Source organism: Lycium ferocissimum, chromosome 9, assembly GCF_029784015.1.
Source record: "Lycium ferocissimum isolate CSIRO_LF1 chromosome 9, AGI_CSIRO_Lferr_CH_V1, whole genome shotgun sequence".
NCBI classification, from domain to species: domain Eukaryota; kingdom Viridiplantae; phylum Streptophyta; class Magnoliopsida; order Solanales; family Solanaceae; genus Lycium; species Lycium ferocissimum.
This window is the reverse complement of record NC_081350.1, coordinates 17,083,681-17,155,769: the sequence shown is the minus strand read 5'-3', so window position 1 is coordinate 17,155,769 and position 72,089 is coordinate 17,083,681. Positions and strand designations below refer to the sequence as shown.

The window sequence follows — 72,089 nt, the reverse complement described above, 5'->3', positions numbered from 1 at the left end:
CCGGGTGGGGGCGACCCCCGCCCGAGTCCAAACGGGGGCCTTTTTTTGGCTATGTTTTCGCATTTTTTAAATTTAATGTATTTTGATTATGTACGCTTTTTGTTCGCTCCGAATTTTTGCTTTTATTTTGTTATTACGGGTTTCCTTTTTCATATTGTAAATTTTTCGTCGCCCCCCCCCCGCGGGGGGGCTGTTTTTCCCACGGAGTACGGACGCACGCTTCGCGGATCCGCCCGCTTAGGCCATCTATCTACGGCGCTCGCTTTGTTCGGAGCTTACATTTCGGGGTACGTTCCTTCGATACGATATGTATATCTTCGGATTTACGGGGTACGACGGGCCCCCGTCCCGTCATATGTTTATGTTTTCGGCCCGAGGTCCGTAGACATGTATAGTGGGTTCGTATATGTTTGCACGCTCGTGTACGTTGGGGATTGTATGTATACTTTGTGAGGATCACCGACGGCCTTCGTGCGTCATACTCGCTCGCGCGTTCTAAATGTCGATGATATCTTTAATTATTATGTATGTTTATGTTGCTATTACGCTTGTGTGGGAGTAAGTGGCACGTATGAGTGTCCAACTCGGGCACGAGTCGCTCACTACGAGTCGGGTCGTGACGGGACGGAGTGCTAGGGTAATGAAGGATGCATCTTCACCGCATCGCCCTTTGGTCAAGGTCTCACCGAACTTCTTCAAACTCACTGATTCGATCTCATCGTCCTCTAGGTCATTTTCTGCAATGGCACACGTATACGCAGTGATATGTTATTGAGGATCGGTGGTTCCGTCGTACTTCAGTATATCTGGTATTTTGAATCTTTTCGGGATCAGCTTCAATGCCGTACTAGGAGGGAAAGGTCTCCTCACAATGTATTTCGTTTCTTGTCCAGTGAGGACCGGAGGTGCTCCCAGAATTTGATCCACCCGAGAATTGTAATCATCCACTTTTTTCTCATTGGAGTCTATTCATTTAGTCAAGGTTTCGAGCATTCTTACTACATCAGACTGCTCGTCGATTGGCCTGTCCTGGCTCTCACCGACATTGACCTCCCTTCTAACCTGGTCAGAAATTTTATTCGGATCTGGTGTCAGTGCATCGCTGAGGTCCCTTTGGAGTCGAACGATGGCCTCCTGTTGCTGCTGCATGGTTAGATTATGTTCCTGCAACAAATTGTAAATCAAACGTAAGTTAATTTCCTCCGTTTCTCCCGGGCCCGATGCCGTCCGCATCAACACGCAGGTTTTGAACGGGTTGATTGTTGATCAGATCGATAGGTGCGTCATTGAGTGGTACCCCGTTGAGGTTGGCTTAGTGTTCGCTGGATTCGTCTTCGTTAAGATGAATAGATCGGCTTGGGTTTGACATTATATAACCTGAAATCACAAAAACGAACAAAGCAAGTAAAAGTCATCTATGCAAGCCTGTCGCTATTATCCTTAGCTCCACGGTGGGCGCCAAACTGTTTACCCCAAAAAGAGCAACAATTAAATTTGTACGCGGTTTAAAGGATACGTGACTTAAACTTAATAACGAATGCAAATAGTAAATGAATGCGGGTAAAGAATTAACGAAGCAAAAAAGTAAATAAAATAGAGCCTGAGTTCAGTATGATAAATCCGGTGGAAGAAGATCCTTTTTCGGACTATGCTCCTTAGGTCCGATCGGGAAATTCCTTCCTCGGTCTATTGTGCGGATAATTAAGACTTGGAAAGGAACAAAATGATTAAAATATTGGGACAAAGGATTTAACGAAGAAGAAGTTTTATTCGCCACTAAAATGTATTGTAGATTGTGATGCCCTCTAATGGGGCTGATACATGCGTTTAAATAGTACTGGAGTCCTACTAGGATTAGGAGGTACGAACCCTTACGTGGATATAAACAACTGCGATATAGTCGGACACGTCCGTTGGTGGCGCGAACTCCGGCGATAAATCAGGTGAAGATAGCTTTCCGTTGTTTTGGGTTTATCCCATCGAACATTCTTCGGGTTCTGTCTTACGGACTCATTAGCTCGGTCTTACCATCGGTTCGACTTCACGGACTTACAACAAAACGGACCTTCGCTGAATCAGAGAGAATCAGGCTCTCACCGTACACAGTCCTAAAATTGAGTGGCATCGGTTCCGTCTTTCTTGCCACTTTCTTTCTTTCTTATTTCCTTCTTAAACCACCTTCTCTTTTTTCTTTTCTTTTTCCCCTTCATTTTTTCCTTTTCCTGAGTAGAATTTAAAAGAAAATGAATTACAAATTCTTAAAACTTAAACGTTGAAAATGTGTACCACTCGATCCGGCAGTTTTTTTTTTTTTTTTTTTTTAAAAAAAAAATCTATTTTAAATTGGTAACTTCCCAACTTAAAATAGAATATATAGATGTATATAATTAATTGTTTTTAAATTCAAATTCAAAAATAATAAATAATAACTAATTATTAACTATTTTTTGTCTTAAACTAACACGAGTCTTTATCCACGCCGCCACTTGTTAAAATCTTAGGACAAACTATCCTCTTTTTAAATTTATATATAGATATATAGATTAGTTGTGTAAAATTATTATCTTGTTTGTTTGAGCACATTAAATCTATTTTTTTTTTAAAATAAAATTGTAACTGTGGTTTTGTTTCCTATGCAATATATCCTAAAATAAAATTAAAAAAAAAAAACTAAAATCGAATAGGAAAAGTTGACATGTTTACTATAAACTAATCAATACATTACACATGTCATTATATACATTCTTATCACTAAACATTAATTAATTACACTTTTTTTTTCTTAATTTATAGCGTAATCATAGTAAATTAGTAGTATGATTTAGTGTAAAAATGAAAGCGAATGAATTTTTACCATCAAAGACTACCTTAACATCTACACTCAACTGTGCATAATGCTGAAATTTCTTCAATCACCATAGAAAGTTACTTCACAGTTGATATATTTTTCTGATGTAAACTTTATTTTTAATACTTTGAAAAAGGAGGACTTATTTTGATTTTCATTAGCTTTTCACTTGATTTATATTATTGCTCATTATTTCCTGTTTAATATAGATAAGTATATTTTTTCTTACTTTTGAAATTTTATTTATTTGTAAACCTTTATTCCTCTCGAAATTCTATTAATATTTTCTCTAATTCTCCTACGCATACATTGTTTTTTTTTTTTTTTGCTACTATAGTATTTTAATTAGATTTTACCTATGATGCGAAAAATGGTATATGTATTATTGTGATTCCAATTTTTTAAAAGTATGAATAGAAAATGTTTTATTAATTTATCATAAATCTATTAATATTTTTAATAATTATTAGTTTAGTATTGTATGCAATAAGAAATTATTTAAATTTCCTATTTGAGATATCAATTATATTTTATAATTTTATTTTGTTGCTGGCATTTGTTAATTTTTAAATCTTACATTTATTTTCAACTTTATCTATTAAAATTTTAGTTACAGGATCTTATTCATAGTACAACTTTTCTCGGGCCAATTCAAAATACTCTTAAAAAAAAGTTCAAATAAGCAGTGCCGGCTGAATAACAAGGCAAGTGAGGCAATGGCCTAGGGCCCCACTTTTTTGGGGGCCCCACTTTTTTTATATATATATATATATATATATATATACACACTAAAAAAAAAGAAAAAAGTGTAGTGTACTACGTTTGACTTTATATATTGGGGTAAAAGTAAAAAGTAACATCTTCCTTTGTTAGGGGAGTGGGGCCCACATTTTGGGAATATTTTTGGGAAAAAAGTATAACTTCTTTCCTTTTTTTTTTTTTTGGGGGGGGGGGGGGGATTAATTGTAACATTGCACTAAAATTGAGAGAATGTAAACATTTTTTTAGGTAATTGTAGATTTGATATTATTCTTATTTATTTGGGTAACTATTCTATTGTTCATATCTATGTATTTCTTCTTCCTTTCATCATTCTTCTACTCTTTTATTATTAAAAATTCTCAACTCTCCTACACTCCTAAAAATTCTACTGCAAAACATGGTGTTTACAAAAGATCAAAGATTTAATTTTTGACGTCTTCTTCAAATTATCAAGCAACACAACACTATTCCGATATCATTATATCAACTTATGAAATTCTTGAATCAGGTTTTATTGTTCTAACTTTAACTTATATTTCATTGAAAATTTGTCATTGTTGATATTCTTATTTCATAAGTATATGTTTTTTCTTTAGTTATTATTAGAATTTATTCGGCTTTAAATATGTCAACTAGAAAATATGAATCAAGTTGTGCAAAAAGAGAGAAAAAGAGAAAAAGGCGAAGAATTTATTAAATCCCAAAAAGAAGCACTTGATAGATATTTAACTAATAATAAAAATATTGATTCGGAAAATATAGGATGATGTTCTTCAAATGAACAAGTCACTAATAGAGTTGAGTTAGATGATAATAACATTCAAGAAGAAAATATAGAAGAAGTTAATGAGAGATCTGATATAGTTCCAGAAACTCAAAAACTCCTGAATAATTTAAATAATTGCATCCCTAAAAATTTATACGATCCAAGTCAATGGGATACTATAGACACAAAGTTGAGAGATCTATTAGTAGAAAAGGGACCAATTAGAATAACTGACATAAATTTTCGTAAGGATAAATACTCAAGACATTTTTCTACAACACATTATATTCAAAAATTGGCAAATGGGGAAAGACATGAAAGAAAATGGTTAGTTTACTCAAAAGATTTAGATAAAGTCTTTTGTTTTTGTTGTAAATTATTTAGTACAACTTCTAGTACTTGTAACAAAGAAACTAGCTAGTGAAGGTAGTAATGATTGGAAAAATCTTAGTGCTAAGCTCAAAGATCATGAAGTAACAAACGAGCATATTATTAATATGGTTGCGTGGGTTGATTTAGAAATGAGATTGCACAAAAATAAAACAATTGACAAAAATGTGCAAGAACAAATTAATAGAGATAGAGCGCACTGGAAAAATGTACTATCAAGAATTATTGCCGTAATCAAAACTCTCGGGAAAAATAATTTGGCGTTTAGGGGAAACAATGAAAAGATTTATCAAGAAAATAATGGAATTTTTTAAAGCCTAATTGAAATGATTGCAAAATTTGATCCAGTTATGCAAGAACATATTCGGCGAATTAAGTTTGAAAAAATCCATAATCATTACCTTGGACATAATATACAAAATGAATTAATATACTTGTTGGCAAGTGAAATCCATAATAAAATTATTAAAAAAGTTAAAGAAACAAAGTACTTTTCAATCATACTTGATTGCACTCCAGATGCAAGTCATCAAGAACAAATGTCTTTTATATTCATGGAGTGTGGATATTTACCTACTCCAATAAAAATTAATGAACATTTTTTTGAGTTTTTAAAAGTGGACAATATGAGTGGAAAAGGTATTTTTGAAGTTATTATAGATGAGATAAAAAATATTGGACTTGATATTGATAATTTAAGAGGACAGGATATGATAACGGATCCAATATGAAGGGAAAACATCAAGGAGTTCAAAAAAGACTTCTCGATGTAAATCCTAGAGCATTTTATACACCTTGTGGTTGTCATAATTTAAATTTAGTACTTTGTGACATGGCTAATTCTTGTACGAAAGCTATATCATTTTTTGGAGTGATACAACGTATATATACACTATTTGCTTCTTCTACTAAGCGTTGAAATATTTTAAAAGATTTTATACCCAACCTAACTCTTAAATCATTGTCACAGACACGTTGGGAAAGTCGTATTGAAAGTATTAAAGCATTAAGATTTCAAGTACCACAAATAAGAGATGCTTTATTGAAACTAGTAGAAGTTAGTGAGGATCCAAAAACTAAAAGCGAAGCTACTTGTTTAGCAACATATGAGCTTGAAAATTTTGATTTTTTGTTAGGGATGACTATTTGGTATGATAAATTATTTGCAGTTAATTCAATTAGTAAAAGCTTACAATCTAAAGATATGCATATTGATGTTGCCATAGATCAGCTAAGAGGTCTAATTTTTTTTTTTTTTTAAAATATAGAGAAGGATTTGCAATTGCTATGATTTCTGCTAAGGAAATTGCATCTGAGATGAATATAGAACCTGAATTTCGTAAGAAACGCGTAATATTTAGAAAGAAACAATTTGATGAAAATGTTGATAACGAAGTCACAAAGTCTCTTGAAGAATCTTTTAGAGTTGATTACTTCTTATATATAGTAGACCAAGCCATTTTGTCACTTCAAAATAGATTTCAACAATTTGAAGCATATGAAAATATTTTTGATTTTCTATTTAGTGGTAAAAAATTGAGATCACTAGATGATGAGAGTTTGAAAGAGTATTGTCTTAACCTTGAACTTTCTTTAACACATAATAGTTATTCTGATATTGATGGTTTAGATTTATTTTTTGAATTAAAAGTGTTAAGAGAAATAATACAAGTAGAAGATAATGATCTAATCGAAATACTCAATCAAATAAAAAGACTTGATTCTTTTCCAAATACATATATTGCTTATAGAATAATGTTAACGGTTCTTGTAACAGTTGCCTCAGCCGAAAGAAGTTTTTCAAAGCTAAAATTGATAAAATCTTATCTAAGTTCAACAATGTCTCAAGAGAGATTGAATGGATTAGCTATATTATCATTTGAAAAAGAATTGTTAGAACAAATAGATTATAAAACAGTAATTAATGAGTTTGTAACTAGGAAAGCTAGAAAAGTAAACTTTAAATAAAAAATATATGATGATCTTTCTTTTTTTTTAGGAAAAAAAAATTAGGGCCTCTCTATGAAGTTTGGCCTGAGGCCCCCGATTTTGTTGAGACGGCCCTGCAAATAAGTATTATCCAAATATATGTATACTAAAAAATTATTTTATATGTTTCCTTCTTTAATTAGTTAAAGAGAGAAAGACATGTTTGAATTTTCATGTTATGGAATCTGTGATAATCGCACCACAAACACTTTTATATTTCATTACATATTGGTTTAAATTACCTCGTTCAAGAAATAAATCTTTGAGTCATAAATCTCCTTCATTTGGAAGGCGATACATAATTTAAATCATTACCTGGAGCTTGAAACTTTGGAATGTCAAATTGCTCCTTCTTCTGGGCACCCGTCGAGCATATAATGATATACTTTTACCTTTGCACCACATATGATGATAAGGCATAACATGTCAACATGATATATTCAGAAGAAAAGGGGGATTCCTTTATATGTTAAGGTGCATTTTTATTTCCTTATGGCTCAAATGTTCTGATATTGTGCTTATTATATGGCTTAATATTATTAAAACTATTCTGAACAGTTCTCTTAGAAGAAAGAAAAAGATAAAACTGGAAGTCATGTGAAATGAAAGAAAATAAATTCAAAAAGAATGAAAAAAGGATAACTCTCTATGACTTACACAAAACCATTGCCGGAGGAGCCTCTGGTGCAGACTTTTCAGCCATTGCAATACTGATCTTATAACCTCTTAAGTCGTAATCTTGTGAACATATTCATGGTTAGTAGGTAAGACATACACTGCATAATTAAGGTCAAAATAAATCATTTTACTACAGTTTTTTACTTTTAAAAAAAGCCTCCAGTCGAGTGCGCTGCAGAAGGATCGTCTTCATATGACAAAACAGCCTTCCCTTTGTTACTTATTTCCTTTTTCATCTGTTTATAACTTTATGCTCCACACAGCCACTGGTCCTTGTACCCTCGTTTTTGCTTGATCATTGCCACCTACAGATTAATAAGAAAGGAACTAAGCGTCATTCAAAGGCATGGACTAACAACTAGTCACAAAAATCAATAACTCCATTGTGATGATAAAGTGAAGGCAATATTTAGATCGGTAAAAGATAAAGAGTCAAAATACCAAGTATTTGAGCATGTTATCTTCTTGCTCCAAGTACTAATACCACAATGAAAGCAAAACTAATGTACTGCTAACGACAAAAATAAATGTTAAACGGATTCTATAATCAAAAGAACTTTCATGTAACTTGTTCGATGCTTTCAAAAAGTTGTTAGAGGTTTAAAACTGACCACACTTAACTGTAGCCAAATTATTACTATTATTAATTAATAATTAATTATTGATTAAAAGCATATATGCGTGCACTAGCAGTTTTAAAACTGCATGTGCAAACACTTCTTTTGAAGAAAACGTAATTTATTTTGAATAAAGTATGTTTTTTTTTTAATGTTATGAACTACCGCATCGTCCAGTGGGGTTTCTCCCCATTTTGTGGAAGTGGTAAATCTAGAAGCATTCACTACTCTACTCTGAAGATAAATATAACTTCCCTCGTAAGTATGAAAGAAACGCTACCTCCTTTTATGGATAAACTACCTCCTTTTTGTAGATATCCTTTTTTTACATTTTTTTTTCAGATTTAATTTCAATTAGGAGATGTGGGATTGAGGTAATGGGGAGTTAAGTGCAGTTTTTCTTTAAAAGATACAAAGAAAGATACAAATACAATTTATTTTTTTAAAATTCTAAATAAAAACTAATACCTAATTATTAACTAATTAACTATTTTTTGTCTTAAAACTATCATGTGTCATAATCCTATGCTGCCACTTGTCAAGATCCTAGGGCAAACTATCCTCTTTTTAATAATACTAGTATACGTACCCGCGCGATGCGCGGATCATTTCAAAGAAAAAGAAAAAAAGGGGGAAGAGACATGATAGAAACAGATGTATATTGCAGATTTTATATTCTCATTTTTGTTGGATCAATCTTATTACAGACTAACATTTTCCTGTGACAACTACTATTTCATTACTGACCATTTCTTCCAACAATATACAGTCTTTTGCCTAGAGCCAATATTACATTTACAACAAAATCATTTTCTTTTTGTGGCTTTGCTTTGTTATTTTCCTTTCTTAAATTACTCTTGAGGATCTTTTAAAATACTGAAAGGAAACATAAGGAAAGAACAATTAAAAACAACAAATAATGAAGTTCTAGAAAGAAAATGTGCTATGTGAAGCGAAAAGATTGGTCAAAACCCAAAGCGATCATTTGTTTTAAGTAGGCTATTTTGCAGCAAAGCATTTGTAAAGTCTTTCATCAGCAGAAATAAGCAAGCTGCAACTTTGCACCTAAATTTTGAAAGTCAAGAAGAACAGTGCAAAGTTATAGCATCAGACAAAAGTACCTAAAAAGGGAAAATAACCTCCGAAAAGCAGTAGTGTAATCAAAAGAACTTATAGTAAAAGTGCGCAAAAAACCGAGGTGTTCCACTCTCGTGTATGTTTCCTACTATTTAGATAGGTGGCTAGGGTGATATAAATTAGGTTGTAAAAGAGAATGAGGAGCAAGATCTTAGGAGTTGTGATACATAATGAGGAGCAAGATACCAAAGTTGTGATACATACTTCTGCAACTTGTATACAAATATAGAGAAGATATTTTCATTTAAGGAATATAAATGTATCAATGCCCCTTATTACCTCAAGTCTACATATTTGTAGAACCGAAAATATAGGAACAATCTCAGTAGAAAATCCAACACTCGTGACCATCAACTTTCATTTATTTTTTTGAAATGGAAATTGTCTTATAAACAGAATAGCAGAAAGATTATGCATCCAAATTATCTCCCAAAAAAAAAAAGAAACCAAAATAAGGGATCCGGATCTATCTACCTAGTGGTTCTATAAACTGCAATAGGAATTTCTCTTCATTTACAAAATCTAATTCAATTTGCACCAAAGGTAAGTGAATAGTTGCTATCAGATTAAATCTTCAGTGTTGCTGGGTTTTCCTTCAAAAACTCTTTTTTACCTTTATCTCTCATAGACACCATCATAGATGAGATAAAATTCGTAGCTTTACAGTGAGTAGACATATGTTTTAGTTGCATATGTTTGAGCGAGTACTTCCAGTACTGGTGCATTTATTGGAGCAACAACTTCACATAGCAAATGCTTGCACGTGTTCCTTGTTGAGGTTTTAGAGTAAGCATTTAATTGTCCTCAAACTTTGTAATTCTTTGCGTAATTTAGATATTTTGTTCCAAGGAGCTTACATTGCAAGGTTTCGCTTGCGAATTTGATTTCTTCTTTATGGAAAGAGGAGATACATAAGTTGTTAGAATGACACAACATTTCTTTGAACGACATCCTTTCTTAAAACATATGTAGTTGAAATTAACAAACATTCAGTACAAAGCAATTAATGACCTTGCAACTTTTTTGTCCTGCCATCTGTTATGTAAAAAGAACAGATCACAACTTAGACATAGAAAAAGTAGCAGAGTGCACCAACTAAGAGAAATAAAATAAAAAAGACATGTAGCATTCAAAATTTTCCCATGTATGAGTGTTAAAACCAAACTTCTAACCAAGAACCTGAAGTAGAATTAAGCAAACCTTAGTTGTTGACAATCCGAACCTATCATCTTCATTAATATTGTGGTCACATTACACAAATCAAATACTACTATGAAGAAGACTCAGAAAATGTTTCATTAAATATACAAGATTTCAAATGCATTCACATAATCAAGTTGATCTCTCTGTTTCGAAATACACTATTTACAATGAATTTCACTTTGTCGATTCTTTTCATTTATCATAAGACCAAATATATTCACTTGTCTTACCTTGTTCTCTCTTTTAATAGTAAGACTTGAAGAGCCAATGTCGAATTGAAAAAGGAACCCTTTTTATGAATAAAATGCATTAAAATCTCTATTCTCCTCTTCTAAATTATTAGATCAAATATTTACTACTATTTGAACTTAGAAAACATTATAAAGACAAATGAAATAGTAAAAGTAAAAATAAGAAGTAGAACAACATATTTGTAGTTCATATAAGTGTGGCAAACCAGGCATGAAGAATGATAGTGCTGCAATATTTGGCAACAAATGACAACAACTCACTCAATTCCTGCTTGCCGGAGATATATTAATTTGTTTCATATCTATTCTCTACCTAGAAGAAATGAACATGACACCATTTTAGAGTTATTATTCACACATTCTAATAGATACTTGCATACATCCGATGACTTTTTATTATAATAAAGGTGGTGTTTTGATTGAGACCGATTATCTCCAAATGATAAATAAATATAGAGGCAACTGATATAAAGAGATGCGGCAGAACATCAAAACTAAATCATTCTTTATCAGTCTACAGAGCATTGCAGCACAAATCAATAGTACCAGACTTCATTCAATTCTTTTTAGGACTTAAAAATAAGAATCTAGCAATATGCACTTCTTTCTGTGAGAGCTTACCTCCTTTGTAAGCTAGGTGATCTAGCCCCAAATCTTAAGATTAAGAAAATCGAAAAGCTCACGGGCCAATGGGAAAATATAAAATCAAAATTCCCCATGGTTCTAAACTAACCACGACACATGACCAACATAACATAATAGTTAAAAAAATACTTTATCCCCAAGAAAGATATACATCCCAAACTAACTCAAGCTACCAGCTTAAAAGTAACAATGATTCTTTTATCCAATATGTTTTATTTTCAAAATTTTCTTATTTTCAAGTCCCTTTTCGGTGTTTACTTCATGCTTTGTCCATCAGAGTCAGTAACGACCAAACTTGTGATTTCCGTAGTAAAGCACAATAAGAGCAGAAGTCTGTTAAAACCATCTGACTATAAAAAAAAATCATCATTTACCACAGAAGAAGGAAGGGCAAAGACTGCGTTAGAATCTATATTGTAGATTCTAACGCAATCATAGCACTGATAAATGCAGACGTTGGGAAATCGAATCTTCTAAATACATAAACAAAGAGCACAGTTTGATCTCTAACCACAGAAGAAAGGAGATTTTCAAGATTAGTAAGGAAAAGGGAAATTTAAAAAAAAAAAAAAAGCTTACGGGAAAATAAATAAATCTTCAGGGCATAAATAAAAATGGTGTTGAATTTAAAAAATACCTCCGCGTAGCTTAGTGCAGTGTAAAGAGGGATAAAGAGAAACATTAGCACATCGAGTCAGTATTGTAGAGCAACTGTCAGAAGAGAAAAGTAAAAACACATTATCCAAATCTTCCAGGCATATAATCAAATATCTTGTGTACATCAGAGGAATATATTTGGTTACCCAATTCACCTAATACCAAAATGTAGAAAAAACAGTAAACTATGAAAAGAAAATTGTACAGATGCCATAATTTACTTGCTATCTTCTTTGCAAAGGCTTCAAAATCAATAACATTTGCTAGAAAACAATAATCAATTGCAGATCCTTTCATGTACGAACCACTACACCAACTGTCAAGCCACATAAAAAAAGATAGCAAGAAAGAATTAAAACTGACAATGAGAAGAAAATGAAACGTGAGAGAAGAGAAAGAGAAAAGGAATTAATACATACAAAGTTGGCCAAAGATTTGTTTCCAGATAATGAAAATAAAATGAACGGAGGGAATAACTTCATCGGTACATATTTGCTTCCACTACTTTGTGTTGCAGTTTTAAAGCGGCACTCACCTTTTTGGTGGAGAACGTGAAAAGTGGGAAGTAACTTCCCAATTTAAATTTAAAATAAGTTTAAAATAAAATAGGTTTCAGAATAAGTAATTTCCATTATACACTTCCAATACACAAATGTACTGTATTTGCTCTTTGTCCAAAAATCTGATAACCTTAAAAAAGGAAAAGAGTCCTAAACGTTTGGAAGTTCCGGACCGTTATACTGATTTGGTGGAACTAAATTGTACCTGCTTTTGTTATTTTTTATTTCAGATATTAACTTTATCACTTGATAACTTCCCAATTATTTTTAATTCAAATTCAAAACAGTAACTAAAATAACTAATTATAAACTAATTAACTAACTTTTGTCCTAAAACTATCCTCTTTTTAATAATATATAGATATAGATATAGATATAGATTTTGCTATTTAACGAAACTACATTGGATTATTAGCTTTGAAGAAACCGTGTATCAAACTACATTGGATTATTAGCTTTGAAGAAACCGTGTATCAAACTACATTGGATTATTAGCTTTGAAGAAACCGTGTATCATATATCATACAACACAAGTCAGTCAACATGGACGAAAACTATAGCTGGCTATGATAGGGAAATGCTACCAACGATGACCTGTTGAACTTTAAAAAGATAAGGAAAAAAAACATTGACTTAATAGATAAGAAATAGATTTTGGGTCTAATTCAATTGACATAATATATAAACAGTCCCTCAAACTTGGTTTCAGCTGACAAGTATGCCCTCCAACTTTGGGTATGCATAAGTAGGTACCTCAACTTGTATTAAATTGAACATGTAAACACAAATGCTAGACGTGGCACTGATGTGACACATTAATTTTGGAGGTGTCTGGATGATTATTTTCTAAGTTGGAGTGATCAATCGATAAAGCGGAGACAAGTTGAGGTGCCTACTTGTGCACACCCAAAGTTGGAGGTCATACTTATCAGCTGATGTTAAGTTTGAAAGCATGTTTATGTATTATGCAATTCAATTTCAAAAGCTAATTTTAAGGTATGAGATGAGGATTATCCAAGACCATATAAAGAGAACAACTCCCTCGTTCTACTATTGATGTAGGACTCAACAAATACAACTTTCACGAAATACTAGACTAACTTTTAGCTACCTCTACACTACATCTTTTGTGCAAGTGTGAAATGCTTGTGCACACAAGCATTAACCAACAGAAGGTGCAACTTTTATTCTTAGCTTCAGTAGGATTAGAAATTGCTAACAAATTAGATGCGAATATAATAGAAGATAACATGGCACAAGATACTTCTAAGGTTTTTTGCACAATCCTTAAGAAAGAAATTCAATAACCTTAATCATAAAATTATTTATCTAGACAAACTCTTCATCTATTTTTAAACGTCTCACTTAATTAATACTTCACTAATTAGAACTATAAAGATAGATACAAAAAAGAGTGCTAAATGATTCTTGCTTCACAAAATGTCAAAAAAAAAAAAAAAAAAAAAAAGGGCTCGTCAAAACTACTAATAGTTGCGACCGGAGGGAATGTTATATTTAAGATGTACTTGGCCATTTTATGAAACGGAAAAGGGCCAAATATACCCCTGTACTATAGGAAAAGGGCCAAATATACCCCTTGTTATATTTTGGGTTCAAATATACTCTTCATCCGTTAAAGTTGTCCAAGGCAAACATCCAATCCTACGTGGCACTGCCATTTGATGAGGTAGATGCCACCTAGCATGCCACCTCAGCATCATATCCTTAAACCCATTTTACCTCCACTCTTCTATTTATTCTTCCACCACTAAATTTTCCTTTCCCTTCCACTACCATTGCCACCGTTGACGCCACCACGACCATCTCTATATCTAAATAGACCCTGATCACGCATGTGCAAACCCCCATTAGAGTGCATACATACGTCAAGAATTATAAGCCATCAAAGCAGCAAAGTCAATTGATATGCAGTGTGGAATACTTGACAATTGTTCAACCTTACCATGTGGACCACTTAACAAATCTTTCTGTTAATTTGTTTTCATTAGTAAATTAGATTATATAATAACAAAATATCTTCCATTTTATTCAACAAACTTCTTTTTATATCTTTAATCCCAAAATAAATGGAATAATAGTACCGCTCTCTGTAGAACTGATTCTTTTTTTTTTTTTTGCCCTTTCTGTATTTACATGAGATTTTTCTCTTGGAAAAGAGAAAGATCATAGCTGGTAGCCAAGAAAAACAAAATAAGGTTAGGTTTGGATTGGAAATTTATCATAAGAAGCAACCTCTGTGCTTTTACGCGTATAATTCCATTTCCCTTGATTCTTTGAACAAAAGGCTCGACTTTTCTGATTTTTAAAGACTCCTAGGAAGCACAACATAAATCAATATGTGTAAATCAACGTAAATCTCTATTTCACCAAATCTGCAAATTAGTGGTGGTGATGGTGGTGGAGAGGAAGAAAATTTTAGTAGTGAAAGAACAAATAGAGAGGAGGGTAAAATGGGTTAGGGGTGCTAAGGTGGCATGCCACGTGACATTCATCTCATCAAATGTCAGTGCCACGTAGGATTAGGTGTCTACCTTGAACAACTTTAACGGAGGAGGGGTATATTTGGATTCAAAGTATAACGAGGGTTATATTTGTCCCTTTTCCGATAATGCAAGGGTATATTTGTCCCTTTTCCGTTTATGAATTGAACTAATGATTTACAACATACGTTAATTACTAGCTGGACTTGGTCAAAAGGAGCCAGCTGGCCAATTATTCTCGCTTGATCGTCCTCTGCACAAATTTTAATTCTTGAAAGAGACGTTGACTTGAATGACTATTTGTATTGTTGAAATATGAGTTGACCGACTTCATTACCAATTGAAAAACAACACTAGGAAGCATCAATATGCTCCAAGCAAGCTCTATCTCTTTTTTGCTTAATATGCAAATCATCTTCCTCGTTTTCTTATTCCTAATTAGCATGTCTTTCCAAGAAACCTTGCAATTTTCGAGCAAAGAACGGTCCATATTACTAAGCTTGAAGCAGCACTGGAGCAATTCGGAGTTCCTCCGGTCATGGGATTTGAATTCTTCAGCATGCAATTGGTCAGGAGTTTCATGCATCAATGACAGAGTGACAGAGCTAAATCTTGGAGAAAAGAACATTACTGGAACAATTCCATCAAGAATATGTCAGCTCAAGAACCTTACCTTGATTGATCTCTCCAACAACAACATACTAGGAACTATACCAGTAAGCCTGAAAGATTGTTTAAAGCTACAACATTTGGACTTGTCCCATAATTCTTTGAGAGACAGGATTCCAGGTGAGTTGTTCAGGATGAAACAATTACTCAATTTATATCTTAATGGTAACACGTTGTCTGGTGAGATGCCAAAGCAAATACAAGCATCCCAACTGCAAAATCTTAATCTCTCTGAGAACTACCTGAATGGTTCGATACCAGATGATATTAGGAACTTGAAAAATCTTGAGAAACTGGACCTGTCACATAATTCTCTAAGTGGTACAATTACAAGCAATCTGTTCCAATTGCACCAATTGCGTCACTTGTTGCTAAGTTACAATTACTTATCCGGTGTAATACCTAATGCAATGGACTTGTTTAGTTTGTATGATATGGATCTTTCTCATAACCAATTGACTGGTTCTATACCAAAGGGACTTGGAGATTTACCTGGATTAGATGCTTTGGATTTGTCGTATAATCAGTTATCAGGAGACATTTCAGAAAGTATAGAACATCTTTGGACTAGAACTACTTTAAGGCTTTGTTCCAACAAATTTTCAGGGAGAATTTCTGCTGAATTTGTGAAGCTAACACATTTTGAGAATTGCGTTGACGAGTCCAATCTTTGCTCTACATCCATCCCTGGCCTACCAAGCTGCTCCTCTGGTGATGATGACGTTCAAAAAATTTCGAGACCATCGAGACCAAAACACTTGATTATCATTATTCCTATTGTAGGGGTTGGTGTAGCTATACAGTTAACATGGATCTTTTACAGGGTCAGAAATCATTGGTGGAGAAAAAAGAAGCAGAATGTCAAAGATGAATTGAAGTTCGTCATTCCATTTCAAAAGTTGAAGGTGAATAAAGAGGACATCTTATCTAACTTGAAAGACGAAAACATAATAGGAAATGGAGGATCAGGTAAGGTCTATCGAGTTGTGATCGACCAAACAGGTGAAACTTATGCTGTTAAAAGCATAGGGAAAGGGAAAATATCAGGCGGAAGACCCCAAAAGGAGTTCCTGGCAGAAGTTAGAACACTTGGCAGCATTCGACACAGCAACATTGTCAAGCTCATCTGTTTCATCTCGAGTGCAGAGAGAAACCTTCTAGTCTATGAATACTTTGAGAAACAAAGCCTGGACAAATGGCTTCACAGAAAGAAAAGAGCAATATCACCAGGTCAAATTAGTACCCCAGCCCTGGATTGGCAAAAGAGATTAAAAATAGCCACTGCTGCAGCTCAAGGACTCTGCTATATGCACCATGATTGTACTCGAGCCATCATTCATAGAGACATTAAGTCCAGCAATATCCTTCTGGACTCAGAATTCAATGCAAAAATAGCAGATTTCGGACTAGCAAAAATACTAGCCAGGCGAGATGACAATCCTGAGACAGCTTCTGCTATCGCTGGAACTTTTGGTTACATTGCACCAGGTGCATTACAGTTCAAGTCTCTATTTTCACCTCTTGAAATTTTTTAAATGAATTTATCCAATTCTAATATATTAATTTAATATTTGGTTAACAGAGTATGCCTCGACATTCAAAGTGAATGTAAAGACTGATATCTATAGCTTCGGAGTGGTGCTATTAGAATTGACAACAGGGAGAAAACCCATTCTCAGAGAGGACCAAATGAATCTAGCACAATGGGCTCAAAAGTGTCACAGGGAGGGGAATTTGAGGCCCTCGATGAAGAAGTCATGGAAACAAGTAATTTGGAACAAATGAGAGGTGTTTTTAAACTCGGACTGATGTGTACTGGAGCATCACCATCTGGTAGGCCGTCAATGAAGGAGGTCTGCAACATTCTTCAAAGCTTTAGAGACCCTATATTTTGAGAGTATAGAATGTATAGTCTTACATAGTTGTAATTTTTTAACAGAATGAGAAAGTCATGTTGTAACGATTTCTTCCAGCGATGTATATAGTAATAGTCAATGCTTTCTCAACATCCAACTTCACCAATACTAAGGAAACTGTCATATTTAGTTGTTAATGTAATTTTTTGTAAAGCCTTCTCATGATACGTGGGGATAACCTTGTAGGAAGTCTAGTTCTGTTAGTTAAGTTGCATGGCATCTCCCATTCTGGAAAGGGGTGGAAGGGCTAGTTGGCTGTAAGGCCCACTTTCCTTTTGTTATTGTAACTAGTGTTTTAAAAGGCAGTTTTGGGACGCGCTTCGGGACTCGCCCTAGGGCAGGGCACTGGCAAAACACATCGAAGCTCTCATGTGGGGCTAAGTTCTGTAAGGCTTATGCCTTAAGCATCCCACTGTACGCCCTAAACACGCCTAACGCTCAACGCTCAACGCTCAGGGCTCGCCTAACAGTTCTTACACAAATTATGTGTCAAATTTCTTAATTAACACAATTGACCCTCATAATTCCTTAATAAATGAATGATGCTTAATAGTTTTTTCATCTATAGAAATAAGAAGAGTGGGAGTAACTCAAACAACATGTCGTAGTGATGCATATTTACTGTTTGAGAACACCATGAGGGTGAATATCACTTAATATTTTTTTAAAAAATAAATAGTGTTGACACCTAATTTTTGACCTCCCATAATTTACTTTAATTCAATACATAGAGTTGAACATAGTAAAATAAGAAATTGAAAGATTTCGTTGAAATTGGTCGTTTGGAAATTTCCCGAAAAGCTAATCATAGGTTCTTCTCTCCATCGGAACGATAGGGCCGTTATGCTCATTACTAAACTTGTTGAAGAGATGAAATATAACCAAGGTATATCTTTTTTATCAAAGGTTGAATCGATCATCAGAAGAAGAATTAGGCCAAAAATTAGAATTACTCAGAGTCCTTGGAAAATAAATAAAATAAGCTATGCACCTTAAAGGGTTTAAATAATTTTATAAATTGTTCAGAACAATACTTTGCTCCTTTAAATTGGTGAAGGGTTTTTCATGACATTACAAAGTTGTTTAGAAATTAATTGGTATTTTTATGACATTTATAAGATACTTATTTGATTTAATCAAAGAAAAACGGACATTTTGTTTTAAAATAATAACCATATTTAATTGTTAAATTGTCAATAAAAATCAAAATTAGCAAATACTTTATTCCCTTTAATCCATGAAGTTTGAGTAATTCAAATAATTGACCATTTTACCCTTTAAGCTTTAATTTTGCATAATTGTGTGATTTGTCAAAATTTATTTATAATTATGTATAAATGTTTTAAGTAGTCAATTAAGTGGTCCTTATTGCAAATTGATGTTTAAATTATTTAATTATTTTTGTTATGGCCACAATTAATTCGACCAATTCATGATTCAAGGAAATTGGGGTCATTTTTGTAAAATTAGCCTCTTAATGGCCTTGATTAAAATAACCAAAATCATTGGTTTAAATTAATCAAGGTCATTAATGCAATTTAATTTTTAAACCTGCTAATTAGGCCAAATGCTAAATTAAAATCAATTAAGGCCAAATTTGGCCATAATTGAAGTAACTATTTGGATCAGAATCCATTAGGGCCATGTTCGCAATTTTAGGCCCTTTAACACAATTTGGACCAGGATGAGACCCGGCCCAAACCATTTAATAACGTCAAAGGGGTATACCTCTGTCACACCCTAATTTCCGATACGGCATGATGGGCACCCGACCCTTACCTAGGGCCGAGCGAACCCGCTGACTCTCGTCATACTCATAATCATACTGGGCCCGCAAAACATGACATAAGCACATAATAAAAAAAAAATTCAGAAAATAAACATGCCTTTCGTCTTTTTCAAATCAAATAAAATCGGTAGTCACAACAAATCTGTAACATAATGCATCATAGTACACCGGCTTACATAGCCGCTTACAAACTGACGTCTTATACACACGACACCGTACGCAAAGTCTCTACCATAACTCCGGCATACCATAACAAAAGCACTCGACTCGGGCAACACTCCGAGGGGAAATGGAGCTTGCCAATCCGGTGGAACCTCTTCTACTCATCCGTATATACCGCGGCATGAAACGCGACGCCCCCGAAGAAAGGGGGTCAGTACGGAATATGTACTGAGCATGTAAAGCATAGCATACAGAAAACGAGGTCATAACCGAAGTAAGGAGTACAGAAAGTGAGCATAATGACCAGAATACCAAAGTGTTTGCATCTGAAACACAAATCGGACAACAGAGGTACAGACGACAAATATAATAATCAGAATGCCAACACGCTTACTCCTGAAATACAGATCATACATATACATACCGTAGCACATCATAACGTCATAACTTATCATATGAGCTGACATTAACCGATGTGGGATTTGCCTAAACCAATGTGGGATTCGCCTAAACTAATGTGGGATTTGCCTAAACCAATGTGGAATTTTGCCTCATCATTGGGTTTGCCCCACCATTGGGTTTGCCCCACCACCGGCTTTGATTCCAACTGATCATATATCATATCAGACTTCGTATCACATCATAATTCGAAATACACATCATACATATATACACAGTACCCGGCCGAAAGGGGCTCGGCGTACCGGACACATCATAACACCATAATCCATACACGGTTCCCGGCCAAAAAGGGGCTCGGCGAACCGGACACATCATATTCCGGAAAACACATTATTTACGAACCGAGAAACCATACGCACATAAATCCTTATTACTGACTCAACAGAATGATCAAACAAGCCCTCATTTAAAAGCCAAAACAGTAGTCAAATCAGGTTTTCCTCCGAATATCACTCGGGAACATATCAAACCGAACTTCAGAAACCATAGTCACGTATCAAAATCACATACATAAAAATCCTCATTTCAGACTCAACAAATAAATAAGTAATCATACTCGGGGGTCGGAAAGACAATCATATTAAGTTCTTTCAAAAGCCATCGAACTATACAGAAGAAAGTCGCGGGACCCACGGACGAGCGTCAACCCAATCCGGGCCCGCCTATGGAAATCATAGTCATTATACGTCATAGAATCATTTACGAGCATATCAAAGCCATCCGGTTCTGTCTGTGAAAGTTACGGACGTTCGTAGTTACAGAACTCTTTTAAAAACAAAGCTTTTTATGAAACTTTTGAAATCCAACCATACAAAAGACATATAAACCATAGCTTGACCATATAAGGATGCCAACATCAAGAAGCAAATATGAATCATAAACATGCTCGGGACTTCGGAATAGAGTTGCCCCCAAGACTCATAACATATCATAGCTTACTTACGTCTAGGACATGCCAAAAAAAAAAGAAGGATAAGCCTTACATACCTCGTTTGCTTCCTAAGCTAATCCAACTCAAGTCTCGCCTTCTCAAAATCTACAACAACATCATTGGATACTAACATTAGTCACAGGCATCGAAGAATTCAATCCCAAGCCATCACTTTATTTACAGAAATTTGGGCAGCATTTCCCCTATAAGTTCAACATCCCCGAGAATTCAACTCGGCCAATATCATCAACAACAATACCAACAACCATTCCGACAACATCAATAATGAATTCAAAACGCATTCTAACATTAGTAACTCATTTCTATACGATTCGACGATATTCCATTTTCATTCAAATCAACCGCATACGATCAAACCAACATCAATGTTCATACGTTCAAGCACTAATCCAAACCATTTAAACAAGATTCAAGAATGCTTCCAACAATCTACAAAATAGCCAAATCAGCCCATTCACTACATAATGAAACCCGAAACTTCCAAATGCCATAAGAACAACAACAATACATTTCTTTCTTCCAAATTCATCCACTACTTCAATAATCCACACGTTCCCAACATTATTTCCATAATTATAGAAACTACATTAAAATTCCATAAGCTTCTAAGAGCAGCCCATGACAATTACAACCTCAACTTGGGTCATTAAACTCTCATTAGCATCATAGAATCCACAACACACAACAACCAAAATACTAAATAAAAGTAGTTCATTCCTTGTCATAACAACACAACTTTTACCCCCACTCACGGCTTGGGCCATCTTTCCAACATCAACACACACGACTTTTACCCACCTACACATCACAACATGTTCGAACCATCCACTTTGACCTAAGCTTTAACCATGATCCTAGACTCGAAAAATCTAGATAAAGAATGTGGGAATTGATATTTTTCCGTTCGGCCGTGATATGGTGGTTTACGCCCATGAACAAGTGGTCGTATTCCAATTTACGCCCATGAACATTGCCCGTAAACCGAAACCAAGAATTTCGAACATTCCGGAATTTGACATTTTGAGGTCATATGGTTAAATACGGACCGTATTTCACTTTACGGCCCGTATTTCAAAACGTGTTTGGAATTTGAGAAAACTTCCTTGATGAAAGTTGTAGAGCATTGAAATACCTTTCCAACGGTATCTTACGGGGTCAAACGGACATCCGTGCAAGAAGTTATGGCCATTTTACTGAACAGAGGCGTGCTGTCCATATTTCAAAATACGGCCAGTATTTCAAAATACGGCCCGTATTTTGAAATACGGCCGAGTATTTTGGGCCGAAAAATTTATTTTTCCAGAACAGTATATATTCGTCCATATCAGTTCTAATCATTTTTTCACTCCTCAAGCCCTAGAACGACTTCCTACCCTCTCCCTTCATCAAGAACACCAAGGTAAGCCTATTCTAATTATTCCAACTCAATTCTAACATCTATCCTTGTAATCTAAACAAGAAATTATCATTCTAAAACTAGGGTTTTCAAGAAAACCCATCTCAAGGTTCAAGAACTCAAGATTTTGGAAATCTTCTTCAAAGCTCAAGTCTTTAATTCAAGTTTTGGAGCAATTAAGGTATGTAGAGTTACTATCTACGTGTGGGAACATCATTGTTCTTCCCCACGCCTCAAAATCCATAAAATTATGATTTCAATACAAAACTAGGGTTTCAATACAAAACTAGGGTTTCAATACCATGCTCATGATAACCCTAGGTCCATGTCCATGATTATATTATGTATGAATTGTTATAATTCCATCATTGTGTTCTTAATATTTCTTTATGATTATTGAGAATCCGTCCGTAATCTATGAAAACCCATATCTTGTATTCCATGGGTTCTTGCATGCATGTTTTTGAATAAAAATGCTTATTTCATGAATATCCTATATGTCTACAAGTTTTCATGCAATTGTACTTTATAACTATGTCCATACCATGACTCAAGATACATACATGCTAAATACAAGTTATATTATGAAACCATATTTACAAGTTATTTCATGAAACCATGTTTACAAGTTATTTCGTGAAATCATGATTACAAGACAAGTACAAGTTAATTCACGAAAATCATGGGCTTCTTAGCCAACTATATTATGTTAATGTTTTGGGAGTTGCACAAATTACCGAGAAGGCTCAGATAGCCTGAAACTACGTAGCCACCGTAGGACAAGGATCGCTCCCCCGGATAAGACGATACCTTAATTTTACACCGAATGGATCCATCGTGCACGATACCACCTCATACCCCGGCAAGGTATGGGGGCTCGCCGGTCCGGCGAGGTACCGACTCCACGTACCCACGTGGTGATTTACTACCTTATACTCGGCAAGGTATGAGGGCTCGCGGTCCGGCGAGGTACCAGACTCCACGTACCCACGTGGTGATTTCACATGTCGGTTTATGAAATGCTCTCCCTACTTATCATGTTTTACTTATGTTATATATATATGTACTCATGCTCATGCTCATGTTCATGTCCGTGTTTTCGGTTTCGCCTCTTATCATGTTATTTCATGTCTCATGTTATTTCATTCGGTTGCTTTACATACCAAGTACATTCAATGTGCCGACGTCCCCTTTATTGCCGGGGGCCGCATTTCACGATGCAGTACGTATTTACGGACGCCGCATCCGCTCGCAGGATTTGCTCGTATCGGCCTATTGGTGAGCCCCATCTCATTCGGGGTTTAGTCGATTATCTTTATTTTACTAGTCATGCATTTATAGGTATGCTAGGGGCCTTGTCCCGCAAGTACGTTTTTCAGTCAAGATTCATGATTAGAGGTTTCATAGACTAGTCAGTTTAGTTATGTTAGACATGCAAGGTGTTTAGCCATCTTTGGCTCATTCATGTTATTTCCGCACTCATGTTTAAACAAGTATTTTTATTAAGTATTATGACTTACTACGTTTTATAAAGGCTCATTATGCATTCACGTTATATTCCGCTCATGTATGCCTCATGATGATTTAGCAAGCCATGTGGTTCGCTCGGTCACATGCAGTATGGCACCGAGTGCCGTGTTTCGCCCAGGCCATGGTTCGGGGCGTGACAAAACTTGGTATCAGAGCCTAGGTTCAAGTGTCTTAGGGAGTCTATGAAACCGTGTCCCGTGGGGTCACTTTTATATGTGTGTGCGCGCCACACATATAAACAGTTGACCACCAAGACATTTAAGATTGTCTCACTTCTTTCAACTCTAGATCGTGCAATAGAGCCGTGTTCTCAGAAATCACTCGAACTCATGTGTTGTTTCCCATTCTACCGAATATGCCTCGTCTCAATGGATGAGGAAGATGTAAAGCTAGTCATTATCGATGTGTTGCTTTCCGATGGAGGCATCAGGAATTATTCTAAATCGTGCCATGAAGCTTAGAGCAGTAAGTAACATTCTCTTTCCATCGAATTCTGAACGTATCGAATGCGTAAGTGGCGAGCAGGAAAAATTTGAGACCCAAGACTTACCAAATAGTGCATGCTGTGTTTATCAGGTGATAATACCCTTTTAAAAACAAGCTTCGGCATGGTAGTACACGTAGGTTATATACCTTAAGAATAAGTTTATTTGGATTATCTGACCATGGAGCTACATTATAAGGATGATAGTTCAGATTTAAGACCCTACAGAGTAACATGTTATGAAATTAGCTGCAACAATCATAAATTGTCCACGGTAGTTTTGAGCAGGAAATAGCCTAAGAGCCAACCACCTGTAATACTAGAAAGTCTTGATTTTTTTTTAAGGATATATATATATATTTTTGCCATATGATCTATGTACATGACTAGGAAGGGACTGATGCCATAAGAAAACCATGAGTAGATGATATTGAATTTTTTTTGTGGGGTTAGTTCTAAATTATTTAAGCTTATCCAGATCAGACCTAGAGAGTATGATGTTAGTAAGTTACTACAAGAAGCAAATATTACTATGAGATAAAAAGATATGACAGTTCCCTTTTAGGGTTATGTTATTAAGTATTTATCACGATGTGTATAGTATGATATAATTTTGAAAGTGTATAGGGAGTTTGGGGTTAGTTATTCCAATTCCTTGTTTGAGACAAATGAAATTTCCCTAAGTGTGACCCATGTCCATAATTTAGAAAAGATAGTATACAACCCCAGAATAGAGTCAGATAAGGAAGAAAAGTTAGAAATAACCTTATGCTTCACTTTAGTACTCAGAGAAGAATTAGAGAATATGATGCTAGCAAGTGGTTAACAGAAGCATAGTGAGTAAGTTTGAATGGACACAGTGAATTAGAAATTTCAGCAGAGTTAGTAGAAGTACGATTGAAGCTACTTAGTCAAGTTAGCACTACTAAGGTAACCGTCTAAATACACCAAAGGCGTGTTAGAACCCAAAGGGTTTAAGTTAAATTCGAGGTATAGACATGGGTGAAAGAAGAAAATCATCTAAGCGAAGAGAGAGAGCAAGTAAAAAAAAAAAAAAAGAGCCTTTAAGTGCTATCGGAAAATAGTTTCCCCAAGACCGACAAAGCTAGTATGTTAGTCATGTACATTAGAAACCCATTCATTTAAGTAATCCGGTTCTCCGTAAGTATTGCTTGAAGTAAGCCAAAGAAATAAGTTGTCGGTATGTTAGAGGAACTTAGAGAATCACTAGATGACCACTTATCACTGACTCAAGGGATCCACAGGCTTTAAACATTAGCTTTTGAACTAAGGGGGAGATCATGCGATAAAGTGCCGATATAGATTATGTGTTTCGTAAATTGATGGGTGTTAAGGATATTATGTCAGAAGATCACAGTTTCATGTTGCTAAGATAAAGTGTGTGGAGTTCGTCTTTTGTCATGTCGCTGAGATCAAGTTTTAGGGCGAATAAAAGGTTTAAGAGTGTAACGTTTCCAATTTCAGAATAATTCATGCACTATGTAGTACCAATGCCCAAACGTACTCTACACATGCATAGCATACCTATATCATGCCCATGTTAGAGCTTTACACTCTATGTTTAAGATACAAGAATTAAGACTCCATACGATAGTAAGCTATGCGACGGAATGTTCTTTCATGTTTCTCAGATCGAGTTGTACCCATGACCAAGGTTAAAGACCGCATTCATGTCTCACGTATCTATCGTGTTTTTATACCCATGACCACGTTCTAGCTTCTAAGTGCTTTCCGAATATGATGTTGATTTTGATAATGATTGAGAAGAAGGTAACACAATAGTTTAAAGACTAAGAATCCTATGGAATGCCCACCTGGTCCTTGAACAAGGGAAAAATGCCTTAGGTAAATGATTTATTTCAACTCCAAAGATATGCTACCTACGTTCTCACGTACTTGTGCCCACGACCGACTTCTTTAAGCATCCACATATAGAAATAGCATAACAGTGGAGTTGGTAGGTAACGATAAGGGTAAGTCAAGATGGATGTCCTACCCACGATTCTACGTAACTCATGCTTATGTTCCTCACGGTTCTTGTTTTAAAGCAGCTCGTAGCTTAGCACAAAGGATGCCATTTTCTTTTCCGAAGCACTTATGCCCCGTTTAAGTTCAAGATGACTTTCTACTTATGCCTTAGTCTTGCTTCAACACTCATGAACTCAGGTCCATACGCCATGGTATGTAGGTACTCATATAAACGCTATATTTTTCATGGTCCCATGCCCCATGTCATGCTATTCACGTTTCATGCCGTATGAATAATGTTCCCATGCACGCATGTTCCACGTTACGTCCTCCATGTACAATGCACCATGTCATGTCTGTTCTCTAAAGTAAAGTACCTTATATGAATAGTACCAATAATTCCTTTTCTCTCAGTCCTCTATAATTCGCTCACGGGAATGAGCAAGATGAGCTAAGGTATTCGTAATCATGATTTACAGCTAGCAAGATAATCAGAAGTAAGGTGCATTCCTATATTCAAATAGATATCTTTTCATGTACCCTATGGTACTTATCTCGGGAGTATTCTACTCAGATTCGACGTATTCATGTCATGCCTATGCTAGATATTTATGAACACCTATGTTAGGGTTATATTCTTGTTATACGACTGAAGTCTGTCGCATTCACATCGAGATTGCGCTTACATTCAAAGCCTAAGTCATACTCCTATCTCATATTACCATGGTGACATACGAACGTACGTGATTAAGTCTCTAAGTATCCAAATCCTACCCGCGCTTAGTATTTAACCCACATGTTGTAACAATCATGTTTTCGACATTCGATCCCATGTTACGATATCCATTTTCACACGTATTCGTATCTCATGACGAGTTTAGCACTTATGTATTCATGTCATCCGGTCTTCGTGTATTTATGTCCTACGTCATGCATCTCACGCCTGGTAATCATGTCATGTTCGTGCCTATTTCCGGTACTCATGTCATTCGTGCCTATGCATTTCTTCCAAACCCTATGTATAATAATCACGTAATCATTCAGCCAATATCCGTGTGTTCAAGCCAGCTCAGTATTTATGTTAGATACATTCAAGATTCAGTAATCACGTTATGTCACATCATGCGTATTAAGATACCGTGTAAGTTGTGTGTTGGTACTTTAGTTAGTTGTCAGGCGTCTGAGAAATGTCGTGAGGGTCCGAATTATGAAGGAAGTCCTGCCATAAATTTTATAGATTCCAGAGTTAGTAGCGTTTCTTAACCACTAGTCATAAATCGAGGACAAATGTTTCATGATTCTCATTCATGTAGGCGCTACTCAGTTTCATGTTCCCCATGTACATGTTTCTATGTAATCACGTATTCAGTTCTCATGATTCATGACCATGTCAAGCTCTTACGTTTTACATCACGTTTCTTTCATGTTCATGTATTCAAGCCATGTCCAGCCATGTTCTTAACCATGACCCATCATTCGAGGACGAATGATCCCAAGGGGGAGATATTGTAACACCCCGTATCTTTGACCTAAGCTTTAACCATGATCCTAGACTCGAAAAATCAGATAAAGAATGTGGGAATTGATATTTTTCCGTTCAGTCGTGATATGGTGGTTTACGCCCATGAACAGGTGGTCGTATTCCAATTTACGCCCATGAACAAGTGCTCGTAAACCGAAACCAAGAATTTACGAACATTACGGAATTTGACATTTTGAGGTCATATGGTTAAATACGGACCGTATTTCACTTTACGGCCCGTATTTCAAAACGTGTTTGGAATTTGAGAAAACTTCCTTGATGAAAGTTGTAGAGCATTGAAATACCTTTCCAACGGTATCTTACGGGGTCAAACGGACATCCGTGCAAGAAGTTATGGCCATTTTACTGAACAGAGGCACAGTGCTGTCCATATTTCAAAATACGGCCAGTATTTCAAAATACGGCCCGTATTTTGAAATACGGCCAGTATTTAACTGGGCCGAAAAATTTATTTTTCCAGAACAGTATATATTCGTCCATATCAGTTCTAATCATTATTTTCATTCCTTCAAGCCCTAGAACGACTTCCTACCCTCTCCCTTCATCAAGAACACCAAGGTAAGCCTATTCTAATTATTCCAACTCAATTCTAACATCTATCCTTGTAATCTAAACAAGAAATTATCATTCTAAAACTAGGGTTTTCAAGAAAACCCATCTCAAGGTTCAAGAACTCAAGATTTTGGAAATCTTCTTCAAAGCTCAAGTCTTTAATTCAAGTTTTGGAGCAATTAAGGTATGTAGAGTTACTATCTACGTGTGGGAACATCATTGTTCTTCCCCACGCCTCAAAATCCATAAAATTATGATTTCAATACAAAACTAGGGTTTCAATACAAAACTAGGGTTTCAATACCATGCTCATGATAACCCTAGGTCCATGTCCATGATTATATTATGTATGAATTGTTATAATTCCATCATTGTGTTCTTAATATTTCTTTATGATTATTGAGAATCCGTCCGTAATCTATGAAAACCCATATCTTGTATTCCATGGGTTCTTGCATGCATGTTTTTGAATAAAAATGCTTATTTCATGAATATCCTATATGTCTACAAGTTTTCATGCAATTGTATTTTATAACTATGTCATACCATGACTCAAGATACATACATGCTAAATACAAGTTATATTATGAAACCATATTTACAAGTTATTTCATGAAACCATGTTTACAAGTTATTTCGTGAAATCATGATTACAAGACAAGTACAAGTTAATTCACGAAAATCATGGGCTTCTTAGCCAACTATATTATGTTAATGTTTTGGGAGTTGCACAAATTACCGAGAAGGCTCAGATAGCCTGAAACTACGTAGCCACCGTAGGACAAGGATCGCTCCGCCCGGATAAGACGATACCTTAATTTTACACTGAATGGATCCATCAGGCACGATACCACCTCATACCCTGGCAAGGTATGGGGGCTCTGCTGGTCCGGCGAGGTACCAGACTCCACGTACCCACGTGGTGATTTACTACCTTATACTCTGGCAAGGTATGAGGGCTCTGCTGGTCCGGCGAGGTACCAGACTCCACGTACCCACGTGGTGATTTCACATGTCGGTTTATGAAATGCTCTCCCTACTTATCATGTTTTACTTATGTTATATATATATGTACTCATGCTCATGCTCATGTTCATGTCCAGGTTTTCGATTTCGGCTCTTATCATGTTATTTCATGTCTCATGTTATTTCATTCGGTTGCTTTACATACCAAGTACATTCAATGTCTTGACGTCCCCTTTATTGCCCGGGGCTGCTGCATTTCACGATGCGAGTGTACGTATTTACTGTGACGCCGCATCCGCTCGGTAGGATTTGCTCGTATCAGCCTATTGGTGAGCCCCATCTCATTCGGGGTTTAGTCAGTTATCTTTATTTTACTAGTCATGCATTTATAGGTATGCTAGGGGCCTTGTCCCAGCAAGTACGTTTTTCAGTCAAGATTCATGATTAGAGGTTTCATAGACTAGTCAGTTTAGTTATGTTAGACATGCAAGGTGTTTAGCCATCTTTGGCTCATTCATGTTATTTCCGCACTCATGTTTAAACAAGTATTTTTATTAAGTATTATGACTTACTACGTTTTATAAAGGCTCATTATGCATTCACGTTATATTCCGCTCATGTATGCCTCATGATGATTTATGTGGTTCGCTCGGTCACAATGGCACCTTGCCATGGCCGAACCTCCTTCTTTTTTTCTCTACAAGATTCTTGAATTTTCCAAGTGATGAAAATGATGAGGATGATTAATTGTCATCTTTTAGCCACTTATATATTGCTTCCATGTGGCCCATGGCCCATTACCCACACATGGCCACATATGGCCATTTTCATGAAGTATTCTTTTTCCAAAATTTCACTTCTAGTCCTTAATTTTCATGAAATGCTCAACTTTTCATAATTCACTTTTAACCCCAAATTTTTCTTATTCCGAATTTACCCTTAACACCATACCAATAAAAAGATGAATATGCAACTTATGCACTTTTAACAAAATCGGAAGAAATTACAACCTTGTCTTTAACTTATCATGACTAACTCGGATTATCCCAATGTACCAAAATACGGGATATAACAACCTCCCCCTCTTTATTTCATTTCCCTTTTTCAGAAAAAACCCTACTCCCACCCCGTTTCTCTCTCTCTCTCTCTCTTCCTCTTCAGTGTAACCCTAATCGCTGCCTCGTGTTTCCTGTTCTCTCTCAGCCAAAAATGGCAAAAAGATAGGGTTTAGTGGATGTGTGCAGCTTTTATATGTCCATTGTAGTGAAACATCTCGATTTCACGATTTTTTAATCCAAACACGGTAATAAATCGTATTTTTTGCTTTATTTTACTTTATTATTCTGTGATTTACACGTTTTGTTATTGTACCTTGCTTGATTTTCATTTGTTGGACTTGAAAAGGCTGGATCGAACCAAATGAGGTTCAGATCTGGTCGTTCATATGTTTGAGGAGTCATTTGAGACCTAGATTTGATTTGAAAGTTCATTTTTAGGGAAGTATGTTTGTCCCACATCGATGGTTTTGAGAGTTGAACAATTTTTGGGGTTCTATAGAACCCCAACTCTATCACACAGAGGAGGTCTTTTTGGAGAGAAAAAGTCTGAGTTTTGAAAAATTAAAAGGAAGGCTGAAAACTTCGGATTTCAAGCCTCTTTAGTAAAATTTTTTAAGACTTCACTAGTTGATGTTTTTTGTGAGTTTAAAAAATTTATTTTCCTTTTGTTTTGAGTCTTTGTGGTTGAGTGTGGTCTCTATTCATTTTTGACCAAGGCTGTGTTACACCCCTCGTGTTTATAGTGATAGAACCTATGATTTTCTAATCGGGTATGCCCTTGGAATAGAGACCCGAGGCCGAGTTTGGAGATATAAAGTGTCTTACCCCGTGTATGAGGGTACCAGTAGATATTCCTGGCAATTTATAGAGTTAGAAGTTGAACGAATCGAATCGACGTGATTTGAACTGAATCAGAAAAATCTGCAGGACACTAGTCATCGTCAATGGGTCATCGACATGGTCGACGGACCGTCGTTGTGCGGCGTCGATAGGGTCCCGCAGCCTTGCATCTACAGGCGCAGGTCGACGGAGCAAGTCGACGGATCGTCGACCAGCTCATCGAACTAGACCGCTGTAGCCTTTTTGGCTTCCAAGTATAAATAGGTAGTTCACGACCTTATTTCATATTTTCCTCCTTTCCAAATCAGAAAAACCCTAATATATTTTGTCCCAATATTTTCCATCATATTAGTGAAGATTTGACAAGACCCGAACCTCATAAACCCGAGCTTGTGAAGGAGAAGGTTGCTTTTAGGGTTTCTTCAAGGTTGTGAAGCTTAGGGAGTTGAAGTTGAAGTGATTCTTGGGATTTTTGACCCCTCAAGGTATGTAATGATTTCTACCCTTGTATTTGAGTTTATTATCAAGAGTTTTAGTGAACTAAGTAAAGAGAAGGTATTTGTGGGAGTGGTAAGTTGATGAAGGACAAAATGGTGACTTGGGGTTATTTTAAGAGATGATTGAGAATGGATTTAAGTATATTTTTGATATGTATATATATATATATATATATATATATATATATATGTGTGTGTGTGTGTGTGTGTGTGTGTGTGTGTGTGTGTGTTGTCATCATGTTGTGGGTATTGTGGTTGATATTGGATCGAATGAGAAATTGAAGAGTTGTGAAGCTCGATGTGTATTTAAAATGATTAGTAAGCGAGGTAAATAGCCTAATTAAGCCCTATGTTAACTTAATTGTAGACTTTCAAGTTCGAGAGGTAGAAGTTGGACGATTGAGTATACTTCAAGGTATGTTAAGGCCATTCTTTCCTTCTTTTGGCATGATCCTATGATATGATCCAACAAGCGAGTAAGCGAGCTTCCATATTACTCTACTCTTAGAATCATTAGAACTACTTCAGTCTTTGATGTTCATGTACCCCATTTATGAGTAATCCTTCTGTCCATGGGTCCAATCTTATATAGCCAGCTCTGTGCATACAATGTATTCATGCGTTATATTCATTATATATTTATGTGCATTGACCCGTGACCAGAAGGTGTTATATACGCACACATATCAGGCGTTATATACGCACACATATATAGATGTATGACCATCATTGATAGGCATGAGCATGCATATTTTGTGCCCACAGAGGCATTGTCAGTACACAGATTTATGCAGATTTAGGCAGATACTAGTTCATACAAGTATATACAGTCAGTCATTCCAGTTTATGAGTTCATTCTTACCCATGATTCTTATGTATATATGTTGTTTTTATGGCTTACATACTCGGTACATTATCCGTACTGACTCCCCGTTGCTCGGGGGTCTGCGTTCATGCCTGCAGGTACAGGGAGACGGACGGTGGTCCGGCTCGGTAGGACCTCTAGATCTAGCAAAGTGGTCGATGTGACTTCATTTGATCCGGAGCTACAGTCAGTTTTGGTATGCCCCTTTGAGATGTGTATACATTGGGGTATGACGGAGCCCTGTCCCGTCCTTTCTATAACTTTTATTCCAGTAGAGGTCTGTAGAACGAGTTGTATGTAGTAGTCGACGATGTAGCCTTGTCGACTTCTATTCTTTTGTGTACGGTATATGCTTGCCCTAGGCGGCTTGCTTCGTTCTTCCGCATGTTATGTATATATATGCAGATTGTACAGAGTTCTGATGTTTCCCTCTTATGAGATCAGTTTATGCCATTTATGGGCCTTTGATGTTCAGTATGTTTCAGATACGTGTTTAGAGGTGTTTGGTCGCTAGAGGTCAGACACTCGTCACGACTCATCGGTTTGGGTCATGACAGGCTGCACTATTAAAAGGTTATTCTATCCTTTACTTACTTTTTTTTTATTGCTTAGTAGTTAGTTTATATGATAGTAGTTTGTTGATGTTAGTTGGTTGTTGTGTTGCCTTTGGTTCAATTAAATAATGTCTTTGCTTGGGTGTTGTTAAGATTCATTAGCTTGTTTAGATGTGGAGATTATTTCCTTTATTTTCAAAGCATATGTTTGACATTAATAAGCAGTTGTTGATGTGATTGAGTGTATGAGTTTCAAATAGTGTATTGTTGTTTCTATAGATATGGTTGGAACAGACTTCATGTTAAAAGGGTTTAGATTGAATTTTCAATTGACAGAACAAATTAGCATTGAAGCTCATCCAAGTACGATGGGCAAATTCATAACAAAAGCCACTTTAGGCACTTGTTCAATAGATAGAAAAATGGTACTGTAATGTTGGGGTATGCGATGGAAATATCCAAAAATATATATTTGTTTAAATTTAGATTTAGAAGTTATTTTTCATAGAGTTCCTGTTATTTTAATAATTTAAATTCTCAATCCTATCTAAATTAGAAGTGAATATTAGAAGTTATTTTTCATATTTTCCTTATCAAGTCGACCCTCATTTCTTTATTTTAATAATTTAAATGGATCAAACATCGTGTAATCCTTTAAAAATAAAAAATAAAGTATGAAAATAATGAGAGATATCAAATTGTTGGTATCGACAAAAGGACACAAAAAAATTTCTGTTGCAAAAAGGTATACTCATCCCTAAATAGAGAGCTGCTAGTTATATAAAAATATTCCATTAGCATTAAGCAACATTTACAATACATTCATAGGAGTATTCAGTAAGTGATGAAGAAAATAGGGTTGATGAAACCTACAGACATGGAGATCTCCATTCAAATTGATAGCCCACGTTCAAAGTTGTGATCCATTATCCAGCAAAATGGTAAGTTTTTAAAACTATTTTTTAAAATTAATTGAGACTATTTAAAAGAATAATATATCAATTATGAAACTGATAAAGAAAAATTTGAGAAGTTATAACTACTTGTAACCACTTAATCTTTAAGGATGCGTTTAACTCTTTATCAACTTTGAGTTCAAATTTTTTAATTAAGATTTAAAATTTTATTTCTCAAGTCTTAAAACTTTGTGAAAAAGACTGTATTTTTTGAGATTTTACCCTAATTCAGTAATTCTTAACATCTTTATCCTAAAAGAGTCAAGTGTATTCTTATCGTGCACTTAGCTTAATGACATTGCAAACTTTTCTTATGTATTTATTAATCTAAAAATAATTAGCTAATTTTCTTATTTTTGTATTTTTATTTCTTATCATTAAAAGAAAAATAAATTATAAGAGAGAGAGAGAGAGAGAGAGAATCATAACTAACTACCCCATTTCCCCCTAAAAGTCTACTTCATGCCCCAAAAACCTACCCACGTCCCTTTTCTCTTCAAAAGTTTTAACAACACAATAAAAAATTAATTATTCTTTTTCAAATCCCAAAGTTCAGAAGTTACGTAATTGTTTTTCTCAAGGTAACTTCCCAATTTAAAATTAGAATAAATATATTTCCTTAAGACAATATAGATATTTAGTTGTTTTTAAATTTAAATTTAAAAACAATAACTAATTAACTAATTTTTGTCCAAAACTATCACGTGTCATAATCATATGCTGCCATTTGTCACAATTCTAGGACAAACTATCATCTTTTTAATAATATATAGATTTCTTATCATTAAAAGAAAAATAAATTATAAAAGAGAGAGAGAATAGTAACTAACTACCCCATTTCCCCCTAAAAGTCTACTTCATGCCCCAAAAACCTACCCACGTCCCTTTTCTCTTCAAAAGTTTTAACAACACAATAAAAAATTAATTATTCTTTTTCAAATCCCAAAGTTCAAAAGTTACGTAATTGTTTTTCTCAAGGTAACTTCCCAATTTAAAATTAGAATAAATATATTTCCTTAAGACAATATAGATATTTAGTTGTTTTTAAATTCAAATTTAAAAACAATAACTAATTAACTAATTTTTGTCCAAAGCTATCACGTGTCATAATCATATGCTGCCATTTGTCACAATCTTAGGACAAACTATCCTCTTTTTAATAAAATATAGATATAGACTAGTACACGTCGTGATGCTCGGATTGGTTCAAAGGAAAAAAAAAGTGGAGAGAAATAATAGAAACAAATGTATATAAACCATGTGTGACATATTGCATTTTATATTCTCATTTTTTTGGATCAGTCTTATTACAAATGATGCATAGCTAATATTCATGAATAATATAGCATAAGCGTTTCGATTCTTGTAATAAATAAATAAATACATTGAATAATCCGTCGTGAAATAATTATTCTTTGCTTTCTCTATTCCTGTGTACACAAGTCTCAAATATTAATATTGTACACTGTACTTTGTCAATGATTATCGGTCTATGGAGTTCAAACATGTGGTGAGCCTTGAGAAAAAGATTCAAAATTTAATTTGCTCCCCATTTAGAAGAAGATTTAAAATTGTACGCAGGCCAAGAATATAAAACCATTATCCGCAGATGTATATAACTGTTTTGGTCCATTAAAGCAATGAGGCAACCAACAATTTCTCTAGATGCACCTAAGGAAGCTAAATTTTACATCCTCCAGTCTTGAGAGTTATTTGACACATTAGAAGCAAAAAATAGATGGAATAAAAAGGACTTAATTCATCCTCCCCTTCAATTGAAAGCATATAGCCTAGGAAATTCTGTCACCTTATCTTTACATGCATCTGGCGCTTCTGCAAGATAGCTTCCGATTAGTCGCACAACCGCCAAAAGTCCATCCCCTTTCATCTGTCCATGTTCCTTAGCATCTCGTAGATAATTGAAAACAACACCAATTGTGTCTCATTGAGCCCAGAAATAATTTTTGTGAAAGTGCTTTAGATCTTCATGGTAATAACTGAATTGGAATTTATATCTGCATCCATCCTTCTAAATTTAATCGCAGCACGTTCACTTGACCTGAAACTAATAGGAAAATTTAACACCAATAGTTCGATCCATTTGTCACCATATCTTTACTAATAAAACTCATTCTAACTACCATGTCATACCTAGCAACAACCAATGAAAAGTGAAATCCTCTTCTTGCAACTGTACAATTAAAATGAAGTGATTTACTGCAATTATAGATAGATAATTTAGCATATTGAAGTATTACCCTATGGCTGAAAAATCAGTTAAGCTGCAGCATGTAATCTCAAAGTAAATTAAATGTAGAAGAATGTTTACAAGTAGTGGTGTACAAAGCAAACTAACAAACCTCACCAAACAGATAAATCGAGTCAAACCAAGAACAAAACCCGACTAGTGGTTTGGTTTGACTTGGTTTGGTGTTTAAGAAAAATCCGATCATAATTGGTTTGGTTTGGTTTTAGCTAAAAAAATTTAAACCGAACCAAACCAACCCGACATTACGTGTATTCGATTTTTAAAATATTTTATACATAAAATATTTATTTGTAATGTAATTTGTAAATATTTCTTAAATTTTTTCATAGTTTTTTGTCTTTTATATTATTATTTTAAGCTTGAACTTGGAATTTTGAATGCCAATAAGTTTTATATCCCATAGATGTTAGTAACTCAAATAAAGTCCAAATTAAAACCAACTCAACACTAATGCTAACAAAAGAAATTCAATTCTAACACTAGGAATGACAGTAATTTTGGATATCTATTCTTTAGTTTTGCATAATTGGTTTAGAGCGTAAAAATGCATAGTTGAATTTTTTTCTTTGTCATGTAATTAATACTTATTAGCCATACTTATTTTAGCATAACCTAGTATTTAGATTAAATGCATTTTCTTTATGGCTTATTAATTAGCAATACTTATTTTAACCAATTTTATTATCTTTTTTATTGAATATTTTAATACGATGTCATCACCGATCTCACATTTTGTATTATTTTCTTAAGAAACACCTTAGTTATATAGTTGTATCTTATTAGGATTAAAGAAATCTTTGAAGTAAAAAATCATATGTTTTGTATGAAGACTGTTTCCCAAAAAAACCCCAAAAAATCTAATAACCCGAAGTTGAAAAACCCGAATTTTATTAGTTTGATTTGATTTATAAATTTAAAAACCCGATGCAAGTGATTTGGTTTGGTTTGATTTAGTATTTGAGAAATCCAAATCAACCCGGTCCATGTACACCCAATCAGCTTTATGTTTGTCTTTAGGATGCGCAACCATATTTTGAGTATGTACATTGACCTTATGGAGGATTGGAGTGCAAGCCTGGCACCACACAATTTCTGCTTAAAAAAATTAAATTGAAACATTCACATATAAAGAAAAGGAAAAAAAATCCTTTCTTAATTTCCTATACTTTTTAGTTGGCTTCTATTCGTTACCAACTTATCCAAACAATTAGACTCAAAAAGTTCTTCACCCAAGTGCAATCCAGTGGCTACTGCCCACGTAAGCTTCTCTTTTTTTCTTCAAAAGTGATCTCCCCCTTTCTAATGTTCATTTTATCAAAAATACATAAAGTAATTTATGCACAAAATTTATAGAAAAGGGGGAGTAACTACGAAGAATTAACTGATGGTGACAAAAAAGTCTTCAAATTACCAAAGGTGACGTGTGGGGCCCACCCCCCATCAAAACCCAATTAAATTTGGGATTAAGAAGATTGGGGTCCAAAATGTAATTTTTTAAACTTCTTAATCTTTTACAAAATACAAAAAAACCCAAAACACCAACCCATTATGCTAAAACACCCACCCATTATTCAAAATATCCAAACCGTTCCCTCCCCACAACTCCCTCGCACTTCTTCCATATTTCAAAATCAAAACTCCCAAGCAAACAGTTCATCTTCTTCACATCGGCGTCTCTTATCTCTCATCTTTTCTTGTCATCTTCTTCTTCACCCTCGTCTGTAGGTGCCGCTGCTGCTGCTTCTTCTTTAATATCAAGGTAAAGTTTTTGTTTCACTTGTTCCAAAAGTTATTTGGTAGAAATTGATGATTTTGGTTGTAGAAAAAGAAGGAGAAGAATATGGGTTTGCCTTCAATGTTGTTTATTTTGTTGTTCCATAATTGAGAAACCCTTATTTGGGGTATTTGTTTGACTTGTTGGGGGTTTTTGCGTTTGTAAATAGCATACGTTGTTGTCAAATTATGGTTTTTTGTGATGTTTTTGTTCTTGTTCTCCTTAGGATTTCGAAAAAATGGCTTGCAATCTTGTTGACTTTTTCCAACAGATGAGTAAGTTCTTTGCGGAAAGAACTTCAGTACTTGTTTGACGATTTGAGACATTTCTTTGAGGTTGCTTGCTTTAAAAACCTCTATTTGGTGTATTTTGTAGTGAAATACTGTTGTTGGTATTGGTGTTGGTGTTGGTGTTGGTGTTGTCCTGTTATAGTATGGTTTAGGAAAAGAAAGGATAAACAATTATTGCACATACATTTAGTGTATTTTGTTAAACTTGTATGATTGTGTGTCTGTAGTAGATGGTTTTGCTGTTGTCTTGGAAGTAGATGCTTGTTGTTTTGGTTTGGTTCAGTGTTTAGGAAAAGCTTGGATAACATCTATCTTGTTGCTGTTATTGTTGTTGTTGTTGCTGTTGTTGTGTGTTTGTAATGAAATAAATGATTTTTTTTTCTAGTTGTTGTCCTGGTATAGTTCAGGGTTTAGGAGTAGATATCCAACAGATGGTTTTTTTGCTCTTGTCCTTGTATTTATCTGGTTCTGTTTATAGAAGCTATGTCCAACAGATTTTTAGTTGTTGCAACAATTTCTACACTTGTGCCAATAAGTAGATAATATGTTGCAACAATTACAAATCTGTTGGACATAGCTTTAATTTTTTGGTTCTGTTTGTAGAAGATATCCAACAGATTGTTAGTTGTTGCAACAAGTTATACACTTGTTGCAACAAGTATACAATATGTTGCAACAACTACAAATCTGTTGGACATAGCTTCAGTTTTTTGGTTCTTTTGTGGAAGATATCCAACAAATTTTTAGTTGTTGCAACAAGTTATACACTTATTGCAACAAGTATACAATATGTTGCAACAACTACAAATCTGTTGGACATAGCTTCAGTTTTTTGGTTCCGTTTGTAGAAGATATCCAATAAATTTTTAGTTGTTGCAACAAGTATACAATATGTTGCAACAACTATAAATCTGTTGGACATTGCTTCAGTTATTTGGTTCTATTTGTAGAAGATATCCAACAACTTAATCACTTATTCAACAATCGATTTAATCTGTTGCAACAACCTATTCACTTGTTGCAACAGTTACATCATTTGTTGTAACAAATTCTTCAGTTGTTGGGGAATTCTGTTACTTGTTGTATTTGGTTTGATCAAATGCTGCACTTCTTATTGTCTGTTTACTTTGAATGATGCACTAATCAGTTGAAGCTTTTTTTTTTTTTCTCCTGTGTGTAGATAAAATGTCTCCAGCCAAAAGAAAAGTTGAGAAATCAACTGAGGGTCATAAAGATAATAAAAAAGCTAGAGTGCAATCATTATTAGAGAATCTTGCTGATTTAGCAAAATCTATTGTTGAATCAGCAAAATATAGAGGAAAGAGACAATACCAACCGACAATCAATCCTCGTAAAGAGAGAAGTACGAGCCGAAAGAAGAGATACAAATGAACAAAGTGAAGAAGAATTAGAAGCTGAAGAAACTGCTGATGGAGTAGATGAAGGAGATGGAGTGGATGAAGATGATGAAAAGGATAGTGCTTCCGAAAATACAGTTTACTTGTCGATGTTCATATCTGAATTAAGAACAAAGAAGAGAAATAGTGTGAATGCCAATTTAATTGTAGAATCTTCTAGTAGATTGGACATAGATCATAACATACCTTCCATTGATGAGGTCGTCAAGGTTTTCAGTATTGACAAGTATGCCGTGAGGATGTCGTTGAATGAAAATAATGATTTGACTGTTGATCTTACGGTCAAATCAGGCATGGGCAAGAACTTTGATATGTTTAGGCTAATTCTTAAAAAGCAGTGGTTGGAGGATTTCTTTAGGAAAAGCTGCTTTGGGGTGTATTTGGATCTGCCTGAAGAGACTGGTGCACGGTTTCAAATGAAAATGGTATATGGGCTTATGAAGCGTAGGATTCTTTCGGATGCAAAGGATGAGCTTTGGATTAATTACTATGGCATGCCGGTGTGCTTTGGCTTGAAAGAGTTTGCCATAGTTACTGGCCTTAGCTGTCATCCTTGTGAGCTTCCTACTGTTGTATAGAATAAGCCAGCCCGGACTAGCAAGACAGCCAAAGAAGACAAGAAAGTAGGAAAGGGTGGAAAAGATAAGAGTGAAACTGGTTTGGTAGAGTTAGTTGGAAAAAGCGACAAAGGAAATAAGATGCTTGTAGATTTGCAGTCCAAAACCATGTTAAATAAGCATAAGCAGTCCTTGTGTTTAGTTTGGTTTGTGCACTATGTTTTTATGGCAAAAGATACAAGTCTCAGCATACCACTTGGTTTGCTTAAACTTGCGGAGGACTATGAGGCATTCAACAACCATGGATGGGGCCGAGAAAGCTTCAAGTTGACTGTTGACTATTTATCGAAAGAGCTTAAGCCAACAGTGAAGATAGTCAATCTATATGGCTTCCCTTGGGCTTTCATGGTAAAGCATTTGCAATGTCAATTTCTTGTATTTTTTGTATTTCTATCATCATTCGATTTCTTGGTATCTTGTTTTCTAGGCTTGGGCATTTGAAGCCATTCCTCACCTCCGCAATAAGTGAAGGACTACCCTTCGGAAGTGTCTTTTCCAAAGATGCTTAGATGGTGATCGTAAAAAGAGCAACACAAGATTGAGTGTTGATCTTTTTAACCCTCCTTTGGAAGAGGTAAGCCTTAAGACATGTATATAGAATAAACTTAGTCATCTGTTGGATAATGTCCAACAAGTATGACATCTGTTGCAACAAGTTACTAATCTGTTAGATAATGTCCAACAAGTATGACACCTGTTGCAATAACCTAGTCATCTGTTGCATTTCATGATTTAGGACCATTTTAATATATCTACTTTTTTATTGTAGGTTGTGCACCCGTGGCTTGTCCCGACAGTACGGGAGTTGGAGATTCCATTCCTTGCTTCTTTTGTGCCCTTAAAATCTGTTCCTAATAAAACGATTGAGGGGTTGAAATTAGAATTGGCTGGAGTGACAGCCATCAAAAGGGAATCAGTTGTGGTAGATGTTGGTGGTGGTGGTGGTGTTGCTTGTCACGCCCCGAACCTGGGCCTGGACGTAACACGGCACCCGGTCGATCGTGCATGTGACCGAGCGAACCAATCGGTCGGGCCGAATCAACATGTGATATCAAAACATAACCGAATGTGGAAACAACTAAACACATGCCGATATACTAAAAGTCCGACCGAAATCATAATGCGAAAATACTTAGACAATCCGAAATATCGAACGTAGCCAACATGGCTTAAACAAAAACAATCGAACAACTCGCCAACAAGGCTAACATAATAAATATCCGACCGTTCGAACCGTGTCTATGAAGCCTCTAAGAATACCGAATAATAGAGTTTGTCTATGAACCGAAATAACTAGATACCGACAACGCCCCGAAGGAATTTGGGGCTCACCGGTAGCTGATACGTGCACTCCTAAATAGCTGAGTCGTCAACCTGTATATCGTTGCCTACATCGCGAGATGCAGGCTCCCAAGCAATAAAAGGGACATCAACACATTTGAATTGTACTGGTATGTAAAGCAACTGAAGCAATAAAATACTAAAACTGAAACTGATAACTGTAACTGTAACTGTAATGGCAAGGAAGTAGAGCTATGAATACTCCCTGCTCTGTATCTGAATCATCTGTATTATCTGTGTTTGTATATGTGGGGCCTCGGCCCAATAATAAATGCACGCTATGGCCTCGGCCTAGTAGTGCGTCAGTCAATGGCCTCGGCCATGTATACGTATACACAAGACTGTGCTGTGCCCTCGGGCAAAATCACATATGTATAATTATGGTTAATTAATAGGGACTGAGACCATAATAACAATGAACAATGCTGAACTGAAATAGACATCTTTGGACCGAATTAAAACACCTTGTTGTTTGTGAGCATACTGAATTTCTAGATTGAGACTCATGTGGTAACAATACATAAGTCTATAAAGATTACGTGCTGAGTTCATGATATTCAAATTGACAACCATGAATGAATTCTGTAACTGCAACCCTAGAAGATAACAGTTCTATATCATATCATGAAACTAGGGCTAAACTATATTCTGAGTCAAATTACTGACAAGTATGAAGAATGAGGCGTAGGGAGAATCATGAACATTCCCTAACGTAGATAGTTAGCCTCACATACCTTAGTCGCTCCAAAACTTGAATTAAAGACTTGGGCTTTGAAGAGGATTTCCAAAATCTTGAATTTTTGAACCTTGATATGGGTTTTCTTGAAAACCCTATGTTAGAATGATGAGTTCTTGCTTAATGATCATGAACGTATGTTGGAATTGACTTGGAATGCATGGAATAGGCTTACCTTAAAGTATCTTGAAGGTTGGGAGAGAAGAGCTTCGTCCTTAGGGCTTGAGAGACTTCTTTAGGGTTCTTTACCTCAGAAAAATTGGTTTAAAACGAAGTGGGAATGAATAAAACGAAATTTGGCTCTTAAAACGTCGTGGTCGGTGCGCGGTCGCGCAGCTGGAGGGTACTTCGCGTAGGTGATCGCGCAGCAAAGGCGTGCTGCGCCTGCAGTGCGCGATCGCGCGTACCGAAATGTACTTCGCGCAAAGACTTCAGAGAGTAAAACGGGTATAACTTCTAGCACAGAGCTCCGTTTGAGCTCCATAATATATGGTTGGAAAGGTATTTCAAAGGCCTACAACTTTCATGTTTTGAGTTTTCTCAAATTCCTAACGTCACTACCCGAGGTCATAAGTACAATTGTCTCGTACTTAGACGAATTTAGAAGGCCTTGAGAACTTCACTTTTTGGTTTGACTTCAAAAGCATTTGTTTATCACCCGAATGGATTCATATAGCTAAAATATGATCTTTATACTAGTTTTATACGTTCACATCTAACTCGGATTTACGGGATATTACCGATATGGTTTAGTATGAAAGTACGAGGTGTTACAATATCTCCCCCTTGGGATCATTCGTCCTCGAATGATGGGTCGTGGTTAAGATTGGGACTGGACATGTCTTGAATACACGAACATGAAGGAACATACATGAAACGTAAGACATGAAATAACGTGATTACATGGAAATATGAATAATGAAACATGAGACATGACATGGCATGGGCTATGGAAAGTTACCTTGGGAGTTCTCTGCTTGCTCTTCAAACAAAAATGGGTACTTGGATTTCATGTCCTCCTCGGCTTCCCGTGTAACCCTCGACTTTCGACTTCTCCATAACACTTTTTACCGAGGCTACTTCCTTGGTTCTCAACTTGCGAACTTGACGATCCAAAATGGCTATAGGGATCTCCTCATAAGACAGGCTATCTTTAACCCCTATGATTTCTGTAGGAACAACTAGAGACGGGTCTCCCATGAACTTCTTTAGCATAGATACATAAAATACTGGGTGTACAGCAGCCAAATTTTGTGGCAATTCTAACTCATAAGCCACTTGCCCGATCATTTGCAGGATTCTATATGGCCCAATATAGCGGGGGCTAAGCTTTCCCTTCTTCCCAAATCTCATAACGCCTTTCATAGGCGAAACTTTCAGAAACACCCAATCATCAACTTGGAACTCTAAGTCTCAACGCCACATGTCCGAATAGGACTTTTGGCGACTCTCTGCCATCTTCAAATGCTCTTGAATTAACTTGATTTTCTCCGCTTTGATAGACCAAATCGGGTCTAACAACTCTCTTCCCCGACTTTAAACTAACTAATTGATGATCTACACCTTCGCTCAAAAAGGGTTCCAAACGGTGCCATCCCAATTACCTTGAAATCAGGACACAAGCTTGCGGGCCGAATGAATACAATTTTACTAAGCTGCCGAGATACTAAAGCGAATGTCTATTGACGGCGGCGAAAAGGTGGTGAATGCGAGCTAGCCGAATGCGGGTTAGCGAATGCGGCGGCGAATACTTGATTAGCGAATGAATACGGATTAAATGAATATTTGGACTAGCATGAATACGTGAGTGCGGGTGATATACGAGTACTAAGTCGACATAAATGTCGAGTATTGAACTAACATGAATATTATAACATGAGATCTTAATAGCGTGTCACACCGACCATTTGTCGAGGATGAAAAGTTGTACTAAGGTTCACCTTGGTACCCAATTCTTTACGAGAGGATTTTCGGAAGTTCGCGTGAGCGGCACCGTAATCTTAAATAATGGACACTAGGGTCCCATACAATACGGCAAGTTCATTAACATATGACTTGGCGTAATTTTTGTTCAATCGGGGTCTTAGCGGCAAGAAGTGCGGCGACTTCGTAAGTACGTCCCCAATCACCCAAATTAAATCATGCCTCTAGGTTTGAATGAGGTAGACCTAGAATAGTGAGCTTCGACATAATTAGCTCTGCGAGTCCATCTACGTACGGAATGCATAATCGCCTCGGTATCTCAAGGTACCGTTATCTCCCTTGTTCAAAAGCTAAGGCTTTGTGTTTGTGAATCCTTCTTTCATACGCAAGTAGGAATAACTAAAGCGCCTCTCAACTTCGATGACTAAGGAGGAATAAGCCATATTCGGGCAATAACTCCACCCAACGGAGTACGAAAGTCGAATTCCTAGCTTGGATAAGCGGTGAACTTCTTTCACCATAGTTCTCTTGTCTGCCTAAATCATGAGCTATACTTCCCATACTTGATTTTTTTCTGAGATACTTCCTAAAATACTCATAGTACTGTGGTGCGCTAAGTCTTTGACTAGCACCTTAAAGATTAGAGTCTCGTGCAATGGCACTACCCTTGTGACACATAACTGGGCATGATCTTATAGCTTTTCTGTGATCGCCTAATTGATAATAATTGAACTTGACACGATTCGTTCGACGATCATTCCACTCACTTCGGGTTTCTTCTAAATTAAGGCATATTGCTTATAGAGAAGCTTGTTTCATTATGCCAACTAAGCCGAATTGAGGTTCTTCATATCTTATGCTAACCCTTCGGGTCTTCAATTATCTCACTAGACTTACTGGCTATTTATGCATCTCCCCCTTAGACCAAGGCTAACGTCTTATACTTGCAAACTCCTCTATTTCGTTGGGATCTAATTAACTTTCCTTATATTCTGTAATTCCTTTGTACTCTATAACACTGACAACCCTTTTTTTTTTTTGACTCACTCCGAAGCAATTTCTTACTGGGAAAAGCTAAACTACTTACATGAACGGGTTGCTACTGTATTCATAACCAACATACTCTATCTTAGTGACTTAACTCTGCTCACACTATAAATTTTAGGGAAACCCCTTTTTGACAACTCTTAAAGGCTATTCTTCTGTAGTTTTCTCTCTTCTGACCCTAGTGATTTCTTCTTCAACGATCACTCTACTCCGAATTTAATTTAAGCCCTTGGTTTCTAATACACATTTGGATGTATCCGAACTATCACCCACTTAAGGTGTTCATCTGACTAAGGAAATTAAATCATACTTCTACTAGTTCTGCTGAAATTGCTAATGCATTGTATCTACTCAAAACTTACTTACTATTTTTCTGTTAATCACCCTCTAGCTTCACATTTTCTTATTCTGCTCTGAATAACCTAAGTTATTTCTAACTCTCCTCAAATCGTACGACGTTATTCTATGGTCATATACTATCTTTTCTGAACTATGGATCACACTTAATAAACTTTCATCTATCTTATATGAACGATTGGAACAACTAAAACCAAACTTTCTATACACTTCAAAATCATATAAGACTATACACATCTGGGATAAACACTTACTCACACAGCTTAAGCGAGAAGTCACATCTTCTTGTCTCATAAGAATAATTACTTCTTATAGTAACTTACAACCATCGTACTCTCTAACTGCGATCGACTAACTTAAACAAACTAAAATCATTCCGAAAATTTAATACCGTACGCTCATGGTTATTATTTCATACATACCTCTTTTCTTAACGAGGCATAGTTCGTACGAAAATTTCATCGTGGTGATAGCGGGATGCCTTTTTATCTGACGACTGTGAAGCTTCCAAGCGGTCTTCAACGAGCGAAATATCAGGCTTAACTGTATTACAACCTGACTGAGCTTGAGAACTAAAAGGAGCCACCGAAACACACATTAAGGCCCAACGATACACCTCTTTGTGTCCTTATAACACTTGTTGCACATAAGATTTGAAAACTTCCGTGGCTCACCTTTGGTATGTCACTATGGTCGGTGCTCTTAAAATTTGTTTCTAGGCCCGAACGACCTTTTTTATCATATCTAGACCTCAAGACTAGTGCACCAGCTATAGATGGAGTGGGTCTTGATGAGCAGTTGTAGAATACTGTCTGCCTCCACCTTCTTGAGATCCTTCATGATTTACGTTTCCTGCAGACTTAGCTCCTTTTCTAATTTCTCTGATATCCCTTCCTGCTATCTCTCATTCTCCTTTCTCAAGAACATCATTATCATTCAACTTACCATTCATCTAATACACCCGCTTCTCGGCAACTTACATTGTATTCCACTTTCGATAGCACTTGAAGTCTCATTCGTTACCCGATAAGTACTGCCACAATTGTACCCTATGGGTAAACATCCTTACTTGGACCTTGAATTATCTTTCGTCGCACAACGCATTCGAACCATACGTAATTTGATTGGAAGAAAGTTACTTATTGCTCTAAGACATGGCACGATGTAGAGTAGAAAGAAATGAGACAATCTGAATGTCTTGGTGGTGTTGTTTATATGTATGGGGCCCTCACACATATAAAAGAGACCTTGGACACTGCTTCATAGACTCCCTAAGACATTTGAACCTAGGGCTCTGATGCCAAGCTTTGTCATGCCCCGAACCTGGGCCTGGACGTAACACGGCACCCGGTGCCCGTGCGTACGTGACCGAGCGAACCAGGCGTCGGGATGAATCAACATGTGATATCAAAACATAGCGAATGTGGAAACAACTAAACACATGCTTATATACTAAAAGTATCGGGAAAGCATAATGCGAAAATACTTAGACAATACGAAATATCGAACGTAGCCAACATGGCTTAAACAAAAACAAGCTGAACAGCGCCAACAAGGCTAACATAATAAATATATTATACGTGTTCTATGAAGCCTCTAAGAATGCGAATAATAGAGGCATGCTATGAACTGAAATAACTGAGATAGGCGACAACGCCCGAAGGAATTTGGGGCTCACGGTGGGCGATACGTGCACTCCTAAATAGGCGAGTCGTCAACTGTATATCGTTGCCTACATCGCGAGATGCGAGGGCTCCCAAGCAATAAAAAGGGACATCAACACATTTGAATTGTGCGGTATGTAAAAAGCAAAAAAGCTGAAGCAATAAAATACTAAAAGCGGCGAAGGCGGCCCGATGGCCATGGCAGAATCTAGCGTAATGCGCAAGGAAGAGTATGAATACTCCTGCTCGTATACGAATCATACGTATTATACGTGTTTGTATATGTGGGGCCTCGGCCCAATAATAAATGCACGCTATGGCCTCGGCCTAGTAGTGCGTCAGTCAATGGCCTCGACCATGTATACGTATACACAAGACTGTGTTGTGCCCTCGGGCAAAATCACATATGTATAATTATGGTTAATTAATAGGGACTGAGACCATAATAACAATGAACAATGCTAAGCGAAATAAACATCGGGTGAATTAAAAACAGCTCTTGTTGTTTACGAGCATCACCGAATTTCTGCTGAGATTCATGTGGTAACAATACATAAGTCTATAAAGATTACGTCTTGAGTTCATGATATTCAAATTGACAACCATGAACAGATGCAGCTGTGCAACCCTAGAAGATAACGATTCTATATCATATCATGAAACTAGGGCTAAACTATATTGAGTCAAATTACGACAAGTATGAAGAATGAGGCGTAGGGAGAATCATGAACATTCCCTAACGTAGATAGTTAGCCTCACATACCTTAGTCGCTCCAAACTTGAATTAAAGACTTGGGCTTTGAAGAGGATTTCCAAAATCTTGAATTTTTTTTAACCTTGATATGGGTTTCTTGAAAACCTAAGTTAGAATGATGAGTTCTTGCTTAATGATCATGAACGTATGTTGGAATTGACTTGGAATGCATGGAATAGGCTTACCTTAAAGTATCTTGAAGGTTGGGAGAAGAGCTTCGTCCTTAGGGCTTGAGAGACTTCTTTAGGGTTCTTTACCTCGGAAAAATTGGTTTAAAACGAAGTGGGAATGAATAAAACGAAATTTGGCTCTTAAAACGTCGTGGTCGGTGCGCGGTCGCGCGCCTGGAGGTACTTCGCGCGGGTGATCGCGCGGCGGGCGTGCGATCGCGCTTGCCTGCAGTGATGCGCGATACGCGCGCGAAATGTACTTCGCGCAGCACTTCGCGCAGAGTAAAACGGGTATAACTTCTAGCACAGAGCTCCGTTTGAGCTCCATAATATATGGTTGGAAAGGTATTTCAAAGGCCTATAACTTTCATGTTTTGAGTTTTCTCAAATTCCTAACGTCACTACCCGAAAAGCGGCCATAAGTACAAGCTGTCTCAGACTTAGACGAATTTAGAAGGCCTTGAGCACTTTTTGGTTTGACTTCAAAACGACTGTTTATCACCCGAATGGATTCATACAGCTAAAATATGATCTTTCTACTAGTTTCATACGTTCACATCTAACTCGAATTTACGGGATATTACCGATATGGTTTAGTATGAAAGTACGAGGTGTTACATTCTTTGGTGGTCAACCTGCTGTTGATGATGTTGCGGCAGAAATTGTCGGTGAAAAAATAATAGATGATGATGTTGATGTTGGTAGACAAACTCCAATTGGTGGTGTTGTTGGTGGACAAACTCCAATTGGTGGTGATGTTGGTGGACAAACTCCAATTGGTTGTCACGACCCGGGCTACTGGCCATGACGGGTATCCGGGGCTAACCACCGAACACCGCTCATTCTGATACTTGTCTGCTCCCATTCATAATACGTGCCCATAATCATAGAAAACTATTAACATTTGAAACGTATCTGCTTTTATAAACATAAACCCTTCGGCTATCAAAATAATATATATACATGCATATATATGAAGGACTATGAGACCATACTACCCACACTGCGTATCTACGAGCCTCTACTAGAGTACTAGACATACGGACGGGACAGGACCCCGTCGTGCCCAAAATATATGTACACAAAATAATGTCTCAAAATAGCACCTCCGGAATAAAGGAGGGCTCTGTCATCTGGCGATAGCTCACACATGGATGCGCACGGTCTTCTGTCTGCTCGTGGGCATGAACACAGCGTCCAAAGAAAAGGACGTCGGTACGAAAGTTGTATTGAGTACGTAAGGCATAAGCAATAACAAGACATCAATATACTGAGGAGACATCAAATAAGGAGCAATCTGAAACTGACTGAATCATAAGAGAAATAATACAAGCTGGCTTACTTTCATACTCATCATCATATCATATATGCATAAATGTATAAGCTGCCCGACCATATAGGTACGGTGTGATAATCAATAACATTAGCATTAGCCGTGTCCGGGCCTCCCGCGTCGGGTACCATGCTTATGCCGCCCACTGGTGGTGTTTACCCCAGCCATCCGGGGTGTGTATGGCCCCGCGGTATTTGCCCGGCCATATAGGCGAGGTGTAATATCATCATATGCTCATCATAGTATGCTCACCATAATATACTTATCATAATATACTTATCATAATGCATGCATAGAGACTCATAGATAATCATACATTATCGGGGTGACATAAGGTCGTGGACCCCCGACTTCATTATGGAGCATTCATAAGCATTCTGCCTCACCTTGAAGGAGTTAGCGTATAAGGTGAGTATATATAATGACCAACATCAATAGATTATAGATAGCATCATTAGCTTTATAGGAACATCATATCATGGCTATAGCTTCTTTAGACTTAACTTGTCTTCATCCTTGGCATACTCATTGTGTACCTCTTATCTCGTATGACTATTCATGAACAAGGGCTCGTAGTTTCTTAAAGATAGGAAATTCATAAGGAAGGAGGAAATTCATGCCATAAGATTCATGCCTTAGAAAGAAAGGACTAGCCTCACATACCTTTGTCGCTTAGCTATTTTATTGCTTGCTCATTCTTCCTTAATGCACTCGTTTTACCTTCAAGAGAATTCGTATCGACATTAGCTACATAATTATAAGGACGGGCTTACTAAAGCTAGAGAAAATTGGGCAGCATTTCCTTTGTTTATGCTACTTCGTCCATATTCCATATCAACTCCCAAATATTTATAACAACCATCACAATATCATAAACAACAATCATCATTCAATTGCATTTCCCACATTTCACAATTTCACTCCAAATTCCCCATAATCATGACCAAAGTTCACTATCGTGTTCTTTCACATACAATACTTATTCCATGTTCTAAATGTCATTTATAACGTATTTATAATCTCAACATATCCATTTTCATGATTCATTCCAACTACTACTCAACAATGTACTATTCACAGAATTATGACCCATTTTCTATACTCTTCTACAATCCAAGTGTTTCAACTTATCAATACTTCAAACAACATGGAAAGATCATGAAACTCACCTTAGATGATGGAGGAATAGGCCTTGAATGGTAATACACCTCTTGCACCAAAACCCTATTTCACATTTCTTGGGATTTCTTGACTTGGATGACTTTAATGGGTTTCACACTCTTGACTCTTGTTGGTTTGATGAAGTTGATCATCAATTTCCTTTGTGTTCTTGTGGATGAAGTGTATGGAATGTTCTAGAGGCTTCTTGAGTTGTGGAGATGAAAGATGAAATGAATTAAAATGAAGGAGAGGTCCCTTATATTATTTGAGTTCAGACCCGACCAGAATATACGGACCAACATACGGTCCGTATATTTTTCACTGGCCGTATGTTTGGACCGTATATTTGGTCCAGTGAAGCATGCCATTCTGGGCTGGATCTACGGCTGGACATACGGTCCGTAGATTTTGTACGGCCAGTATGTCTAGCCGTATATTGCCCAGCTTTCCGAGACTTGTTCTCGTCGACTCGTTTGATCTCCGATCCTTATGGAACCTTCTTAACACTTGTTTAACACCTCAATACCATTCTAAGGGACATCATAACTCTTCTTCAAAACATCATTAGAACGTTATTAACTCGATACTCGTAATTCTTGTCCGACACACAACATATGATTTGCTTTTCTTAGCAACTTCCTTCGCTTACTTCGAATGTCATTGGAAATCTTAATTAGGACCATCAAATACTATTTCTTACTTATCAAAACATCATATACTTCATGCCCATTGTTGGCCTATTCACTGTACGTTAACGGAAAATTTTTCGAGGTGTAACATTGGTGGAGATGTTAGTTGTGGTGGATTTGGTGGTAGATTTTCCTTTGTTGGTGCCGGCACATCGAAATGTGGTTGTGAATGCACCTATTTCAAGTGGCGAATGGATGATTTGATAAAAAAAATGTTGAGGAGTTGGTGAAGGCACAAAAAGACACAAATTCTGCTTTACAGAGTTTGTTATCCAAGAAGGGTGTTAATCCATCCAAGAAGCTGACCTCACCCTATACCCATCGCATTCGCAAGAAGGAAAAGCAATTTCAAGGCACTTGCCGATGTTAGGTCAAGGAAATCTTCTACAAACCACAAGACAACTGCTGTTGTTGATCTTAAAAAGGTAAATGTGTACAAGCATGCAGATGCTCAAAAATTGAAAAATCTTGAAAAATTCGTCAGTGCCAAGAAGAGCAAGGGTACGATGTATTCATTGTATGAATTTAAGGCCGATGACTTCAGGATAATGACAAGCATGGAAGATTGGTGGCTGGCCAGTGTAAGTTTGAAAACAACAATTATTTTTGTTGAAACAAGTCTTATTTTGGTTGTATTAGTTGCAACAAGTTATATATTTGTTGCAACAAGTGGAACACTTGTTGCAACAAGTATTGTTCTTGTTGCAACAACTCACTTAGTTGTTGGAGATTTCTTACAGCAGTTGGGTGAAATAGACCCAACCGCTGTAAGCAATCTCTAACAACTAAGAGACTTGTTGCAACAAGTGGAATACTTGTTGCAACAAGTGAACACTTGTTGCAACAACTCACTTAGTTGTTCAGGTGACTGACATTTCTTATATTTTTAATGCAGTATGTTGATGAAATTATGCTCCTAATGTGTGTGAGGCAAAGCACTTTCACTGAGCATTATGCTTCCACAGATATAATCTTGGATCTCAACTTCTACAACATCATGCTCAAGCGGTACACAGAGTTGTCGAATGAAAGCACACAGCCGGAAACTATTCCATTCAAGCAAATGCTTTATGATTTTATATGGGATGATGATGTTATCACTTATTATAGAGGTACTATACCAGCCAGAGGTGGTCGCTAGTGGGTTGGGGCCAAAAGGGTGCTTACTATCATGAACATAAATGTCAGACAGTTTGTCACCCTCGAATTCATAATTGAGGAGGGGGTGATAAATGTTTATATTTAACCTCCCAAAAATCCAAGATGATGAGTTCTTCATCCACGTCCGGTCGATCATTGAATTATGGCCGAAGCTCTTTGAAGCGAGTGGCATGTTTGAACATTGCAAAGCTGCTCAACGAAGCTTGGGAATTTGTCTTGAAGGAGAATCTCCCCCGATAAGCGCAATGGCATGCGGATCGTATTCACTTGCTTTTATTGAGCATTTGCTTACCGGCACTAACATGATAAAACTGAGACTCTGTTGTGTGACAACTCGGTGGCGATGATCTGATGCGATGGGCGAGTGGGTGTGATAGATAAAGTTTTGGAGCTACGAAATTTGTTGTTTAACAAATTACTACTTGAACAATTTTTTTTTGTCCTTATTATTATTTATGAATCTTTGTTGCAACAAATGCAACAGATAGTACAATTGTTAAAAAAGTTGCAAAAAATTACTAATCTACTAATCTGTTTTGACAAGTAGCCTGAATGATTGCAACAGGTCATACAATTGTTGAAGAAGTTGCAACAAATTACTAATCTATTTCAACAAGTTACTAATCCGTTCCAACAAGTAACTAATCTGTTTAAATAAGTTACTAATCTGTTGCATTAGATAATACAGTTATGGAAGAAGTTGCAACAAATTACTAATCGGTTTCAACAAGTTATTAATCCGTTCCAACAAGTAACTAATCTGTTTAAATAAGTTACTAATCTGTTGCATTAGATTATACAGTTATGGAAGAAGTTGCAACAGATTACTAATCTATTTCAGCAAGTTACTAATCCGTTCCAACAAGTAACTAATGTGTTTAAACAAGTTACTAATCTGTTGCAATAAATCTTACAGTTGTGGAAGAAGTTGCAACAAATTACTAATCTGTTTCAACAAGTTACTAATCCGTTCCAACAAGTAACTAATCTGTTTAAACAAGTTACTAATTTGTTGCAACGGATCATACAGTTGTGAAAGAAGTTGCAACAAATTACTAATGATTATAGTAGATATATATATATTGATCAATAAATATGGTTGATTTCAAATTTTTATCACTAAATATGGGTGAATCAAGAAGTTCACATCAATTCACTCCAATGATCACTCCATTTAGTGCGTATTAGACTTAGTTGATTATCTATCCTGACCCAAAACACCATCAAATTGCTTAAGTATATATATTGATCAATAAATATGGTTGATTTCAATTTTTTATCACTAAATATGGGTGAATCAAGAAGTTCACATCAATTCACTCCAATGATCTCTCCATTTAGTGTGTATTGGACTTAGTTGATCATCTATCCTGACCCAAAACACCATCAAATTGCTTAAGTATATATATTGATCAATAAATATGATTGATTTCCATTGTTTATCACTAAATATGGGTGAATCAAGAAGTTCACATCAATTCACTCCAATGATCACTCCATTTAGTGCGTATTGGACTTAGTTGATCATTTATCCGGACCCAAAACACCTTCAAATTGCTTGAGTATATATATTGATCAATAAATATGATTGATTTCCATTGTTTATCACTAAATGTGGTTAATTTCCATTGTTTATCACTAAATATGACTGATTCCCTTTATTGATCACTAAATATGGGTGAACCAAGTAGTATCTGTTGCAACAACTGTAGTATCGATTTGCGGCAAGTGTAGTATCTCATTGCGACAAGTGTAGTATCTATTGCAGCAAACTGAGTAAGTTGTTGAACAAGTCCTTACTCTTGTTGGATAAAACACAACAAGTTACCTATTTTCTGTAACAAGTCACTCCACTTGTTTGATTTCCATTGTTTATCACTAAATATGGTTGATTCCCATTGTTTATCACTAAATATGGATGATTCCCTTTATTGATCACTAAATATGGGTGAACCAAGTAGTATCTGTTGCAACAGCTGTAGTATCTGTTGCAGCAAGTGTAGTATCTGTTGCAACAATTGTAGTATCTGTTGCAGCAAACTGAGCAAGTTATTGAACAAGTCCTTACTTTTGTTGGATAAAACACAACAAGTTACCCATTTTCTGTAACAAGTCACTCCACTTGTTTGATTTTCATTGTTTATCACTAAATATGGTTGATTCCCATTGTTTATCACTAAATGTGGCTGATTTCCTCTACTCAATAATTAAAACTTGAGTCACTCCACTTGTTGGAAAAAACCCAACATATAACTTAGTTGCATTTGCTTAAAAACTCTGATTTTTTGTAATATGTTCAACGACTGACTAGTTGCTGCAATAAGTCCTGTTACTTGTTGGATAAAACCTAACAAGTTACTCATTTTCTGTAACAAGTCACTCTACTTGTTTGATTTCCATTGTTTATCACTAAATATGGTTGATTCCTATTGTTTATCACTAAATGTGGCTGATTCCCTCTACTCAATAATTAAAACTTGAGTCACTCCACTTGTTGGAAAAAAAACCCAACATATAACTTAGTTGCATCTGCTTAAAAACTCCGATTTTTTTGTAATATGTTCAACGACTTACTAGTTGCTGCAACAAGTCCTGTTACTTGTTGGATAAAACCCAACAAGTTACTCATTTTCTGTAATAAGTCACTCCACTTGTTTGATTTCCATCGTTTATCACTAAATATGGTTGATTTACATTGTTTATCACTGAATGTGGTTGATTCCCTCTACTCAATAATTAAAACTTGAGTCACTCCACTTATTGGAAAAAACCCAACATATAACTTAGTTGTATCTGCTTAAAAACTCCGATTTTTTGTAGTCTGTTCAATGACTTACTAGTTCTTTTGCAACAAGTCTTGTTACTTGTTGGATAAAACCCAACAAGTTACAGAGCTATTGCAACAAATTCATTACTTGTTGGAAACTGTACAACAATTTATTAACAAGAATATACACATTAGCGATTTGAACACGAACAACATATCATTTAAACCAAGTTCACAATCACCAATAATATAAATTACCATGTTAAGAAAGAATAACATTAAAATGTCATAAAGATCCAACAGATAACTATTATTACAACATAATGCAATTTACAACCATGGAGCATTTTCGGCTTGGACATGTTGTTTTTTTGTGGCCAACTGTTTTGCATAAGGAGCGTTTTTTTTTCCGCATAGCCCTCTTTGTCCACCTTCTTCCGTGTTTGCTAGAACTTAAAAGCTTCACATCCCTCGGCCACCACTTGCACTTCAGATGTTCACATCTAAAGCAATACACACTTCGCGAATTGAATGACATTCGTTTATAAAAACCTGTTTCATCATCTTGAACATGGCTGGACTGTGACGATTGTGTAGCACACGATGTATTACTCGCAAGTTCGGGTATATGGATCGGCTCACCCCCACTTCCATGGGGCTTCGCACTTCTGTTACCTGGAATATCCATATCCACCCCATCCAATTTACCATTTAACACATCTTGTTGGTCTTGAGCTAAATTATGGTTCTCGACCGGGCTTCCAACCGCGTATACCCTTAAAATGGGCCTAGCTACATCTTTCAAATAAGTACGCAAACGACCTTGATCGGTTATCTTAAAAGGCAAGACCCTCTGGTTTTCAAAAGAGCTATGCATGTAAGTGATGACAAGGTCTTTCGGTTCCTGAAGTTAATTCACAATAGTTAATGACTAAGTTTACAAAATCATCAAACTCAACATCTCTTGGGACAGTCATCGCTATCGTCTCTAACATGTGACTACCCTTCCATCGCCAAATAGATCGATTGTTCACCTCGATCCATTCACAATGGCAATCAACACCTATTATTATTGAGTCCCCCATTAATGGTGCCTGAAGATATTTTGTTTTAAGAAAATCAGTCATGACCAGCGCAAGTCAAAGACCACTTAAATTTATAATTAAGTGGTTTTTTCTGAAATTTTGGACTCAAATTAGTTAACTTAATCACAATTTTGAGCGGCCTTTGAGCTTGGATGTTCAAAGCTATCACATCTAGTAATTACAACGCTTGAGCGTCAAGTGTTGAAATTACTCTAGGTGACAGCTTTGACCACCCCAAGCCCAAAGGCCACTTAAATTTATGATTAAGTTCATAATTGAGTGGTTTTTTCTTGTAATTTTGAACCCAAATTAGTTAACTTAATCACAACTTTAAATAACTTGTTGGAACAAATAAGCGACTTCTGGCAAGTAGGTTACTAGTTTGCAACAGCTCGCTTATTTGTTGGAGACATCTTGATTTTGTCTACGTCTCGTATCAAAATGGAACAACTATCGACTTCTTGGAACAACTAACGTACTTGTTGCAACAAGTATGTAACTTGTTCCAACTACTTGGTAACTTGTTGGAGACGACTTCAGTTTGTCTGTTTCATAACAAAATGCAACAACTAAGTGACTTGTTGGAACAAATAGCGACTTGTTGCACCAAGTAGGTTACTAGTTGCTTGATTCGCTTATTTGTTTTTGTCCATGTCATATCAAAATGGAAAGACTATCTGACTTGTTGGAACAACTAACGTACTTGTTGCAACAAGTATGTAACTTGTTCCAACTACTTGATTACTTGTTGGTGGCAGCTTCAATTTGTCTGTTTCATAACAAAATACAACAACTAAGTGACTTGTTGGAACAAATAAGCGACTTGTTGCAACAAGTAGGTTACTAGTTGCAACAACTCACTTATTTGTTGGAGGACGACAGATCTCTGTCTGTTTCATAACAAGATGGAACAATTATATGAGTTGTTGGAACGACTAACGTACTTGTTGCAACAAGTATGTAACTTTGTTCCAACTACTTGATTACTTGTTGGAGACGACTTTAGTTTTTATGCATTTTCATAACAAAATGCAACAACTAAGTGACATGTTGAAACAAATAACATACTTGTTGCAACAAGTAGGTTACTAGTTGCAACAGCTCACTTATTTGTTGGAGAGACAGCTTCAGTCTCCGTTTCATCCAACAACTGTAAAATGTGTCCAACAGCTGCTATACTTGATGCAACAAGTATCATACTTGTTGCAACAAGTAACTCAGTTGTTGGAAAGAGTAGGAGCTCTCCAATAGATTTCACAGTTGTTGCATAAAGTACAACAGCTATTGTAAATTATTTATTCACATTTTTAGTAATTGTTGCAACATATTAGTAAATCTGTTGCAACAACTTCATAATTTATCAACAACTCTTGTAGAAACTAGGACTACAACAGCTGATGCAAAAAGTTCAGAAGCTCTTATACAACAGCTTTAGAACTTGTTGCAACAACTATACTGCTACTGTAACTACGAATCTGGGAAAAATCAGCAACTAAGGCAACTATACCGAGATGAACAATTGAAACAAAACAGTATTGTTTAACTTACCAATGGACCGGAAAACACTTATGAAGTAATGCCAGCGCTACACCAATGACATTCAATCAAAAAATTGTAAAATCGGATGATTTTTTTTTCTTGAGCTATGACGGATGAAGAAGAAAAAGAAGAAGAAGAAGAAGAAGAAGAAGAAGAGAGCAGTACGAAGAAGAGAAGACGAAGAGATGGGAAGAACAAAAATGGAGAAAACGGAGCTGAAGAGGATTTTTTTTTTTTCCGATTTTTGTATTTTAGGGTTTATAGTGGTTGGGTCAAAGTGTTAAAAATAAAACTTTGGGGCAAAGTGTTAAAAGTAAAGCCTAGGGTCAAAGTGTTAAAAATAAAACTTGAGGGCAAAGTATAAAAAATAAAACTGAGGGCCAACGTGTCAAAAATGAAACTATTGGGCAAGCTCAAAGCCCCTTAATCTCTAATCAAATTTTGTCACCTCTCTTTCAATAATTAAAACTTGAATTACCTCCCTTCAATTTTAAAACTAAAACATCACCTATAATTAAATGGCCCGAGTAACTATTCTTGCTAGATTAGCTTTTATCACCTACAATAACTGATTTCCACTCCACTCTTATGAAGTATGCTTGCATTCTATTCACACACACATTTAGGCAGCCATATATAGTCGTATATAGAGAAGTAACACATTGCAAGCTACATAGAAACCCACAGTCCATACCTAATTAATGATCAGAATCAAGTCAGTATAAACAAATAAAATAGAAAAACTAAGCAGAACTCAGCGATAAGTACAGAGGATGAATGATAAAGAGAGAGACATAGTTTTTTACCTGAAAATTTTGGATATGAAGAGACCAAAGTTTTTGATTGAAAATTCTCTTTGAGGTTGTTGGGTGGTTCCCAATAGAGTTGTTCAAAAGAAACCATATGTCAAATTACAAGGTATACATTGATAATGCTGAACGTACAATTTGAACAGCTGTGTTCTTTCCATTCCATATACTCCTTCCGTCTCAAATTATTTATCGGTTTTCTTATTTTACACGCCTCTTAAGAAATATTAATTAGGAGGGAGTTTTGACTACTGTACTTTTACTCATGTCTAAGTTATAATCTCTCTCCATTAAATGTTTCGAATTTATGTGTTTCATTTCCATGAATGACAAAATTCTATTAAAAGTAAAGTGAGAAAAAATTCATTAATTTTGCTTTAAAGTTCTAAATTGATAAATAATATGGAATAACTATTTTTAATAACCATAACAAATTATTTGAGACGGAGGGAGCCGTAAGATAGTAGAAATTACGCTGGTTGAATTGTAAAAAGGTGCCTACTTTAAAAGTGCCACCTCTCAGCAATAAAATAGGAGGATATTTGACACTAGATGCTCCACATATGGGGCAAAAGCACTAAGGTAGCTCTATAGTGACATTTATCTATTCTATTAGAAAAAAAATAGAAAAAGAACACTTTAAAAAAATGGCAATTACTGAGGAAGAAGAGAACTTGATAAATCATTTGCCAAAATGTTATACAAAGGGTGGTCTCAAAACAATGCCTTTCATCATAGGTCATGCAAAATCTTTATGGTGCTTTCATTATGTTTTTTTTCTTTTGTTATTTTGATCAAGAATCATTTTTTGTGCGTGGTTTTAATAATTTTTGCAGTGAATGAAACACTAGAGAAAGTGGCAAGTTTTGGATTGCAGCCAAACATGGTGATATACTTGATGAAAGCTTATAATTTAGAAGCTGTAACAGCTACAAGCTTACTGAGTATATGGTCTGCTCTTTCACATGGATTGGCCGTTTTGGGTGCATTTATTTCTGATTCTTTCTTGGGCCGCTTTAGTGTTGTTGCTATTGGATCCATCTCCAGCCTTTTTGTATGTCCCATAACACTTCTCTTTAAGTTTATTAGTCAATTCAGCTTAATTATTTCCTTTATGGGTGTGTATGGTATATTATGAAGGTAAATGTTTTATGGAAAATAAGTCAATTTCTGGTGTTTGGTTGTCAGAAGATATATATTTTGGGTAGGCTCACTTCAATTATTTCATTGTGAAGACTGCCCTTCCCCTAAATTCAGTAAGGATGTGCTACATTTCAATGAGTTGTGTAATTTAACTAAATCTTGAACTTAGTTGACAATGGAAGATGTTGTTTCCAATTCTGTATTGATTTGTTAACTTAATAAAGTGTCATACCCCAAATTGGACGGGCCATGACCAGGACCAGCACTTAGCGAGCTTTTGCCCACTAAACTAACCATCATCATCATCATCATGTTATAAACAAAATCACTATCAACCAAGCCACACCTTCTAGATGGTGAGCCGCTGTAGCTGTAGTGTTTAAAAGGGCAGTCCAGTGCACTAAGTTCTGCGGTAGTGTTTAAAATACTGAAATAGATCTCGGTGGGCTTGTTAATTCAGTAGAAATAACTCTTTATGAAATTTCTAGGCCGTTTGGTCTATGTATTGTTCTACGTGCATGCCATAGCTTATGAGTCAAGGTTGTTCTGGGTACATTTTTTATAGGTACCCTATAAGGAGAATGTAGTATTTCAACATTAGTGTCAGTCACAAATGGAAGCCTTTTATAGATCTCAAACAAGTTATTAGTTGAAGTTTGTTGGAAAACAATCAAGAAGCTCATTCACCCGTGGATAAGTCGCTGGATTAATAGCATTTCTAGTGATGTACAATTCGACTTTACTACTTTTACTGAGACAAATTTTCTGATTTTTTCATAGGGAATGACAATTCTTTGGTTAACCACTATGGTTCCACAACTGAGGCCTTTACCTTGTGATCATTTCGAGATAAATGAATGCAGTAGACCAACACCAGTACAATTCCTTGTAATATTGTTTTCTTTCGGGATAATTGCTGTGGGAGCTGGTTTCATTAGACCTTGTTCTATAGCCTTTGGCACTGATCAATTGGACAACAAAGAAAATCCCAATAACAAAAGGATTATGGGAAGTTATTTCAACCGGTACTATGCTACTATTGGAATGTCAACACTTACTGCAACTACCTTGATTGTTTTATTCAAGATGCTTTAGGTTGGAAAATTGGTTTTGGGATTCCTGCCATCCTTATGCTTTTCTCTGTTTCAGTCTTCCTTTTAGGTTCTTCTCTGTCTATCAAAGTTAATGCTAGTGAAAGCTTGTTCACTGGATTCTTTGAAGTACTTGTTGCGGCTGTTAGAAAAAGAAATACCAATCTTCACTCTGTTAACCATGAAAATTATTATCATCAATCGTCCGATTCTGAGATTCAAGCCTGGACAAACAACTTCAGGTACGAATCATTTGGAGTGTATCCTATGTTTAATTTTAGTTACATCAAGATAATAAGCCTGTTTTGCCAAGCTTCCAAAATTTGCTTATTTTAAAAAAGTGTTTTTGTCTTAAGTCCTTTCGGAAAAAGTACTTTCGGGAAGTAGCAGTTTGTATTTGACTAATCAATTTGAAAAAAACACTTTTGTCAATATTAGAGCGGTACTTTGTACTTGGCCCAAAGTGCTTCTAGGAAAAGCTAATTTTTTTAGTTTTTTTTTTTTTTTAATGACAAAATCAATTACTGAGTAATTTTTTAAAAAACAAAGGAAGCTCCACTTTAGAGATAGGTTTTTGGTCAACATCAAAATAGGTCAAGGGCGAGTTGACCAGACCATTCAACATCCGAAGGACTCTTACTGCTAGAACGACCGACACTTGATTCATTCAAAGACTCAATGCTGATGCTCAAGGGTTCCCCGCTTTTAACTCAATCAAAGCGGGGGACCTGTATGACTTGACTACTTTATCCTTATATTTATACTAATTCTTTTTAGTTTCTGAAAAACAACTTTTACTATTACTCAAAAGCACTTATTTATTCCCTAATAGCTTGGCCGAACACCTCAATTTTCTAAAATAAGCACTTCCGGAAAAAACATAAGCATTTTTGGCTTCCCCGAAGCTTGGCCAAATATGTCGTAGCCCCATGTATGTTACTATTAGCTGTGTTAGCTAAAGCTATACGTGTGTTTAGATATAAGCTTGCATAATTGAAGATCCTGAAAGAGATAGAAATAAATCCTGATGGATTTGCTTCAAATCCATGGAGACTCTGTAGTGTAGAACAAGTAGTATCTTTGAAGTCTCTTCTTAGTGTTGTTCCCATGTGGTCCAGCAACATAATGGTTCAGTTGAGCTTAAACCAATTTTCGTTTTCCACACTTCAAACAAAGACAATGGATAGACATATCTTTTCGGATTTTGAAATACCAGCCGGATCTTTTTCTGTCTTTATAAGCACACTAATAATATGGATTGGCTTCTATGGTCGTGCTTTCGTGCCAATGATGGGAAGACATACAAGATAGCCAGGAGGCTTAGTTCTCTCTTCTGCAGCAATGACACTTTCAGCTATAACAGAAGGCATAAGGCGGCACATAGCAAATTATGCATCAGTAAACATGTCGGCTATGTGGTTTGTGCCACAGTACGTGCTTCTTGGACTAGCTGACGCTTTCAATGCAATCGGATTGGTAGAGTTCCTTTACTCTGAGCTTCGAAAAGCATGTCTAGTTTTGTTGTGGCTATTTTCACACTTGGGATGGCTGTATCTCGCTTTTTTGGGAGTCTTGTAGTGAATGTTGTGGATAGTGTTACCTCATGTGGAGGTGGAATTAGCTGGTTGTCAAGTAATATTAACAAGGGTCACTTAGATTATCACTACTGGTTACTTGCTTTCTTCAATATTGTTAACTTCCTTTATTTTCTTCTCATTTGCCGATACAATTATCCTGACCAGGAAGTTGAAGAAAAACAATCCAAATACAGTAATCAGGGAGCTTGATATGTATCTGATACTATCTGTTGTTGTACTAGAACATATGTATATGTTAATTATCAACTGAAACTGGAGAATCTTCTTTCTCTGCCTTAATTAAAAATTCAGCTAGATCTTTTGTTCTCCCGGCTTCAAAGAAAGCCTTTACCAATTTGACGTATAATTTCTCGGTAGGCTGGAGAATTCCACGTTCAGTTGTAATAAATTCAATTTGATTCTGCAACTTAATTACCAAGACATCAAGTAAGTCTTTAGCAATGGTCTGCAGTTTTGAGAACTTTCTGTCTCTACAGAGATGAGAGATCTTCATATGATACTAAGTTTTTCGATTCATCTGGTTTTCGATGATGTGCATCCTCTGGGGGGATATTTAAACGTGATGTATCATTTCTAGAAGCGTCTAGTAGCAAACTAGCTACACCAAGAGAATTTTTAGCTTTCTCTGCCTTGCGAAGCATTTCTAGAACCATGTGTGATGTAGATTCAAGATCTCCAAATTTCAGAGAGCATGAAAGCAAACAATTATAGAACTGACGAAACTGCATCTCGGTCACGTTAGGGGCCTCTTCCATGTCTCTCTTAAGCTTCTTGAGCTCCTCCCTTCGTCCATTCTTCTCATAAATATGAGCCATTATGATTAGTAAGGTAGCATCAGCTTTCAAATTGATTCGAGGCATCATGTCAAGGAGCTGCTCTGCTTTTCTAGTAGTTCCAAACAGAAGAAATCCAGCTAAAGCAATGTTAAAACAGGTAGCATTTAGGCTTCATGGAAAGCAGAGGTTCGTTGCACTTTTTACGCGGATCAACTCTTCCATCCTGAAATAAGTAACCTATTTCAAGAACCAATTCAACGGCAAGGTATGCTCCAGTGGAGGTTTGTGACATATAAGCCAGGATCGCAGACCAAGCACTCACAGGCGGCTAATTTTCTTTTTCCACAAGCTTCCTAATAAGAGTAGATGCGGGAATAGGTAATCCACGTTTGGCAAAAGCTAAAGAGAGATAGATAAGAGTATTTCTCCCAAGCAAGTCATGTTTGTTCTCCTCAAATGCTTGTTCAACCAAGCTATAAGCGCTCTCCAGCTGCTACAAGTTTATTAACAATTGATTTTCTAGGAAATCCTGCCATTTGAATGTGGCCCTCATACAAAGCCCATGCATCGTCAAGTTTATCTTCATCGATCACACTTTCTAACTCCTCAGATATTTTACCAAGGTGTTGAGCCTGGAAAAGGATTGTCCCAGCAATGGTAGAAAATGGAGCAGTCTGACCAAATGCAGTGCGATTGACTCCACTCTGAATCTCTACATTGCCCCAAAAGAAGCGAGCTGAACGATTGACAATCTCACTACTCCAACCAGACTGAATTGTTGTTTTTGAGAAGGTAACATAACCAGACTGAATTGTATTTCTGAAAACTATATAATATAACCAGACTGAATTGTATTTCTGAAAACTATATAATCACCATTGACAGCAAATAACCGAAGCAAAGAATAAGGGCAAGCTGTTAACCCCAAGTTCAACTTCCAGAGAGTGATCATTTTCTCCAAGTAGCATTCCTAGCTCTTCATTTCATGCTGAATCTTGGTTGACAAAGGAATTATAAATATTAGAGATTAATTATCAATTTCTTTTCTTTTTGTCAAACACTAAATTACCAAGTTTTCTGACATGCTAACCTTAACTTAAGAGTGGATGAATTATGATAAGGTGGCTATTTGAGTTTGGCTGTAAAGGTACCTGACCAGAAATGATTTTGTCAATTTGTATTGTATTGTCATGGAGAAAATTAATATAGGAAGATATTTTGGTTATGCATACTTGGAAATTTTGGAAGGAAGGCTCTTACTTTTTTATTGCAATGTTTACAGGCATATTGCAATTGTCCTCGAGAGAATGAAATTTGTGATGGCGATAGTTCTTGAGAGAATGAAATTTGTGTTTGTCTTTTAAAGGAAACTTAATGAATAAAATAAATAAAGAAATAACAAGATAAAATGGTATCGATATAAAATGAACTGATGATTTTCAATTGTCCATGTATCATGTATCTAAATGCATTGAGCATTACTAGAATCTAGACAATAAAATACTGGAGGTGATCCTGCATCTAATAATGCATGGAACATTGCTGGAAGTAATAACTATAGTTTGTTAAATATTTTATGGAAACAAAAAATGCTCACTATTAACAAATTCAAAAAATCAAAATGCTTAAAATATATTTAAGAGATAATTTTAAACCCGTCTTCAAGCATAAGGGATTAATCTGTCATTTCTCTATCATTATAATCATTTTAATTAATATATAGTTACTACTTTTTTTCTACAACTACTACATACGCAAAAACTCAAATTGCATGCAACAAGTCACGTCATGTTTCAGCTATAACATACCCGAAAACCGAGTATTATAGCTAAGTGGATCCTCAATATGCATATGATATATATTTCAGTCTATTTCATTCTAATATTAAATAATTTCTCTCTCTATATTTCACATTCATCCAATCAGCTTTAACTATTTTAAAGCAAATTAGGGTTCTCTTAATAATGTATTAATCGCCACGAGGAATGACTAGTTTAAATCCAACAGGTCAAGAAGATTTAAAAGATTATGTGATGGAGACATCTCGTCAAATTTTATCGGGGCCACAATAGATCAAATTCAATTACTGTAACTTTTAATAACGTCATTGTGTATTTATAATGCGTGATCCTTTTATTTCTTTGTATTTAATTATCATAAATATACTTTTTAAGCTTGTGCCTTTGTTATCTTTTAGACGGACTCCTCAGAAATATTAAACATGCAATGGTGCATCGTAAGACCACCTTTTTATAGTATGATTTTAATTTATAAATCTCCAATCATATCTTTAAATGGACCCCGTTGGATGTGTTGAATTCCACGATTCAAAGATCTAGATCAATCTTCAACCTCCATTGGAGGAGCTCGAGGAAGAAGAAAGTGATTCTGTTCAAACTTGAAGAGGAAGATAGAGAATTGATGAAGTGAGATTGAGTTGTGCAAATGCAAATTGATTTTTCCATATCATTGATCACGTTTATATACACATCAGTGAATGAGAATCAAATTTAACAAATCTAACAAAGTATCTAATAAGCTCTAACTAACTTTCACCTAAATTTACAATGCCACTGCCAGTTGTATAGACCAGCTGTACATACACGTAATTAATCTAAACTTAATCTAAGCTAATCTATACTAATCTCAACAACCCCCCCCCCCCCCCCCTCAAGTTGGAAGGAGGAATCCACTGACAACTTGTGCAGAATGTTGAGGTGTTTGACACCAGTTAGAGCTTTAGTAGAAATATCAGCCAATTGAATTGTGGTGGAGATGTGGTGCAAGCTGATAAGTCCTTCATAAAGCTTATCTCTGACAGAATGGCAACCACCTCGATATGTTTGGTCTTCTCATGAAAAACAGAATTTTTTGCTATATGAATAGCAACTTGACTGTCACAGTAAACTGAAATGGGTAGTTGGCAAGGAACTGTGAGTTTATGCAATAATCTTTCCATCCAAACTAACTCTCCAACAACCTTCCTTACAGCTCTGTAATCAGCCTCAGCTGAGGATAATGAAATGGTAGTTTGTTTCTTGGATTTCCAACTAATGGGACAGTCATCAAGAAGAACAAGATAACCACTAACTGATTTTCTTGAATCTGGGCAAGATGCCCAGTCTGAATCACAATATGCTGAGATAGAATAGTCATCTTTGTTGGACAAGAAGATCCCCAGAGCGGGATCATTCATCAAATACCTGAGGACATGAAATGCTACCTTCAAATGTGGTTCCCTTGGAGACTGCATAAACTGGCCAAGGTGTTGTACACTATAAGCAATATCTAACGTGGTGTTTGTGAGAAAATTCAACTGTCCTACTAACTTTCTATAATAAGAGAGATCAGTAAGCAAAACACCTTCACTTGAGCTGAGTTTAACTGAACTATCAACGGGAGAAGAAATAGGTGAGTACTGCAGGCAATCAAATTCTTTGAGAAGATCTGAAGTAAACTTTCTTTGAGAAATCAAAAGACCATCTGATTTGTATAACATTTCTAAACCCAAGAAATAATGAAGTTTGCCTAAGTCTTTAATCTTGAACTTGTGATGTAGAAAAGACTTGAGAGACTGTATTTCATGCAAATCAGTGCCAATTAAGATCACATCATCTACATATATAGCTACAAACACTGTTGATGACCCACTCTTTTTGTAGAATAGAGAATAGTCACTGTCAGAATGTGTGTACCCTCTCGAACACAAAGAATCATTCTCTTGTCATACCATTGGCTACTGACATGTTTCAAACCATAAAGAGACTTTTTCAGTCTACAAATAAGGTTTTGTTCAGTAATTTCTAAGCCCGGAGGTGCTTCCATGTACACTTCTTCATGTAAGTCACCATGAATAAATGCATTGTTAACATCTTATTGAAACAAGTCCCATCGCTTCTTGACTGCTAGACTAATAAGGGTCTCGACAATGGTCATTTTCACCATAGGTGAAAAGGATTCAGTGTAATCTATCTTTACAACTAACGTTTCTTTGGACCTTTCAACACTCCCATCAGCCTTGTGTTTGATCTTGTATACCCACTTGCAGCCACTAGCTTGCTTTCCTGTAGGTAAAACCACTAGAACCTAAGTATGATTAGCATATAAAGCTTCAAATTCTTGTGTCATAGCTGCTGTGTAGGATTTAGGGCTACTTCTTCATATGAAGAAGGTTCACATTCACGAGAAATGTTTCTAATTAACTGCTGACTGTTGGAATCTAGAGTGGTGAATGCTACATGCTTGTTTTGAAAAAAAAAAAAGAGCATGAAGGGATGATGGATTAGACTGAGAACTGTTGGATGAGTTTGGTTGTAAATTGGGAAGGTTGTATTTGTATTCTTTAAGGTAGGCAGGGGTAGTGTGTCTTGAGGATCTTCTAAGTTCTAGGTTGGGTGGAACATGTTGAGAATTTTGTTGGTTTGGTGAAGTTGGTGGTGTAGTAGGGTCAGGGTCTTGAATTACATTATGATCTTATTGAATTACATCATGATCTTATTGAATTACATCTTGAGCTTGAGGGTTGATGGGTGAACTAGATTGAGGTGAATGTTGATTGCTACTGGATGATGAGGTTTGTGATGGTATAGGATGACTGATAGGGTTGGACAAAGGACTGACTGCAATCGTGGCATTCTTGTCCAGCATTGGATCTTCTACAGAGACGTTGTATGTGGAAGTCAAGTTATCTGATCTATGCATTATTGACTTCATGACAAACTCAAAACTAGAACCAACAGGAACAATAGCAAAAGGAAAAACATTTTCCTGGAACAGGACATCTCTGGAAATGTGTATTCTCTTGTTGGCCAAGTCTAGTACTTTGTACCTTTTTGTGTCATAAGGGTATCCAACAAAAATGTGAGGTGTCTCTCTTGGTTCAAATTTATCTTTATGAGTTTTAAGGGTAGTGGGAAAGCACAAGCAACCAAAAGCTCTTAAGTGTGTATAGGTGGGTTTCTTCTGGTAAAGTAACTTAGAAGGGCATTTGTTATTGAGTATTGTCGAAGGTAATCTATTTATTATATAGGTGGTTGTCTGAATACACTCACCCCAATATCTCGGGGGCAATTTGGATTGGTACAATAGTGCTCTAGCTGTTTCAAGTAAGTACTTGTGCTTTCTTTCCACCACACCATTTTGTTGTGGTGTATAGGGACAGGATTTTTGGTGTATGATTCCTTTTTTTTTTGTTGAAAGAATGCTTGGGCCTAATTACTGATGAATTTTGATCCATTATCGGATCTTATGCACTTAATGGTTGTTTGAAACTGGTTCTGAATGAGAGATACAAAAGCCTTAATTATTTAAAGGGCACTGCTTTTACAACTTAGCAACTGTGTCCATGTAGATCTACTATAGTCATCTACCATGATAAAAAATTATCAATGATTTTCATATGTTGGGCTATGATATGGTTTTTATAAGTCTACATGAAGGATATCAAAAAATTTAGTAGTTGAAGTGTTTCTATGAGGAAATCTTAGTCTGGTCTGTCTTGCCATTAGACAAACAGGACATATGAAGGACTATTTGGGTGCAAAGTCAATTGCTATTGAAGAAATGGTCCTCATTTTCACAAAGGGAACATGCCCTGGTCTATTATGCCACAAGTGGTCAACATCATTTCCATGAGATACGGAAAGCATACCAGAAGATAAATAAGAATTCATGACAAGACTGACTGTTTTATTGCTTGAACTTTGTACAGGTGGAGCATGTCATGACAATACAGTCTCTTTACTTATAACAGTTGAAGGAACATGACTATTTACAGATGTGGAGTGATGCTCGTTGAAACTAGACAATGAAAAATTTGAAACTAGAGAATCTCATAATGAAGAATCGTAAAAATAAAGAATCACAGTTACCAACAGAAGTTGAGCAACAGTTGTGGCATCTTGGACATAGAAAATATAAGCCATTTCTTGCCCTACCAATCTCCAGAGGCCTCTTCAGAGAAGAGCCCAGCATTAAACATGAGAAACTATTGAAACTGACAATTCCTTTAAGTTGAGAAGCTAAATAATGCACAGAAATTAAATTGAACTTAAAACTAGGCACAAACAGCACTCTACATTAGGTCAATGCTGAACTAAGAATGACATCGCCAATTTCAGTCACTCTAACTTTGTATCCATTTGGCAAAGTCATTAAGAATGGATAATGTAGGCATTTGTTATTAGTTAATAAGGTTTTGTTATAGGTCATATAGTGTGAGGTTCTAGAATCTATAATCCAAGAATCAACAGACAATTTCATACATTTACATGATAGTTCACCAATTCCAGTCATAGAAGAGTAGCAAGCCAAAATACCTGCCAGGTTTACAGCACCACAAGTCATGTTGGTTGATCCTGCATTCTCATCTCTATTTCCACAGTGCAGGCTTCCTAGAAGAACCATCAGTTGGTCATATTGCTCTTTGGACAGGTTTTGTGTTTTCTGCTCCATTCTTTGATTCGTGTTCTGCTCACTGGTATTGATATCCCCACAGTTTCCATGCACATTTGCTACAGTTGACATATTCTTACCCTTAGTTAACTTGAAATCTTGAGGAAAGCCATGGATCCTATAACACTTGTCTTTTATGTGTCCGAGTTTCTTACAGTGGTCACAGAATAGGTTTGACCTATTTTGTGAATGGCTATTGTTTGATGATCCAGATCTATTTGTGTTGGTTCTTCCAAAATTTCTTTGTTGGTTGTAATTGGTCCTGAAGTTAGTATTATTCATGGTATTTCCATGTCCACCATAGCTAGTACTCCCCTATCCACTTGCACTTAGTGAAGTAGACTCCAAGGCCATTCGATTATGAGGTCTGACTTCCCTTTGCTTCTCTTCCTGAGCTAGAATAGAAAAGGCTTGTACCATGCTTGGTAGAGGATTTATCATCAAAATGCTGCCTTTTACCACTGTATACACTTCATTTAGGCCCATGAGAAACTGGATCAATCTTCTGTCCTGTTCAGCCTTTTGCAAGTTAGCTTTTCCTCACATGTACACAAACAGACTGTATACACTTCATTTAGGCCCATGAGAAACTGGATCAATCTTCTGTCCTGTTCAGCCTTTTGCAAGTTAGCTTTTCCTCACATGTACACAAACAGCTGCATTATGAGCTTGTATCCAATGTGCTCAACTCTTCCCACAATTTCTTTACCTTCGTGTAGTATCCAGTAATGTCGTTATAGTGTTTTGACCCATTTAACCTTGTTGACCCTTTCCCCGAGTCCCGTTAGTACGACCTATGACTTAGTGAAGCCATTGGTTTGGGTCCCAAGGCATCCAGGGATGTTTTAAGTCTCGAGTGAGGGCTTAATTTCATAGTTTTGGGGTTGACTTGGTCAACACTGGGTTAAAATGTTCTCTTTTGGGAATTCCGAGGTTACGGTTGAGTCCGTAACGTGGTTTACAATCAAAACGCATATATGGTTTGTGTTCGGAAGGTTCCGGATGAGTTTCGGGGGCTAAAACGAAGTTTTGAACGTTTCAGAATTTTGGGCACCCGCTGCAGCGAAAAAACTGGGCAGAATGTCCGTTTTTAAGGGTTTTTTTTTTTTTCAAGTCTTTCCCTTCATAAACCCAAAAACACTTCCCTAGGACATAAGGGGCTATTTTCCTAGGGCTAGGATGGAGTTCCTCCTTAAAGGTAAGTGCAAACCCTTACGTGATTCATTATCTTTCCTTCCTCAAATCCCATGACAAGCTTAAGCTCCATTAATGGTGGGTGCAAGATTAGAACCCAAGAATTGATGAAACCTTCAATAGTTAAAGGGTTGGGAGATAACAATGGAAAAGCATTCACAAGCACTTTGGGGTAAGATTCTAACCTAGTATTCATTATTTATTTGTCAATTATCATCATCTCATAGTCATCCTGCACACTAATTGTGAAGAACTAATGGGTTAAGAGCCCTAAAGCTAAAAATAGAAAAGATGAATTTGGATATCTTGTGATGAATAAAATTTCATGAAATTAAGATTGAAGGTTAACTAGATGATGGGTAACATAATTATGCACTAAATTTCCCGTTTTACCCTCACGAACCGCATTCACATTGTAGGGGTATTTTCAACATTTTTCTAAAAGTATAGCAATATGGGTATCGTTGGACTCGCTTAGACTCGTAGAGTACTATTTTGACTATATTGTATCTGAATTTTTAATAAAATTATAGTTTTGCCCTTGTGGCTCGGGTTTGGCTATTTTAGGTCCATTTTTTGGTTTTGGGTACAACTATGGCAATATGGGTATCCTTAGATTCGTATTCTGACATAGAATTCATATTGGATAGACGTTAATCGTTTTGAGGTTCTCCAAAGAGGAAGGCAAGGCTAAGGTTTAGCGATTCGAGACTGTTGCTCGGCATTCCATATAGGTTACGGCTTAC

At 36.1% G+C, this 72,089-nt stretch overlaps 3 pseudogenes; 2 read left to right on the top strand and 1 right to left on the bottom strand.

The window, feature by feature from the left end:
* Positions 1-15,207: 15,207 nt before the first annotated feature.
* LOC132029740 (LRR receptor-like serine/threonine-protein kinase GSO1) lies at positions 15,208-18,001 on the top strand (annotated as a pseudogene).
* A 41,561-nt stretch (positions 18,002-59,562) lies between these two features.
* On the top strand, positions 59,563-63,228 carry LOC132029739 (protein NRT1/ PTR FAMILY 1.2-like; annotated as a pseudogene).
* Positions 63,156-64,648, bottom strand: LOC132029738 (pentatricopeptide repeat-containing protein At1g03100, mitochondrial-like; annotated as a pseudogene).
* Positions 64,649-72,089: the final 7,441 nt, after the last annotated feature.